Source organism: Lynx rufus, unplaced genomic scaffold, assembly GCF_022079265.1.
Source record: "Lynx rufus isolate CCGP_SWC_20201006 ecotype Redwood Valley unplaced genomic scaffold, mLynRuf1.p SCAF_3, whole genome shotgun sequence".
Lineage (NCBI taxonomy): Eukaryota > Metazoa > Chordata > Mammalia > Carnivora > Felidae > Lynx > Lynx rufus.
Genome location: NW_025814845.1, coordinates 202,636,771 through 202,708,428, shown reverse-complemented (window position 1 = coordinate 202,708,428; position 71,658 = coordinate 202,636,771). Strand labels below are relative to the sequence as shown.

General features: G+C 44.4%; 2 protein-coding genes and 1 pseudogene across 3 annotated transcripts in view; 2 read left to right on the top strand and 1 right to left on the bottom strand.

Moving 5' to 3' along the window:
• LOC124520795 (zinc finger protein 501-like) overlaps positions 1-2,945 on the top strand; it is a 13,138-nt gene extending 10,193 nt beyond the window's left edge. Inside the window, exons 6-8 of the mRNA XM_047091871.1 lie at positions 155-250; positions 772-854; positions 1,261-2,945. Coding sequence (XP_046947827.1) covers positions 155-250; positions 772-854; positions 1,261-2,361 — 1,280 coding nt within the window. The 3' untranslated portion in view covers positions 2,362-2,945. The remainder of the gene's footprint in view (positions 1-154; positions 251-771; positions 855-1,260) is intronic.
• Positions 2,946-19,045: 16,100 nt separating this feature from the next.
• On the top strand, positions 19,046-21,421 carry LOC124520769 (ubiquitin carboxyl-terminal hydrolase 17-like protein 6; annotated as a pseudogene).
• Positions 21,422-44,060: 22,639 nt separating this feature from the next.
• On the bottom strand, positions 44,061-60,042 carry ZNF596 (zinc finger protein 596). 2 transcript variants are annotated; one of them, XM_047090606.1, is made up of 6 exons: positions 58,091-60,042; positions 50,657-50,717; positions 48,478-48,604; positions 47,663-47,758; positions 47,108-47,190; positions 44,061-46,673 (listed from the first exon to the last, which is right to left on the bottom strand). In XM_047090606.1, exons 2-6 carry the CDS (start codon positions 50,690-50,692, stop codon positions 45,429-45,431), a joined length of 1,587 nt encoding a protein of 528 aa, XP_046946562.1. In that variant the 5' UTR covers positions 50,693-50,717; positions 58,091-60,042; the 3' UTR covers positions 44,061-45,428. The 2 variants fall into 2 exon arrangements, with proteins under 2 accessions (XP_046946562.1, XP_046946563.1); XM_047090607.1 differs by having other exon boundaries at positions 59,880-60,042.
• Positions 60,043-71,658: the final 11,616 nt, after the last annotated feature.

Below are 71,658 nucleotides of genomic sequence, written 5' to 3'. Positions count from 1 at the left end.
GAGAGCCTTTATCAATGTTTTTAGTGTTCAAGGTGTTATTCTCTGGGCTGTTCTTCCACACTCATGTTCTTCCTCAGTTGCCTGTACAGTAGAATATCAGGTGCTGTTCTCGGCACGGAACTGCAAATTCACATACCATTCTCCATTGATATAGGGTGTCATTTCTTCAGATCAGATGTGATCTCCCCGTGGGAGCAAAGAGGGGAGCTGTGGAGGGAAGAAAGAGGACCGCCCCAAGGCTGGAGTCCAGGTGAGCTGCAGACATGCGCTCAGTATGAGAAGGCTAGTGAGTAAGCAGGGTCTTATTGATGTCAGTGCAGATTTCCTTGAGTGAACGACAGCTTCAGAAACTGTGAGTGGCCAGTGAGACAGCATTCCTCAGATTGTGTCATTATTTCTCCCACATCAGTTTCTCTTCATGTACCTGTACTTACATTTCACCTCATGCAAGCAATGTTCCTGTCCTCGTTGGAGGTGAAATTTCACACTGTGGTCTGTGTCATGATTTCTAATGTCTTTCTTTTAGGATTTCCACTCTGATATTCTCTGCAACAGCCCATCATTATTTTATTTTTCTTTAACTTAAACATTGAGTTTTGTTTTAACTGATACTGTTCTAAAATGTATGTCTATTCACCAGTATTTTCCTCAATTTCACATTATTTGGTCATGTGTGCTTACCTGGTCTTGTGAGCTTGTCAACACTTTAATTCCCCTAGTCTACTCAAGGTGTTTCTCAGGTTTATTTCTTTTTTTCCTCAATTATTTTAGGCATGAAAAAAAGCCATAACAAGCAAGAAATAATATCTATGCAAGATATCTACATGAAGGACTCACCTAACTGCTGGACAATAGTAAGTGTCATGGGGTGGAGCCTATGTCATCAGTTGTAGAATCACATAACAATTAGTGTAAGTACCTTCTCACAGAATGTGATTGGCAATTTAAATCTGGGGAAGAAATTAGCCTGGATTTAAGCTATAATTGTTCTGAGAAATGGGTAATTGCATAACCATGGTTTATTGGCATGACACATAATGATATCTTCAAAAACACTCAGCCCTCCAATAAAGATGCTACCAAGGGTAAAAATGTTTGTGCATGTCAGTGATGAACACCCCATGTGCATGTAAGTGATCTGGGGAAGGTTTTAGTTGGAGATTACCACTGAATGGCCAGCCTGGAATTCATAGGTAGAGAACTGGGTGTATGCATGTTTGGGAGAAGTCCTATAACAGTCTCTCATCTCTTTCCCAACAGCAGAAACGTCATGCAGAAGACCTCTCTGTATATAGTGGGTATGAAGTTTTCATTCACACCTACACACTTACGCAACATATCTTAACTGACACTGGACACAAACCATATAAGTGTAATGAATGTGGAAAACACTTCACCCGAAACGCAAACCTTCATACCCACAAAATAAGTCACACAGGAGAGAATCCATTTGCTTGTAATCAGTGTGGGAGGCGCTTCAGGTATTTTTCATCTTTAACTAGACATAAGCGAATTCATACTGGAGAGAAGCCTTATGAATGTCATCTATGTGGGAAAGCCTTTGTTCGTAGTTCCCTTAAACAACATCAGAGAACACACACTGGAGAGAAACCATATACATGTCCTCTATGTGGAAAAGGCTTTGTTACAAGGTCTAATCTTCGAGAGCATGAGAGAACTCACAGTGGAGAGAAACCATATACATGTCATCATTGTGGAAAAGCCTTTGTTCAAAGCTCTTGTCTTAGAAAACATGAGAGAACTCACAGTGGAGAGAAACCATATAAATGTCATCTATGTGGAAAAGCCTTTGTTACAAGCTCTAATCTTCGAGACCACGAGAGAACTCACACTGGCGAGAAACCATATAAATGTCATCTGTGTGGAAAAGCCTTTGTTCAAAGCTCTTGTCTTAGAAAACATGAGAAAACTCACACTGGTGAGAAACCATATACATGTCATCTATGTGGAAAATCCTTTGTTCAAAACTCTTATCTTCGAGAACATGAGAGAACTCACACTGGAGAGAAACCATATAAATGTCATCTATGTGGGAAAGCCTTTGTTCGAAGCTCTTGTCTTAGAAGACATGAGAGAATTCACATTGGAGAGGACCCATATACATGTCATCTGTGTGGAAAAGCCTTTGTTACAAATTCTGATCTTAGTAAACACAAGAAAACTCACACTGGACAGAAACCATATACATGTCATCTATGTGGAAAAGCCTTTGATCATACCTCTTGTCTTAGAAGACACGAGAAAACTCACAGTGGCGAGAAACCATATACATGTCATCTATGTGGAAAAGCCTTTGTTCAAGGCTCTAATCTTCGAAAACATGAGAGAACACACTGGTGAGAAGACATGATTGTCATCTGTGTGAAAAAGCCTTTGTTCAAAGCTCTTGGTTTAGAACACATGAGAAAACACACTAGAGAGAAACCATAAACATGTCATCTATGTGGAAAAGTCTTTGATATAAGCTCTGATCTTAGAGACCATAATGGAATTCACTCTAATTCTAGTGAATTCACATGGAAGTGCCTTCAGCCACATTACTAATGTGAAACCAGCCAGAGGACTCAGGTGGGGGAAGTTCCATGGTCATATTCATTACAGAAATGTCTTCATTTTTAACTCCTCCTTACACAACATGAGTAAACTACATTTGGAGGAACCCTATATTTATAATCAAGGAGGAAGACACATTAGCTGGTCTCTGGTCATAGGTAGCACAAGAACATCCAGTATGAATACTAATCTAATCTCCTATAAGTGGGAATTTACACAGGAAAATCTTTATAGATGGAGTCACTGTAGGAGAATAACAGAAAAATTAATGCTGGAGAAGTTATTGTTACATGCATGGAAAAAAACTTGACTAGTAGAAAATCTATTGTAGGCAAGTGAAGCTTCACACTCTGTATTATAGTAAACGAATGGCAGCCTAAGTGATTTTTAGGCTAGACTTTGCGTTAGAAATCCCTGACTAGGAAAAACATTTATCAAGAATGTCTTAATAGAGTTTAGTCATTAAATTGTAATTTTGCCTAACGGCCTCTTACTATAAAAATATAAGAAAGATATGTAGAATTGTGACATCATCTGGGAATTCTAAATTCAGTATTTTGTAACAATAATTTTTTTGCAGTAGTTCTTGGAACTGCATATGAGGCAAACGTGTTGCTGAAAAATCCATTATGTTGGTCAGGGTCCTATTTTTCATGCAGCAATAGTAATTATGATGATTGGATTCAACTAGAAAGTGTCTTTGAATATTAACTGAAAAACATAGAACACAAGATGATGCGTCATTACTACATATTGTTAACCACGTATGTAGGTCGTAATGATGAATTAAAGATTCTTATATAGATAGTTTGTGACCGAACCCTGTATAAATTTTCATTTTAAAATGCCATTATTGAAACAAAGAAGGGTATTACCTAACAATAAGGGGGTCCATTCAACAACAGGATATAACATCTGTAAATATTCATGCGCTCAACATAGGAGCACCTACATATATAAAACAAATACGAACAGATGTCAAGGGAGAGACAGTTATGCAGTAGAAGGGGGGTGTTAATACACACTTTCATCAATGAACGAATCATCCGGACAACAATCAGATAACATCTACCGTAAGTGACACGTTAGATGAGATGGACTTCACAGAGGTACACCGCACACTTCATCCCAAAGCAGCAGAACAACATACTCTTGGCAAGCTTCCATGAGACATTCTCCAGAATTGGTCATAGTTACTGCCTGTTAGTAGCAATGAGTAATTTTTTTTTTCTCTTTTACCCAAGCCATGTAATTGCCCCTCTTCCTCTTTCTCCTATAAAACCCTTGCTTTCACCCCACAGATAGGACACTTTTCTGCTTACTGCTGGAATCGGTGCTCCCCAAACTGCAAATCTTTAATCCCAAGTAAACACTCATCTGCCTCTCGTTGCAGCTCTTGTTTTCAGGTGGCAATGGGGACAAGTAATGTTTCTTTTCCTTTCTTGGCCAGGCGCTACAGAGCGTGACCTGGGAGAGCTGACTTTGGAAGGAACTCTCTATTCTGGCTCTCCCAGTTTTCAGGATCCAACCCGCAGCTCCAGAATGAGTGTGATCACTCTGCCACTGCCTCAAAAGGTGCCATCATAGGCCACCAAACGATTGAAGAAAAATAATAGTTAAAAAAAAAACCTGTTAATATTTATTTATTTTGGAGAGGGAGAAGGAGAGAGAGCATGAGCAGGGGAGGGACAAGAGGGGGAGAGAAAAAATCCAAGCAGGCTCTGCGCTGTCAGTGCAGAGCCCGATGTGAGGCTCAAACTCACGAACTGAGATCATGACCTAAGCCAAAATCAAGAGTCAGACGCTCACTCGACTGAGCCACCCAGGCGCCCCTCCATTACATGTTTTGATGACTGCCCCGCAACGGTGTGTTCGAACTCAACAACTCAGCCACTCATAGCCCCCATCACTGGTGCACACAGATTTCCCCATCTCTGAACCATTCAGACCCTGGATTCCAGTTTCACACTGGTCAGGATCTGGCCTTTCCTTCACCACGGCCCTAACAAGTCTCACAGGCCTGATGCCACGATGCTACTTTCCCTTCTCCCAGGCTCCCCAGTGGCCTGTGGGCCTGTAGTGGACTCGCTGGTGCTCCGGGGTTTGAACTGTTGCCAGGCAGACCTTGCTTTTCACCTCTTGCATGCACTGATCCCACGGTGAACAAAACGCCCTCGACACACACACGCAATCTGATAACATGTTCTGACAATCACATGTAGACCTTCCACCCTGACCACACTCTCAACAGACACAATAATGGCCAACACCCCCACAGTCAGACAACGCAGGGACACACAACTGTATACAGATCATATGACTATATACTTTCTGACCACACAGAATTGGTGACACACATATAGTCATCATATAAAGGGAATCTGGCTGTGCATGTGTGTTTTGGTGTTGAGGCGTTTCACATGTTGCCATCAACATGACAACCCAGGGCTTAGAGGGGAGAGGCTCAAGGCACAGAATGTGTGCTGATGCCCATCAGAGCCTGGCAGTGCTCGTTCTTGGTATATTGTGTAAGAGGCAGGTGGAGCCTAAGGATCTGCATACTAAGTGTTTGATACAAACATATCAGCCAAAAAAAATTTTTTTTTGGTAGAAAAAAATGCAGAAAATTTAGCCAGGGTCCCGTGAGAATGCATGAAGGATTCAGTATGAGTCCAAACTGTCAGCTGAGGATTTTTCCTCAGAAGATTCATATTGCTCTTAAAACTTGCATATAAATGTTGTATACATATAAATACTGAAGCATTCTTTGCGTTAAAATATTTCAAGTAGGGGTAACCTGGATGGCTCAGTCGGTTAAGTGTCCAACTTTGGCTCAGGTCATGATCTCACAGTTAGTGGGTTCGAGCCCCACATTGGGCTCTGCACTGGCAGTTTGGAGCCTGGAATCTGCTTCGGATTCTGTGTCTCCCTCTCTCTACCCCGCACCTGCTTGTGCAGGCTCGCTCGCTCGCTCTCCCTCCCAAAAATAAATTTAAAAAAATAAAATACTTGGCGTGCCTGGGTGACTAAGTCGGTTAAGCGTCCGACTTCGGCTCAGGTCATGATCTCACGGTTCATGAGTTCGAGCCCCACTGACAACTCAGAGCCTGAAGCCTGCAGCCTGCTTTGAATTCTGTGTCTCCCTCTCTCTCTGCCCCACCCCCGCTTGTGCTCTGTCTCTCACAAATGAATAAACGTTAAAAAAAAATTAAATAGAAATAAAAAATATTTGGAGTAAAAGAAGTTCAGTTTCTGCCATGACTGAGTAGATTTTATTGGTCTTACCCATAAAAAGCAACATCAAAACCTGATTAAAATATACAGATCTTTGAAGATTTGTCATGTTACCTGTTTAAACGGGAGTTTTTGAGGTACAATCCATGAGACTAGGGAAATCCAATGAGATGATTGGCACATCCACACTGGATTTTCTACTGAGGCAATTGAAAATTAGCGGGGTGGGAGAATGAAATTCCAGGAAAAAAGATGGAGCCTTTCTGGGCTTGGTAGAAATAAGTTTGAATTTTGTGCATGCAAAATAGTGGGGCTTTTGCTTCCAGATAAGGTGTGAGTAGAGGTGGAATAACAGTAGAAATTAAATATTCACTTAAAAGGTGTATTTGTCAAAGTCTAAAACGTTGTGGAACCAGAAAGGATTACCTGAACTGAGATTCCACCCGGGTAAAAGCCTTCGTTAGTGGAGGTGAGATCACCAGACATTTCCACACCTGAAGAAATTGCTTAGTGTGGACACTGACAGTCTCAGGGAGAAAGACATCACCAGGGAAGAAAAACAAGCTGATAGGCACATAGACTGTCGTGGCAGCTTGAAATCAGCAAGAGTCCCCCCAAACGGGGCTGCTTTTCTTTACAGGCTATTAGGTCGGGACTGGCAAGAAAGGTGGTGTGATACAATCCCATGGTTTTGGGAGATTACTTCCAACAGCAGGAAGACATCTGCAGTGATTTTAGAAGAATGAACGTGAAGGCATGAAGGTCAGATTCACTCCAATCAAAGTGGCAACACAGGCAGAGTGCATTCCGATTACCGAATGGGGAAAATGTGATGTGTCCCAATTCTATCTGCCTAAGGAAGGGGATAGTCACCATCTCTATGTAAAACAACATCAGTGCCAGCGTCTCCCTTTTAGAAGATCTCAGAGCAGCGCCCTGCCGGCTCACTCGGTGGAGCATGCAACTCTTGACCTCGGGGTTGTGAGTTCAAGCCCCATGTTGGAAATCAAGATTACTGAAAAGTAAAATCTTCAAAAAGAAGGAGAAAAAGGAGGAGGAGGAGGAGGAGAAGAAGAGGAAGAAGAAAATCTCAGGTATACAAGAAAAAAAGTAAGGAAACGTGATGGGGGGTGGGGGTAAAGGACAAATATAGACAAGACCAAAAAACCCATGCATATTTTTAGATTGGAGTCATGAAGAAAGGAATTTACAATAATTATGTTAAATAGAGTAAAGTAATAAAAATATATTTGAATAGAGACAAGTGCAGTGGCTCTGGTTTTAGCAAACTCTGGTCTATAAGTGAAATTAATGGAGGAGGTTAACAAACTTTACATAGAAAACCAAATTAGTGGGGCGCATGGTGGCTCAGTCAGTTAAGTGCCCAACTCGGTTTTGGCTCAGGTCATGACTCACAGTTCGGGCTGATGGCGCAGAACCTGCTCGGGATTCTGTCTTTCTGTCTGTCTCTTTCTCTGTCTCTCTGCCTTTCTCTGCCCCTCCTCTGCTTATGCTCTCTCTCTCTCCCTCAAAATAACTTTTAAAAAGTTAAAAAAAAAATAGAAAACCAAATTAGCGAACCGTGGATGTTTATATGAAATATTCACACAAAAGCCCAAGAGATAAAGTGGGGGAACTGAGAAAGGCATTGTAATACCCTTCAAAAAGCACAGGATAATTAGATTCTCAGTGTTCCCACATATGAAAGAGGGATATTAGTCATTTCTAAATGAACAGTAGGAGCCAGTTACTGCCTTGTCCTCCTGAAAGAGGAGAAGCTCGCTCTCTCTCTCTCTCTCTCTCTCACCTCAGACTTCTACATGTATTTATGGGAGGGACTAATATGGGACTCATTCCCATTTAGTGATTTGGGGATTCATGGCTGTTGAGAAAAATCAGATTTTCATAGCTTCTTTCTGCGCTACGAGTTTTGCCAAACAGTATACAGCCTGTCACTAGAAGAGATGATGATTTTTTTACATGATTATTTAGATTCAAGTTAGTTAACATATAGTGCAGTACAGGTTTCAGGAACAGAATTTAGTGATTCAGCACTTACATACAACACCCAGTGCTCAACACAAGTGCCCTCCTCAATGCCTGTCACCCATCTAGCCCAACCCCCCACCCACGTCCCTCCATTCATCCTCAGTTTGTTCTCTTTATTTAAGATTCTCTAGGGGCGCCTGGGTGGCTCAGTCAGTTGAGCGTCCGACTTCGGCTCAGGTCATGATCTCACGGTCCGTCAGTTCGAGCCCCGCATCGGGCTCTGTGCTGTCAGCAGAGCCTGGAGTCTGCTTCAGATTCTGTGTCTCCCTCTCTCTGCCCCTCCCCCCACCCATGTTCCGTCTCTCTCTCCCTGTCAAAAATAAATAAACTTTAAAAAGATTCTCTTATGGTTTGCTTCCCTCTCTGTTTTTATCTTTTATTTCCTGTCCCTAGGCATACCTGTTTGGTTTCATAAATTCCACATATGAGTGAAATTATATGATGTTTGTGTTTCTCTGATGACTTATTTCGCTTAGCATAATACACTCTAGTTCCATCCATGTTGTTCCAAATGGCAAGATTTCATTCCTTTTGATTGCCGAGTAGTATTCCAGCGTGTGCGTGCGCACGTGTGTGTGTGTGTGTGTGTGTGTGTGTGTGTGTGTACACACCAACTTCTCTTTTATCCGCTCATCAGTCGATGGACCTTTGAGCTCTTTCCATAATTTGGCTATTCTTGACAGTGCGGCTATAAACATTGGGGTGCATGTTCCCCTTAGAATCAGCACTTTTGTAGTGTTTAAATACCTAGTAGTGCAACTGCTGGGTTGTAGGGTGGCTCTATTTTTTAACTTTTTTGAGGAGCCTCCATAGGGTTTTCCACAGTAGCTGACAGTTGGCATTCCTTCCAATGATGCAAAAGGGTTCCCATTTCTCCACCTCTGTGCCAGCACCTGCACCTGCGCCTGTTGTTTCGTGAGTTGTTAATTTCAGCCATTCTGACAGGTGTGAGGTGGCATCTCCTTGTGGTTTTGATTTGTACTTCCTTGATGATGAGTGACGTTGAGCATTTTTTCGTGTGTCTGTTACCCATGTGGATGTCTTCTTTGGAAAAGTGTCTATTCATGTCCTCTGCCCATCTCTTCACCGGATTAGTTGTTTTTTGGGTCTTGAGTTTGATAAGTTCTTTATAGATTTTGGATACTAACCCTTTATCTGAAATGTCATTTGCAAATATCTTCTCCCATTCCGTCGGTGGTCTTCTAGTTTTGCTGATTGTTTCCTTTGCCTTGCAGAAGCTTTTGATCTTGATGAGAGTCCAATAGCTCATTTTTGCTTTTGGTTCCTTTGCCTCCGGAGTCAAGTTGAGTAAGAAGTTGGTGCGGCCAAGGTCAAAGAGGCTGTTGACTGTTTTCTCCTCTAGGGTTTTGATGACTTCCTGTCTTACGTTTAGATCTTTTGTCCACTTTGAGTTTATTTTTGCGTATGGTGTTAAGAAAGTGGCCCAGGTTCATTCTTCTGCATGTCGCTGTCCAGTTTTCCCAACACCATTTGCTGAAGAGACTGTCTTTATTCCATTGGATGTTCTTTCCTGCTTTGTCAAAGATTAGTTGGCCATACGTTTGCGGGTCCATTTCAGGGTTCTCTATTCTGTTCCATTGATCTGAGTGTCTATTTTTGTGCCAGTACCATATTTTCTTGATGATTACAGCTTTGCAATACATCTTCAAGTCTGGCATTGTGATGCCTCCAGGTTTGGTTTTCTTTTTCAGGATTGTTTTTGACTATTAGGTCTTTTCTGCTTCCATACAAATTGTTTGTTCTAGCTCTGTGAAGAATGCTGGTGTTATTTTGATGGGGATTGCACTGAATGTGTAGATTGCCTTGGGTAGTATCGACATTTTAACAATGTTTGTTCTTCCAATCCATGTCCATGGAATGTTTTTCCTGTGTGTGTGTGTGTGTGTGTGTGTGTGTGTGTGTGTGCGTCTTCTTCTATTTCTTTCATAAGCTTTCTATAGTTTTCTGTGTATAGATTTTTCACCTGTTTGGTTAGGTTTATTCCTAGGTATTTTATGGGTTTTGGTGCAGTTGTAAATGGGATTGATTCCTTGGTTTCTCTTTCTGCTGCTTCATTATTAGTGTCTAGAAGTGCAACCCATTTCTGTGCATTGATTTTTGTCACAGACTATGAGTCTGGAGTTTTCTCTTGTGCAGCAGAAGAGTGGACACAGAAGTGAATACAAGAGAGGCTAATGTCCAGGAGGAGACAAGAGCCCCAAACAGGGGTTTCGTCTCCATATTTATTGAGCTCACGAGGTATTACCCGTGTAGTGAACATGAAGAAAACAAGATCTTACACACGTGAACATAGAGCAAACAGTCACATAGTAATCATTAACTTGTGTGAGTAAGAAGCCAAGGGTCTGGGGGCATGTGGAGTTTGTGATCAAGGCACATTGGCACCAGTTGGAAAGTAATTTCCTTCAGGTGATATAACAAGTTTCCGTCATGATCCCATTACAGTATCTCACTAGCTAACCTCGGGCGTTTTCGCCCCGTGGTGGTGGTTTTCCTCCCTAAGCATTTTTCTAACCCATTACGTAAATAGAACCTGTTTCCCCAAGATTTTAAATCCTGCGACTTTGCTGAATTCATGGATCCGTTGTAGCAGGTTTTTGGTGCAGTCTTTTGGGTTTTCCACATAGAGTATCCTGTTGTCGGTGAAGAGTGAAAATTTGACTTCCTCCTTGCTGATTTGGATGCCTTTTATTTCTTTGTGTTGTGTGATTGCTGAGGCTAGGACTTCCAACTCTATGTTGAATAACAGTGGTGAGACCTTAGGGAGAAAGCGTTTCTGTCGCCTTCCTGACCTTAGGGGGAAAGCTGTCAGTTTTTCCCCCATGAGGGTAATATTAGTGGTGGGCCTTTCGTATATGGCTTTTATGATCTTGAGGTATGATCCTTCTATCCCTACTTCCTTGAGGTTTGTTTTTTTTTTGTTTTGTTTTGTTTTTTTGTCAAGAAAGGATGCTGTACTTTGTCAAATGCTTTCTCTGCATCTATTGAGAGGATCATGTGGTTCTTATTATTTCTTTTATTAATGTGATGTATCACATTGATTGATTTGTGGACATTGAACAAGCCCTGCATCCCAGGTATAAATCCCACTTGATCCTGGTGAATAATTCTTTGAATGCCTGTTGGATCCGGTTGGCTAGTATCTTGTTGAGAACTTTTGCATCCATGTCCATCATGGATATTGGACTGTAGTTCTCCTTTTTAGTGGGGTCTTTGTCTGGTTTTGGAAACAAGGTAATGCTGGTGTTGTAGAATGAGATTGGAAGTTTTCCTTCCATTTCTATTTGTTGGAACAGCTTCAAAAGAATAAGGGTTAACTCTTCTTTAAATGTTTGGTAGAATTCCCCTGGAAAGCCATCTGGCCCTGGACTCGATTTTTGGGAGATTTTTGATTACTAATTCAATTTCATTACTGGTTATGGGTCTGTTCAAACTTTCTATTTCTTTCTGTTTCAGTGTTGGTCATTTAGATATTCCTAGGAATTTGTCCACTTCTTCTGGATTGCCAAATTTACTGGCATATAACTGCTCATGATATTCTCTTACTTTTGTTTGTATTTCTGCAGTGTTAGTTGTGATCTCTCCTCTTTCACTTGAGATTTTATTAATTTGGGTCCTTATTCTTTTTGATCAATCTGGCTACGGGTTTGTCAATTTGTTAATTCTTTCAAAAAACCAGCTCCTGGTTTCATCGATCCGTTCTACTGGGTTTTATTTGTTTTCGTTTTTTTTTTTTCCTCGATATCATTGATTTCTGCTCTAATCTGTATTCTTTCCCATCTTCTGCTGGTTTGGGGCTTTGTTTGCTGTCCTTTTTCCAGCTCTTTAAGGTGGCAGGTTAGATTGTGTAGCTGAGACCTTTCTTCCTTCTTTAGGAAGGCCTGGATTGCTGTACACTTACCTCTTATGACTGCCTTTGCTGCATCCCAGAGGTTTTGGGCTGTCGTGTTATAATTTTCATTGGCTTCCATGTACTTTTTAAAAATGTTTGCTTATTTTTGAGAGAGAGAGAGTGCGAGTGGGAGAGGGGCAGAGGCAGAGGGGGAGACAGAATCCCAAGCAGGGTCCAGGCTCTGAGCTATCAGCACCAAGCCCGACACAGGGCTCAAACTCACGGACCTGAGATGGTCACGTAACCGACTGAGCCACCCAGACACCCCGGCTTCCATGTACTTTTAAATCTCCTCTTTAATTTCTTGGTTAACCCATTCATTCTTCAGTAGGATGTTCATTAATCTCCGAGTATTTGTGGCCTTTCCAAATGTTTTCTTGTGGTTGATTTCAAGTTTCATATCATTGTGGTCTGAAAATACACACCGTATGATCTCGATCTCTTTGTACTTGTTGAGGGCTGATTTGTGTCCCAGTATGTGATGTCTTCTGGAGAATGTTCCATGTGCACTGGAGAAGAACGTATATTGTGCTGCTTTAGGACGAAATGTTCTGAATATATCTGTTAAGTACATCTGGTCCCATGTGTCATTCAAAGATATTGTTTCCTTGTTGATTTTCTGCTTAGATGATCTGTCCATTGTTGTAAATGGGGTGTTGAAGTCCCCTACCACTATGGCGTTATTATCAGTGAGTTTCATTGTGCTTGTGATTATTTGATTTATATACTTGGGTGCTCCCAAACTGGCGGTATAAATGTTTACAATTGTGAGATCTTCTTGGTGGATAGGCACCTTCACTATGATATAATGCCCTTCTTCATGTCTTGTTACAGTCTTTATTTTAAAATCTAGTTTGTCTGATATAAGTATGGCTACTCTGGGTTCCTTTGGCGACCATTAGCATGATAGATGGTTCTCGATCCCCTTACTTTCCATCTGAAGGTGGCTTTAGGTCTAAAATGGATCTCTCGTGGGGCACCTGGGTGGCTCAGTCAGTTGAGCGTCCGACTTCGGCTCAGATCATGATCTCGCGGTCTATGAGTTCGAGCCCTGCGTCGGGCTCTGTGCTGACAGCTCAGAGCTTGGAGCCTGCTTTGGATTCTGTGTCTCCCTCGCTCTCTCTGCCCCTCTCCCGCTCATGCTCTGTCTCTCTCTCTCTCTCTCTCTCTGGCAAAAATAAACATTAAAAAAAAATTGAAAAAAAATAAAATGGATCTCTTGTAAGCAGCCTATATATGGATCTTGTTTTCTTATCCATTCTGATACCCTATTTCTTTTGATTGGAGAGTTTAGTTCATTGACATTTAGAGTGACTACTGAAAGATATGAACCTATTGCCATTGTGTTGCCTGTAGAGTTTGGAGTTTCTGGTGATGTTCTCTGGTCCTTTCCACTCTTTGTTACTTTTGGTCTATTTTGTTTTGTTTCATCTTTTCTCCCCTCAGAGAGTTCCCCTTAAAATTTCTTGCAGGGCTGGTTTAGTGGTCATGAACTCTTTTATTTTTTGTTTGTCTGGGAAATTCTATCTGCCTTCTATTTTGGATGACAGTCTTGCTGGATAAAGGATTCTTGGCTCCATATTTTTCTGATTCAGCACGTTGAATATGTCCTGCCACCCCTTTCTGGCCTGCCAAGTTTCTGTGGATAGGTCTGTTGAGTCCCTGATCTGTCTTCCCATAGAGGTTAAGTGTCATAGACTCTGGGTCTGGAGTTCTCTCTTGTCCAGAAAGAGAGCGGATGCAGGATTACAATGAGAGAGAGGCTAATGTCTGGGAGGAGACAAGAGCCCCGAGTAAGGTCCTTGCTCCATTGTTGTCAGGATCAGAGGCTTACAAGCATGATGGATGTGCACAAAGGGACAATGCAATCGTGAACATTAACTCATGGGTGTGAGGGAAAGGGGATTTTGAAGATATGTGCTGTTAGGGGTTTGGGTCAATACAAAACAAAATCCTGGCACTGGCCAGAAGGTTGTTTACAACAGACGTGAGGCACCACCTCTGTTTACCTAAACTGGCCTAGGGGATAAGAAAGACAGAGCATGCTACCTCAGGATCAACAAGGCGTCTTTCTTTTGCTAATTAGCTCAGCTCTGGGCAATTTTGCCCTTCTGTGGTCTAAAGTCCTGTTTTCCTCTTTTTGTCCTTCCTTTCCTTCCCTCCTTCCTTCCTTCCTTCATGTGAAAGCAGCTTTCTGCTATTGTACTAGATCAGGGGGCGCTTCTGCCCTGAATACCTAATCTTACTTACCTAATCTTGGATGTTTTCATCTTGAGATTTCCTATTCCTACACCTTTGTGTAGGAATACTGGGGGCCTTTGCCCTGTTTACCTAATCTTGTTTACCTAATCTCGGAGGCGTTCATCCTGTGGCTTTCTATTTCTTTATGCCTTGTTAACCCACTGGTGTAAGCTCAGGGAATTCCTAAGCTTATTCCCCACAGTTAAGGACTTTTTTCCCCTTGCTGCTTTCATCACTCTTTCCTTGTCTGTATATTATGTGAATTTGACTATGATACGCCTTGATCATGGTCGGTGTTTGTTGAATCTAATCGAGTTCTCTGTGCTTCTTGGATTTTGATAGGTCTTTCCCCAGATTAGGAATGTTTTCTGCTGTAATTTGCTCACAAAAACCCACTACCCCTTATTCTCTCTCTTCATCATCGGGGACTCCTATGAGTTGGGTATTACTCCTGTAAAAAACATTTTTTTAACAATTTATTTATTATTGAGAGACACAGAGAGACAGAGCATGAGCGGGGGTGGGGGGCGGGTAGAGAGAGAGGGACATACAGAATCCAAAGCACGCTCCAGGCTGTGAGCTGTCAGCACAGAGCCCAACGCGGGGCTCCAACTCATGAACCGTGGGATCATGACCTGAGCTGCCCACTGAGCAACCCAGGTGCCCCACGGTTATAGCATTTTTAATATCGTCCTTACTAGCTTTTACTTCTTTTACCCCTGCAGAAAAGGATTCTATGCTTTTTTTCAGCCCAGCTAGTATTCTTATTATCGTGGTTCTATATTCTAGTTCAGACATTTTGCTTATGTCTGTATTGATTAAGCCTCTGGCTGTCATTTCTTCCTCTTTCTTTTGGGGTGAATTCCTTCGTTTGTCATTTTGCAGGAAGAAAAAGAATTAATAAAATGGAAAAGTTAAAAATTAAAAACAACACAAAAAATCAAATAAAGGAATCTAGACCCTAGGTGTGTTTGGTCTGGTTGCTGAAAGAAGCTTGACAAAATAGAGATAAAAGGGAAAGAAAAAAAAAAGTAAGAAAAAGTTTAAAAACTACAAAAAGGATATAAAATAGAATAAAATGAAATGAAGAAAGAGAAAAAATTACCAAAAAATAAAAAGGCATAGTAAAAAGAATTTCAAGAAAAATTTAAAGAAAAATGAAAAGAAGCTTTTCTCTTGCTTTATCCAAGAAAAAGAAAAGGGAGAAAAAAAATAGCAATGTAAACAAAAGCAGGAAAGAAACCCCACAAATAGACGGACCAGTAAACACAATGAAACCCGAATGAAGTTACCTCACGTTTCCCCTAGGACTCAGACTATGAAGCACTCTATAGTCCGTACACTAAGCAGCGGGAGTGACATCTGGTGGTACTCCAGGGCTTGGTTGGTGCAGTTGGGCGGGGCTCGGTGTAACTGCTCCGTTCTCCACTAGGAGGCGCTGCTTAGCTTACTGCTGCGGATCCGTGTGGTGCGTGTGCGCATGTATGCACATGCACAGGAGAGGTGTAAATGGCTTCACCCAACTTCCTAGTTTCTGGCACAGGAACTCTATGCTCTCACCGACCCTCAATCAAGCACCCCTTCTCTGTCTCCAGTGTCCGTCCACTCCCTGCTTCTATACTGCCCGTGTCCAAGCTGTCAGCCTGCCAGGCAGGACCTCCCTCCTGAGTTTTACCTCAGATGAGGCTGTGTTTCCAAACCCTTAACTCCTGAGGCCCCTGCAGCTTGGACCCACTCTGACTCTCTGGGGCAGGGTCTTGCTGAGCAATGGTCAGGTGCCACCTTGCCACAGACAACATTCGTGTGATTCCGCTGCAGCAGAGGTTCAGAGACTGTGGCCAGGTGCCTGCTTGTCTCAGAAAAAGTTCATGCAATCGCACAGCAGCAGAGGTTCAGAGATTATGGCAATTCACAACACACAGCCCGCACCAGGTTTTACTGAACTCTGGCATTTTTGTTCTAATACCAGCAAACGTGGCTGTTCTCCGGGGCTCACTGGGATCTTTGCCTGTGGGGAAGCCATATGGCCTCTACCACATGCCCTCCAAGCAGGGGAACTACTTCTCCCCTTGTGGCCCACAGACTCCTTGGAGCCAACTGCCTGTTCCTGGGGATTCGCCCCTCCTCCCCACCAGAGCATGGCCAGGCACTGACCTCTGAAACCTCAGACTCTGCACGCCCCTGTTTATAGAGTCATAATGGTATTAAAACCCTCTCCTTTCTCCTTTTCTTGTTCAGTCACTGGTGGGTGTTTCTACTCTTTCTCTCTAGCTACTTTTGGGTGGAGTGCTTTCCCTCTACATTCCCCCCATCCCCCGCCCCTTCTCTGTCCTCTCTCCACAAAACAGCTCCCTACCCTCCATGGCTTCTCTCTCCCCCAGTTCACCTCTCACACCATGTACCCGCCAAGTTCTGTAGCTCAAGTTGTGCAGATTATTGTGTTAATCCTCAGATCAATTACCTATGTGCCCAAAATGGTTTGGTGCTGACCTAGCTGCATTTCAGGGATGAGAGAAGCCGAGAACTTCCATGCTGTTCCGCCATCTGGGAAACATGAGGTTTAGTTCACTTAAGTGTGTGTGTGTGTGTGTGTGTGTGTGTGTGTGTGTGTGATGCCGATGTCAACTCAGGAAGAGAAGGTTGGATACCAATATTTCTACAGGTTGACTTATATTTGTGGATATTTCTGAAGCTATTTCCTTTATGGCTAATGTGCACTGCTCTGTGGGCATTTTCCCTAAGATTCTCCTCTATTTATTTATTTATTTATTTATTTATTTATTTATTTATTTTTAATTTATTTTTGGGACAGAGAGAGACAGAGCATGAACGGGGGAGGGGCAGAGAGAGAGGGAGACACAGAATCGGAAACAGGGTCCAGGCTCTGAGCCATCAGCCCAGAGCCTGACGCGGGGCTCGAACTCACGGACCGCGAGATCGTGACCTGGCTGAAGTCGGACGCTTAACCGACTGCGCCACCCAGGCGCCCCTCCTCAATTTAGATAAAATAAAAAGCAAAACTAATTTCTTTTGATTAAGTCTTCAAGATCCAAAATCCATTTAGTCAATTTGAACTCTTTCAATTACAAAACTGAAATATCATGAAGGGTATTCCGGTTAAGACATCTTATTGATCTCCAGAGGTTGTATAAGCAATTACCAAAAACTTGGTGGCTTCAAAGGAGAGAACGTTATTCTCTCACAGTCTGGAGATGAGAAGTCAAAATCAAGATGCTATTCAGGCCACATTCCCTCTGAAGCCAAGTCAGTGACAAGGGCCAGGCAAAGTGCTCCTATATTTCTTGGCCTCTATTTACCAAAGAGGAGAAACAGACTTTGGTGTCTTCTCTTCTTAAGCTGTAGCTCCTCTTCCCAAGTGTTATGACTTCCAGATATGATTTTTTTTTTTGTTTTTTGGTCATTGCAAATTACATGGTGCACCAGCATTACTCATTTTCTAAAAGGACCTGATCATCGTAACATGTGTGAAAGAATTCTCTTGTCCACTCAAAAATATATCGAATTTAATAAACCAAACAGAAGAACACAGGGGAAGGGATGAGAGAGAGAGAGACAGAGACAGAGAGACACAGAGAGAGAGACACACACACACACAGAGAAGCAAACCTTAAGAGGCTCTTAAATACAGGGAACAAACTTAACTGATGGAGGGCAGGTGGGCGGGGGGGGGGGCGGTGGGCTAGATGGGTGATGGAAATTATGGAGGGCGCTTGTGATGAGCACTGGCTGTTGTATGTAAGTGATGAATCACTAAATTCTAATTCTGAGACCAATCTCACCCTACATGTTAAGTAACTAGAATTTAAATAAAAACTTGAAGTCAAAAAGCAAACAAACAAGGGGAGCCTGGAGGGCTCAGTCAATTAAGCATCCAACTCTTTTGATTTCAGCTTAGGTCATGTTTTCACAGTTTATCAGTTTGAACCCCACGTTCGTTGGGCTCTGCACTAACAGCATGGAGCTTGCTTGGGATTCTCTCTCTTTCTTCTCTGCCCCTCCTCGGCTTGCCCACGTGTGCTCTCTTTCTCTCTCTCTCTCTCAATAAACAAACAGTACAAAAATAAAAACAAACAATAGAGGGGGAAAAACACAATTTCGGTGGACCCTGCCGTTCTGACACCTGGTTGAGTGAGAGATACTGACACATTAAAGCCACAGCTTAAATGAGGGTGCACTGTTCCCTGCATTTCCAAATTCCAACCTCCAACTGTGTATCAATGTCACAAATCCACAACAAACGTGTCCTGAAACAAGTGAACCTAAAACTACCTTGCAGTGTAATGTCCCAGTAGCACCAGTTAAAATTTGGCAAATAAGCGATGGGTATAGGATATGTACTCATATTGGGAAGGGAGCTAAAAAAAAAAAAAAAAAAAAAAAAAAGATTTTACAAAGCATGAAACCAGCCACAGGATGTCTCTTGTTAGCATTTCTAGGCCACACCTTGATAGACAAATATGTTTATAAACACCTTCATGATAGTTGTATATACGGACCATATGGAGAGAGTTCAGGAAGTTTAGAAGCACAGTCATGGACAGTAATCATCCCCAAATAATTTGCTGGTGCCACATGCATTCTGGCTGGTGGGGAAGAAGTCCTCCTACATGACACCCGAACTCAATTTGCAAAATGATCTTCCACATCCTAGGAAAAATAATATCCATCAGTGCTTGACTCACTTGATATTACTCTGAAAGCAAAGTGGACACTCAAAAAGGATTTCCACGGGGAAGTTGGAAACTCTCAAGTCAGGCTGTCCAGAAAGGGAGCAGTGGAAATGAGGGAGGTGGAGAAAGTGCTGAAATGTGTGTCTATCCATTGAGGGAGGCAGGGGAAGGAGACAGGCTGGGCTGAGTGGTCTCTCTGCAGAAGAGGGACCACACCCTAAAACCCTTAGTCCCACCTCGAGCCTGTGGCTGATTGGATGACGTGTTCCTAGTCGTGTGGGTGGGGCGAGCAATAAAAGGGCTGGGGAGAGGGCCACAGCTATCATTCTGAGACAGGTCTCCTGAGAGAAGCATCGCTCTGCAACGTGAGGCTCCACATGGGAGATCCTATGAAAGCTCTTTCTGGAGACATGAGGGCTGTTTTGTCCTACTGCCAAGAAGAGTTTCAGTTCAATGTCTTTCCCAAACTCAAATCTTGCTGGTCAAATAGAGGTGGTGCTGAAGTCCACAGGGGACCCACTCTACCTCAGAAGCCATCACCATCATCGCAGACACTCTGCAACCTGCCTAACGGTTGGGCTCCCATGTCAATAGGTCTGCCCCCCGCAAAGAAACCTGTGAGTTGGAGGAGACCGTCTGTGGTTGGGGCTGGACTGCAGAACCTGGGGAACACGTGCTATGCGAATGCGGCGCTGCAGTGTCTGACGTACACACCACCCCTCGCCAGCTACATGCTGTCCCAGGAGCACTCCCGAAGCTGTGGGAGGCAGCCATTCTGCGTGCTGTGTGCTCTGCAGGCTCACGTGACCCGGGCCCTCTGCCGCCCTGGACATGTGATCCGGCCCCGCCAGAACTGCTGGCTGCCTTCCACACACACACACAAGCAGGAAGATACCCATGGGTTTCTGATATTCACTCTGGATCCAACGCAGCAAGCGCGTTTGCGTGAGGACAAGACTTCAAGACCCCCTCTGTCTGAGGACCTCACCCTCATCTGGCAAATCTTTGGAGGGCACTGGAGGTCTCAAATCCAGTGTCTCCACTGCCCTGGCGTTTCCAGCACTTTGGACCCTGACCTGGATGGCAGGGCAGCTCACAGTGTGAGCCAAGCTTTGCTCCAGTTGGTGAAGCCTGAAAAGCTGGATGGTGAAAATGCCTATCATTGTAGTACTTGCCTAGACAAGGTACCTGCTTCCAAGACGTTAACTTTGTACACTTGCCCCAAGGACCTAATGCTGGTATTGAAATAATTCTCAGATTCCACAGGCAGCAAACTGGCTAAGGAAGTGCAATATCCTGAGCGCCTTGACCTGCGACAGTGCGTGTCTGAGCAGAAGGCGGGATTGATAATTTACCGGCTCTATGCCACGCCGGTGCATCCGGGGAGGAAATGTCACAGCGGACATCACTTCTGTTACATCAAAGCTGGGAATGGCCAGTGGTACAAAATGGATGACACCAGTGATGTGACTTCTGCCCTGAGCCAACATGCCTATGTCTTCTTTGACACCCAGACGAGTGAATTGGAAAGAGACCATGGGAGTGAACCAGGCAGTGGGGAGACCACATCACTCCAGGCTGACCATGCAGACATGGCTGTAGCCCAAGGGGGGGGGGTGAGGGGGGGGCTCACACGGACCCCAGCATCAAAGTTCCAGACTTGGAGGACCACGTGGAAGAGACACCAGTGCAACCAATCACGTTAGACCAGTGGAGAGTCTTCCAAGAAAGCCACCATCCCAAGTCTGAATTCAACCTCAGGAAAACAGAATTTGTTCTTCCCGCCCATGCAGTCCTAATTCACCAGTCCAAATACAGAGAGGAGATGGAAAAGGATCATCCTGAACAAAACATCTACCGGCTCAACAACTTAGCCAGGGACATCCCACCTCGGAGGGCAACAAACATCGGCAAAGTCCCTTGTCTCACAGGCAGAGCCAGAGCTACCAAGAGGAAGAACAAGAAGGGACAGAGGTCTTGGGAAGCAGTCCAGGGATCTGAGTGCAGGCTTTAATGCACACACCTGCACACATACACACTCAGCCACAAACATTCACTCACGGCCCCTTGTAGGACATTATGTGTGATCTGGACATGTGGAGGGGCCATCTATCTGGCTGTGTTCATGACATATGGCATTCAACTTGACCTGGAGAATACTGAGCTATAAGGCTGGCTGTCTACGATGATGTTATTGGAGAGTTTTAGGTTTGTTACTGGATACTTGGAGGATTTCTCTCCCCCGTCAGCACCAAGGAGCATTGGGGGGCTATCGGAGCCCGAAAGGGCCAGAGGAAGTGGCCAGTCGGGCATGAAGGGTGGAAACAAGGCTGAGCACCTGGAGTCCCTGTGAAAATGCCTGATACTCACGGTCCTATCATCCCATCCCTTACTCTCTGTTTATTTCTAAAGTACATTTGCCCAAAGATATTCACGTGTGGACGCTAGGTAAAGATGTGTTTGGAAATATCCAAACATGCACCAACAGAAGAAGGAGTTTGAAACAAACTCAGTGCTTCCACACAGAGAAATGGCAAACGACCAAGAAACTGGATGAACTACAGTTCCAACTGAAGGCAGACAGACTTTTCAGCAAGTTTTTGTGTCAAAGGGGAGGAACAGAAGTAAACAGCAATTGGTTAATTGTGCAAAGTTTTTACTTGCATAAATAATATATATTCTGTAAAGTCTACACATGTCAACGTGAACATTGGCTGATTGCTTGGAAATGGTAAACAGCAAATAAATGCTTATTTTTCAGGAGATAAGTGGGTGAAGCCTTATTGGCTCGTGTTGATTAAATTAGGCTCCCTTAACAATCACCCTCCCATGAGCCTGCAGAGAAGATGGTGGAAAGGAACCTTCTCCCACCTGTAATCGCTCAGCCACCAAGCAGCTGTATCTTGTCCCGCAGAGTTTGCTACCATCCCCCATCTGACAATCTCCTACACATGGGAGGAGGCACGGGGATTTCCGGTCGGTTCCATTACAATCTCGGTCCTCAGTTGTACACCTCAGAAAAACAGTCCCAAATGGACACCTAGGCAGCGATGTGGTATTTAAGGTCAGGGTATGGATGGATGTTCTAAGTCATGATTATATTTCTTGGGAGAGAGAATGACTAAATACGTTGTTGAATGGGAAATTAGTGCACGATCCTTAAATTCCTCCTATGTGAGTGGGGCCACATAGGAGCAATCTGGTCATTTGACAAGGGCATTGAAAGGTAAACACTTGCTTTTTTCAGTCCGTGTTAAACATAGAGATGTCACATTTATTAGAAACTAATGTCAGCAGTTGAACTTTGTACAGGAAATCATATTTAATTCTAGATTCTCAAATATCATAGCTGACAAAGGTAAAAAGATACCCTTTTTTCTTTTTTATAATATATTTTAAAATTTTAAGTCCAAGTTAGTTAATAATTAGTGTAGTCTTGGTTTCGGGAGTAGAATTTAGTGATTCACTGGTTACATGTAACGCCTAGTGCTAATCCCCACAAATGCCCTCCAGAAAGCTCATCATCCCCATCCCCACATCCATTTCCCCTCTAGCAACCCTCAGTTTGTTCTCTATAGTTAAGAGTCTCCAGGGGCACCTGGGTGGCTCAATCAGTTAAGCGTCTGACTTGGACTCAGGTCATGATCTTGGGGTTCATGAGTTCGAGCCCCGCATAGGGCTCTGTGCTGGCAGCTCAGAGCCTGGAGCCTGCTCAGATTCTGTGTCTCCCCTCCTCTGCTCACGCTCTCTCTCTCTCTCTCTCTCTCTCTCAAAAATAAACATTAAAAATTAAAAAGAAAACACAAAAAGAGTCTCCGATGGCTTGCCTCCCTCTCTGATTTTATCTTACTTTATTTTTCTTTCCTTTCCCCTATGTTCTTCTGTTTTGTTTTTTATTTCACATGTGAGTGATGCCACTTCACTCTTTAATTAAAAGAGTTCAACTGGGCTAAATAGATGTTAGAGCCTGAATGACTTTAACCAATGAAATCCATTTTTACTTTTCATTTGATTCTTAATTAGGCAGAATCTTAGGTAAAATGCAAATAGTAGTGTATGTGCACCAGAGCCATAAAGGGAAAAGCCTCAGAAAAATAACCACTCGGGGCGCCTGGGTGGCGCAGTCGGTTAAGCGTCCGACTTCAGCCAGGTCACGATCTCGCGGTCCGTGGGTTCAAGCCCCGCGTCGGGCTCTGGGCTGATGGCTCAGAGCCTGGAGCCTGTTTCCGATTCTGTGTCTCCCTCTCTCTCTGCCCCTCCCCCGTTCATGCTCTGTCTCTCTCTGTCCCAGAAATAAATAAAAACGTTGAAAAAAAAAATTTAAAAAAAAAAAAAAAAAAAAAGAAAAATAACCACTCTAGGTCAACCTGTGATTTTGGTATCCAACCTTCTCTTCCTGGACTGACATCTGCATCACACACACACACACACACACACACACACACACACACACACACACTTTGAGCTGGATCTCATGATGGCATCCATAAGCATCCTTTGAGCTCCCAGGACGACTATGGCCAGCTCCTCCTGGCTGACCTTCTGCCATGTGTTCCACCCACACCTGAGGAAGTCCACACACCTGGCTTTGCAATTCACAGGGGAGGTCACAAGACAGAGTGTTGCACGGTGCTCTCTGACCAGAAGGGGGCGTCACTGGCCAGCACAGGCATTACATAGGCTTCCAGGAGGACCTGACACTGGGCAGTTGCTCAGCCTGGCAGGTCTGAGTCTCCATGCCTTGCACTGCAGCCTGGGCATTCTCTGGGGCATAAACGGTACCACGAACATTTACAGAAGGTCCAGTGGGCCCAGGACTTCCTCCTTGTGACTCTTAATTTTGGCCATGCTGGACCCTGGGCTTTGAGCTAACGTAGAGAACACTGAGCTGCTGAGTGCTCTGGGGAACGGAACCCCAGAGTCTGATTTGTGTGGAGTCATGAAGGAGCAGTGACAGCATCCAGCTCAGTTTCACTGTGGGGAGTGAAAGCCTCAAGTATTAGCTTGTTTACTGGAAGTTAAGATCCTTGTGGGTTCAGAGTGGGGCCCTGAAAAGAAAACATTAAGTAAAAAGAGTTCAGACGCTCAGTTGGGAAGCTTCCAATTGAGTAGAGGAGAACCTAGGTTTTTGGAAGTAAATTTGTACTTGAAAATGGCTTCCTCTTGTGTCAAATGGGAAATTCAGATGTTGTTTTTCATTTTCTTTCCCATTTACTTATTTTTGAGAGACAGAGAGAGACAGAGCACGAACAGGGGAGGGGCAGAGAAGAGAGAGACACGCAGAATCCGAAGCAGGCTCCAGGCTCTGAGCTGCCCGCACACAGCCCTACACGGGGCTCAAACTCACAAACCTCGAGATCATGACCTGAGCCGAAGTCGGACGCTTAACTGACTGAGCCACTCAGGCGCCCCAGAAATTCATATTTTTGAGAGACAAGCATACTTCCTTTTCCACATGCAACTCTGTGTGCCACAGAGGGTGTTGCCATAGCATCGATTCTGGTGTCCGTCGGGGTTAGGACTTTGTGTGACTTTGCTTCCGGAGTACATTGTGACAGGCTTCATGGAAGTCTCCCCAATGAGTCGATCAAGACCACCTTACTTGCCTTGCCTGAGGGTGCCCTCCTGGGGTTGGGTCCTCGGGAGAGAGAGTGTGAAGGACAGGCAGGAAGGAGAGGTCACACAGGGTGAGGACTCTGTTTGACCTGGTGGTTATGACTCCCCCTCACGCCTCCTGGGAGAAGAAGGCACATGAAGGAGTCCTGTGTCTGTGTGAATGACTGTCCTTTTTCATCAGACTCAGGAAATCCAGAAATCCGTATCCGAGGGAAGGCTGACGTGAACCTCCAAGGAGGTGGGGCAGATGGCGGGTGGTCACTGTGGACCAATTCTCTGAAAGTTCTTTGTGTGATCCCATTTCTCCATTCATAACTAAATGATGGTGCCACTCAGGAATCTGGTGCTTGGCAAGTGCTTGGATTTCAGCATAAGAAACCTCAGGGAAGGACAACATCTCCTACAACACACATGCTTCTCTTCACCTGCGTCTGGGGATGAGCTCCTCTCCAGTTGATTCTGCTGAGATCCCCTCCCAGGGGGAGAAGACGGGAAAACCCTGAAAACGCTTGTCCAACTCTGACACAGTGCCCAGTGCTTTCCTGCCCCTAGCACTTGTCACTCTCCCTCCAGCCCAAGGGTCTGTGAAAATGCCACACCTTTTGTTTGGGGTTTCCTCAACAGTGAGACCAAGCCCACATTTGTGTTCACCTGATCCGTGATCTGTACAACATCCCAGGTGATGAGGAATAGAACGGGGTGGGGGGTGGGGGAGTCAGAACTGCGGCTAAGGCTCTTGCTTGTGCCACCACAATAAGTCATTATAGGCTTAACTCTTTCATTTTTGACTTGATGCTTTGTCTGCTACTCTGACACCTGGCAACTCAGATGTCTCTCCCCAAGGTCAGCTCAGCTCCTGCCAGGAGAAACACATGAACTGTCCTGGGCCGTGGGGATGAAGAGACGGTGAAATGAGTTCCATGATGGGACTGTGAAAAGGGATGAAGCATCACGTGGGCTGGCAGAGGGTGCAGGCACAGGGAACGCAGACTTTTGAGACTGTCAAGAACTGCTGGCAGAGGGATTAGAAAAACACGATGACAGACATGGGTCACCGGCACAGGGGTTGTAAATACACAGAGGAGGACATGGCGTGGCGATCCTGGAGAACAGATTTGGTCTGCGGGCACATGGGGTGGAGGCCCCGGAGGGCACACACGGCCGGCAGGCACAGGATTTGAGGAGACAAGAGGGAAGACATAGGACTCAACTAAATCAGTGCTTAGGCATCCATTTAGAGACTGACATGGACACGGCTGAATACAGGCAAGACTCAGAACCGTCATGTCGGTTTCCTTCTGAGGAAGTAAGAAAAAAAAAATACAAACGCTGGAATAATACAGAAGGAAGAAAATAATAAAGAGGATAAAATAATGACACAGAAAGAGACAATATAAAAATAAACAAGGGGGAAGTTGGTATGGTTAATAATAATATTCATAAACCGGTAGCAAACGTGCTAAGGAACAGAAATGGAGAGTAAACCAGACTACTGATACTAGGTAGTCCAGATATTCTCTACAGAGCCTACAGACATGGACAAGACCAGGACACATTCTGCCCATCACCAGCCCACTTCCCTGCAGGGTCCCTCTCATGGAGCACCGCTTCTTCCCAGGCCACAAGCCCAGGATCCCCATGTAAATGCGCAGTGAAAGGGCACACCCTGGCCAAGTTCCCCCATATCATGTTAAAATCTATCTACAACATGATTCTTTGATATACATACATATATACTGTGATGGATTCCCACAGTCAAGCTAATTAACACATAGACCACCAGTTGGAAATCCGAGTAGAACTTCTGACTTCCCCAAAACTGAGCTACTAATAGCCTAGTGTTGCCTGGAAGCCTTCCCGATAACATAATCGGTCAGTTATCACGTATTTGTAGGGTATGTGTGTTACACACTGTATTTTTACAACGAAGTAAGCTAGAGAAAAGAAATTGATATTGAGAAAACATAAGGAAAATACATTTATAACGTTTTACTGTATTGAAAAAAAGCCACGGATAAGTGGTCCCATGCAGTTCAAACCTGTGTTGTTCAAGGGTCGACTGTGTGTGTGTACACACATACGTACACACATACATAGGTACATACACGTTTGTGTGTACGTGTGGGGTCTTCTCCCACAGCATCCAAACAGGCCTGTGCTTGTCTACGCAACCAAGAAGACATCTACCCTGGGCCCTATTCTCACAAGTCAGCTGCCGGGAAAGAAACCTGGTATGAGACCCATGCGCCCTACAGGGTCTCCCATCAAAAAACCTGCACTGAGCTTCACCTCACTTCAGGGACAAAAAAAATAAGACAGGAAGTGGCTGTCACTGATGCCCTTCTGCCAGCATCCAAGCACTTTGGCCAGGATCCTGCCCTCATCGTCATGCTGACACACAACAGGCCTCAAGTTTGCTCCCGTGACGTTCCCCTGGCTGCCTCTAAACCACATAGCCTGAGCCAGTCCTAACCCAACAGACACAAATCAAGTGTCATAATACGCCCTCAACACTGACCTCACATCCTGCTGCATGTATACGGGGCCAGGACTCTAAGCTCAGCCTCGAGGCATCCGGCAAGAGATTTGACCAGATGCCCGTCCAGACGCGCCTTAAGCCCCCAAACAAACTAAGACACATTCCGTGCCAGATCACCCAGGAGAGCACTCAGAGACCTGATCTGGAGGCTGTCCAGACTCTCCAGTTTCTGTCCACTACAAATGGACTTGGACCAAAAGCAACACCCCACATGACCAGGAAAACACCAGCCCAGGTCCTGACCACTGACCTCTGGGCTCCAGGCAACAAGGCCTCCCCTTGAATGCTGTCTATACCTGTACCGTGCCTCCTCCTCCTTCACCACCCAGCCATGTTCTTGGCCGTCCCTCAGGATGGTCTTCACTGGATAAGACAATGGTTAATGGAGCTCCAGATTCAATGGCGGCTCTCATTCCATCCTCCTCAGAAGCAGGAGCCCTCAGTTTCTTGTTTGCAGACACTGTCCCTCTGTCCCCTCGAGGGTCCTCTGTGAAGACCTCTGGTCTCCTCTCTGAGAAGGACTGGGAGCGAGTGACTGGAGGGGACTGTGAGCGAGCTGACAGGAGGAAGATATACGAACAGCTGTTTCTGGTCGTTCAGTGCTTCCTCAGCTGCGGTATGTGTGCAAATGGCGGAATACTGCAGATAATGCTTGGGGGACACACACACAGACACTGCATATTTAGTCACGTAAACTTAAATTGTATGTATGTAAATGGAACTTATTAAACTGGCATATAAATTATTTTTAAATTAATGAATTTTATTAAAAATGAGTCAAGTTGTGTGTGTAGGTTTTAAACTGTAATGTAAAGAGAATACTATGAAATTCACCTGCATGTGGTCTGCAAATGATTAAATTTTGATACAATCTGGGAAAAGGACCCATCTGTATGGTGTGCATCTTTTCAGCAGTGTCCTCTCCAGAGACAAGAGTTTTTGACTCTGCTGAAGTGGTTCAGTGGAAACCATGGTGGGGAACACTCTACTGTCTGGTACATTTTGATTATTAACCACCATTGAAACTGTGTCTTTTAAAAGTTATTTCACTATCAATAAAATTCTTACAAATATGATACACTGTACAAGTATTTTAACTTTGAAGCATTGGAGATCATTTTGTAAATCATTTTCATTCATCAAAGTTTATTTATCTGAGAATAAAAAGGAGCTTGGTAGGACCTGTGTCTTATTAAAAACACTAAACCTTAGGCACAATTCAGCCCCAATGCATCAAGATACGCACATAAACAATATCCCTAAGTGGATCTTACGTATATTAAATTGTGAAAAGCACTGTGTGCAAACCGACTGGCAGTTTTTCTCAAATTGCAAACAGTTGTTGGGTTTTAAAACTTTTTGTTCCGTAGGCACTGCCCTAAAGATACCAATCATTTGTTGTTGGTTTGTTTGTTGGTTTGTTTTGAGGCCTGGGCCTTGAGGTTTGAAGTCTCCACATGATGGTTACGGGCAGCAAAATGTGAGAGCCACTGGAGTTGGTGGTGAAAATACTGCAGCACACGCATGCTGTCTATATTTTCTAACTTTGGAAAATCCCTAACGAGCATCAAGAAAAGTTGTATGGCTCTGGATGACAAGGATTTCCTTCTGAAGAGCAAGTAACTTCTCCTTCCTCCCTGTCTAGCACTTACCTCAAAGGTGCTTTGGTCTTTGGACGGGAATTTTGTCCATCAAGTGCAGGCTGCCTCCTGTAGAGCAAGAAAACGTCCGTGAAAAACACGGGCAAAGGAAAGAAACCCAAGGCTGGACCAGCCCCCAATCCACTGTAACCCATGCAATGGTCCAGTCCCCACGTTGCTTGGGTCACGGGCTGTTTATTTTTCGTGCCAGACCGTGCTCTCGTCGTCTAAATCCTGCCTCATTACTGTTTCGCAGCTTTTCGCAAAAGCAAAGTGGCATGGCTCTTCATTTCGGGCAATAATGAAAGGGCCTGGAAAAGCACAGGAAATTCCTCTCCCTTCTGGAATCTTTTAACGACCACTGGAGTTAAAGCATTTTAGGGTCTGGTTGGCTCAGTCGGTTAAGCGTCTGACTTCAGCTCAGGTCATGATCTCACGACTCATAGGTTCGAGCCCCGCATCCGGCTCTGTGCTGACAGCTCAGAGCCTGGAGCCTGCTTTGGATTCTGTCTCTCCCTCTCTCTCTCTGCCCCTCCCCCACTCACACTCTGCCTCTCTCTTTCTCAAAAATAAATAAACATTAAAAAAAAAACTTGAAGGGGCGCCTGGGTGGCTCAGTCGGTTAAGCGTCCGGCTTCGGCTCAGGTCATGATCTCATGGTTTGTGACTTCCAGCCGGGTGTCGGACTCTGTGCTGACAGCTCGGAGCCTGGAGCCTGCTTCCGATTCCGCGTCTCCCTCTCTCTCTCTGCCCCTCCCCCACTCATGCTCTGTCTCTCTCTGTCTCAGAAATGAATAAACATTGAAAAAAATTTAAAAACAAAAAACAAAAAAACCTTGAAATGTTCATGTAAAAGAATAGACATCCATAACAACTATGCCTGGAACTACTGAAAAGCTAATGTTTCCTTAGTTAACAACAGAGTGACTTATTTCCTGAAAAGTACATACTTTAAATGTCTCCATACGAGACACACAATATTCAGAAATAGAGAAAAGAAATCATAAATATCTCATATATTTCAAATTATAATAATGGGAGCAAAGATATGAAAAGATTAAAATACTTTAGAACGGTTCAAGCAAATTGTGGAATGCCATCATCATTCCTCATTTAGAATTCATAAGTCATCTGGACAAGTTCTTTTTCAATACATTTTTTCTTTTTTTTAAGTGTATTTTTGAGAGCGATAGAGCGAGCTATGTGTGTGCACACACAAGTGGGGCAGGGGGAGAGGGAGAAGGAGAGGAGGGTGGGGAGAGAGGGGTGGGGGGAGAGAGAGAGAGAGAGAGAGAGAGAGAGAGAGAGAGAATCTCAACCAGACTCCGCACTATCAGCACAGAGCTCCATGAGGGTATCCAACCCACAAACTGAGAGATCATGATTATCAGCTGAAATCAAGAGGCTGAAGCTTAACCAACTGAGCCACCCAAGCACCCCATCACCTGTACAAATTCTAAACAGGATAAAGCAAATGCAAAGAAGAAAGTTCCAGGGCATGTAGGAGCCCCGGGCAGTGCCTCTGCCTCCTGCGTGGACATGGAGTCTGGTTCCACAGTCTCTCAGCCTGGGCTGCCGGGAGGGTTGTTGGGGGGGGGGGGGGAGGGGCGGGTGTGCTCACAGGCTGGCTTCCCCACCCCCACCCCCGCTCTACCTGCTCCATCCCCTCGCCCACTGGCTGTGGCCACCAATGTCCCCCTGTTCTACCCCTGGTGCCCCTGTGGCCCAGGCCACAACCGACAGCCCTTTACGCTCTTCCTGCTGGATGCCCCTGTCCACCGGGGTCTGGAGCCACCACAGAACCCCTGCTTCTCCTGCTCCACGTCCCCACCCACCAGGGTCCCCGGCCCCCACAGCCCCCCTTCTCTCATCCGCTGGACGCCCCCACCCACCAGGGTCCCCGGTCCCCACAGCCCCCCCTTCTCTCATCCGCTGGACGCCCCCGCCCTCCAGGGTCCCCGGGCCCCACAGCCCCCCTTCTCTCATCCGCTCGACGCCCCCTCCCACCCGGGTCCCCGGTCCCCACAGCCCCCCTTCTCTCATCCGCTCGACGCCCCGGCCCTCCAGGGTCCCCGGGCCCCACAGCCCCCCTTCTCTCATCCGCTCGACGCCCCCTCCCACCCGGGTCCCACGCCCCCACAGCCCCCCTTCTCTCATCCGCTCGACGCCCCCGCCCATCAGGGTCCCCGGCTACCAAACCCAGCTGCTCTCAACCCACTCGCAGCAAACACTTAGAAAAAGCAGTTTGTGACATAAGCCCTTTCCAAGCGGTTGAGAAAGAAACATCTCAGCCCTTATCACGTGTCCTCCCAACTGCATGCGTTGACTTGAAAGTAGCTGAAGTACTTAACTTGCAGAACAGAAGCGGCCCGGCACACCTGCGTGGACGCCCTGAGACTCCCCGCGCGGGACGGGACGGACCGGAAACGCCGCGCCCGGAGCGGAAGGAAGTGCCGAGACCGCACACACTGGCCCCGCCCCCTCAGCTCACCAAGCCCCGCGACCCCGCGACCCCGCGACCCCGCGACCCCGCGACCCCGCGACCCCGCGACCCCGCGACCCCGCGACCCCGCGACCCCGCGACCCCGCGACCCCCGCGACCCCCGCGACCCCGCGACCCCGCGACCCCGCGACCCCGCGACCCCGCGACCCCGCGACCCGGAGGCGCTCTCTGGCAAGACCGCACCTGCTCGCGAGTGTGAGCTTGTAGCCTCTGGCTGAGCTCCGCGCTTCGCGGCCCCATCCCGCCTGAGTCCTGGGCTGGGAGAGGCGAGGGTCCCGGATGCCTTGCCGCTGCTTATGCCCGCTAGGGTGTGTTTACGTTCCGGCCGGGAACACTCCCCTCGGGGGACTGTCTTGATCGTGTCCCTATGAACGCGGGGGTGGGAGCGGGACTGAGGGGACCGGGCGGGGGAGGGGGTATAGAGGGGTGGCCGTCCCTGTGAGTGTGGTGGCGCGCGCTGGAAAGGGAGGGTGGATGGGAGAGGGGGTGAGGAGGGGTGATGGGCCCCTGTGAACCTGAGGGCGGGGAACCGGGCGGGGGCGGGGGTGATGAGGGGTGACGGGTCCCTGTGAATGTGGGTGTCGGTGGGTGGGGGAGACCCGGTGGGAGAAGGGGTGAAGAGGGGGGACAGGTCCCTGTGCACATAGGTGTGGGCGCGCGCGGGGTCTGGGCCGGGGACGGGGCGAAGAGGTGTGAAGGGTCCCTGTCAACGCGGTGGTGTGCACGGGGAAGGGAGGATGGACGGCGTGGGGGTAATGAGGGGTGACAGGTTGCAGAGCATGCTGGTCCCCTGGTCTTGACAGCACACTTGGATAGCAGAGGACAGGTGAAGTGAGCAAGAAGCAGTGGGTTCAGTGAGAACAGAAGGAAAGGGCATTAGTGTAGTCACGGAGTGGGGAGACTAGGAGAAGGGGAGACGGAAGGAAAGGAAGATAGGTACCAACATCTTTACGGTTTTTTACCTTCCACATTGACTGTGTCATACTCAGGTATGAGGCGTCAACAGTTACCTGCTCTTTATGGTGAAAATATTCTTTGGAACTTAATTTTACACTGTTTCAATGTGCATGTGTTAAGGATAGTGGCTTTTATATTTTTAGCTTTATTTATTTTTGTGTGAGAGAGAGCGCTTTCGTGAACAAGGGACAGGCAGAGAGAGAGAGGGAGAGAGAGAGAATCTTAAGCAGGTTCCAGGCTCAGTGCAGAGCCCGAATTGAGGCTTCATCCCACGATGGGGAGATTGTGACCTGAGCTGAAATCAAGAGTTGGAAGCATAACTGACGCGGCCAGCCAGGTGCCCCTAGTTTTTATTTTTGTATAAACAGTCAAAATTCTGTTTAACCAGCTCGTATAATAAATTTCCTTCACGTGGCCTAAGTAAGTTAAGGGGGGCTCCTGGGTGGCACAGTCATTTAAACATCCAAGTTTGGCTCAGGTCATGATCTTACTGTTCCTGGGTTCCAGCCCTGTTTCATGCTCTGTGCTGAAAGTTCAGAGACTGGAACCTGCTTCAGATCTTGTGTCACTCTCTCTCTTTCTGCCCCACTCCTGCTCGCCTTGTGTCTATTATCTCTCAAAAATAAAAACATTTAAAAATTTGAATTCAAATTTGTTGACATACAATGTAGTCTTGGCTTCAGGACTATAATCCAATGACTAATCTCTTACATATAACACTCACTGCTCATCCCAAGAAGTGCCCTCTTTAATGCCCATCAACCATTTAGGTCATCCCTCCATCCACCTTCACTCCAGCAACCCTCTGTGTTTTAGAGTCTATGATGTTTTGCCTGCCTTTCTTTGTATCTTATTTTTCCTGCCCTTCCCCTATGTTCATCTGTTTTGTTTTTAAAGTCCACATATGAGTGAAATCGTATGATATTTATCTTTTCTGAATGACTTATTTTCCTTAGCATAATACATTCTGCCTCCATCCACATTGTTCCACATGGCAAGATTTTATTCTTTTAGATTGCTGAGCAGTATTCCATTGTGTATATCTACCACGTCTTCTTTATCCATTCTCCAATGCAGGAAAGAGCCCAAATGTCCATAGGAGCCTATAACTGGTGCAGGATTATTCAGCATGGAACATGGAAAGTCGTCATACCATTTCCAAAGGAGGAATGAAGCTGCACAATGGGGATGATGAGGCCAAACATAAGCTTGGCCCACTCCATAGGCTGGCACTTGAACCTAAAGGCTAAAGGCATAACTTATGCGGCCAGCCAGGTGCCCCTTGTTTTATTTTTGTATAAACAGTCAAAATTCTGTTTAACCAGCTTGTATAATAATTTTCCTTCATGTGACCTTTTTAAAAATATATATATTGATTTAAATTCAAGTTCATTAACATACATTGTAGCCTTGGCTTCAGGAGTAGAATCCATTGATTACTCTCTTACATATAACACCCAGTGCTCATCCCAACAATTGTCCTCCTTAATGCCCATCCATGTATCCCATCCCTCCTCCCACCTCCCCTCCAGCAGACTTCAGTTTGTTCTCTTAATTTAGGAGTTTCTTATGGTTGCCTCCCTCTCTGTTCTTATCTTATTTTTCCTTTCTTCTTCTATGTTCACCTGTTTTGTTTCTTAAATTCCACATGTGAGTGGAGTCATATAATATTTGTCTTTCTTTGACTTATTTCCCTTTGCATAATACATTCTAGCTCCATCCACATTGTTGCAAATGGCAAGATTCTTTTTGATGGCTGAGCAGTATTCCATTGTATGTATCTACCACATCTTCTTTATCCATTTGCCAGTTGATGGACATTATGCCTCTTTCCATACTTTGGCTATTGCTGTTAGGACTGCTATAAACTTTGGGGTGCATGTGCCCCTTCAAATCAGCATTTTTGTATCCTTTGGATAAGTACCGAGTAGTGCAATTGGTGGGTCATAAGGTAGTTCTATTTTAATTTTGTGCGGAACCTCCATATCGTTCTCCAGAGTGGCTGCACCAGTTTGCATCCCTACCAAAGGTGCAAAAGTGTTCCCCTTTCTCCACATTCTAACCAACTTTTGTGGTTTCTTGAACTGTTAATGTAGCCATTCTGATATGTGTGAGGTGGTATCACTGTGGTTTTGATTCGTATTTTCCTGATGAGTGATATTGAGCATCTTTTCATGTGTCTGTTGGCCAGCTGTATGTCTTCTTTGGAGAAATGTCTATTCATGTCTTCTGCCCATTTTTAACTGGATTATTTGTTTTGGAGGTGTTGTGTTTGATATGTTCTAATTTTTTTTTAAGTTTTTATTTATTTTTTGAGACAGAGAGAGAAAGAGCATGAACGGGGGAGGGTCAGAGAGAGGGAGACACAGAATCTGAAACAGGCTCCAGGCTCTGAGCTGTCAGCACAGAGCCCGGCGTGGGGCTCAAACTCATGGACCGCGAGATCACGACCTGAGCCGAAGTCGGACGCTTAACCGACTGAGCCCCCCAGGCGCCCCGATATGTTCTTTATAGATTTGGATACTAACTCATTTGCAAATATCTTCTCCTGTTCCGTTGGTTGCCTTCTAGTTTTGCTGATTGTTTGCTTTGCTGTGCAGAAGATTTTGATCTTGTTGAGGTCCCTATAGTTCATTTTTGCTTTTGTTTCCCTTGTCTCCAGAGACATGTCTAGGAAAGAAATTGCTGGGGCTGAGGTCAAAGAGGTTGCTGCCTGTTTTCTCCTCTAGAATTTTGATGTTTTCCTGTCTCACAGTTAGGTCTGTCATCCATTTTGAATTTGTTTTTGTGTATGGTGTAAGAAAGTGGTCCAGTTTCATTCTTCTGCATGTTGCTGTCCAATCTTCCCAACACCATTTGCTGAAGAAATTGTCTTTTTTTATTCTTTCCTGCTTTATTGATGATAGTTGACCATATAGCTGTAGGTCCATTTGTGGGTTCTCTATTCTGTTCCATTGATCCATGTGTCTGTTTTTGCACCAGTTTCATTCAGTCTTGATGACTACAGCTTTGTAACATAGCTTGAAGTCCAGAATTGTGGTACCTCCAGCTTTGGTTTTCTTTTTCCACATTACTTTGGCTATTTGGGGTCTTTCCTGGTTGCATACAAATTTTAGGATTGTTTGTTCTTGCGCCACAACTGTGCTCCATCTTTTTCTTTGGTGTATGGCTGGGTTTCAAAACCCAGTCTTAAAGTACCTGGCACTTGCGTGGATCCACTCCCCTCCTCCACATTAGAGCCTCTCCATGATGCTTGATGAAAGGCCTTTGGCTGGCACCTGCAGGGTCTTTTTTCCTTACGGAGGCAAAAAACCCTCTTCCCAAAATACTCCAGGAAGGGGACCATTTTCTCCTAGTGTACACCTGGATATCTCTACACCATGCTATATGCTCTGGGGCCAGCTCCCTTCTCTGCAGGAGTGCACAGCACAGCTATGCTCTGGAGAATGTTGCTCACTTCCAAAACCTTCGAGTTTGAGCTCCAAGCACAGTTTGGAAAAAAAAACCAAAAACCTGGGATGCTCAGCACTTTTTGCTCCCCATTCCATGGTCCAGAGAGGTTTCCTTCTTGTGCTAACTTGATACTGCACTTTTTAGCCCCTCTCTCTTTCTGTCCCTTTTGTCTCTCCTTACAGAGTGTTCCCTCCCTCTGTGACACCGCAGGTTTTCTCTCCCCCGATTCCCATCTATGCACTTCACACGTGCCATGCCATCTCCCTCAACTATGGAGATAAGCCAGACTGCAAATGTATTTACTGGGTGGTCCAAGTGATCAGACCTCAGCAGAACTGTGTTTGAGGGATGAGGAAAACCCAAGGTCTCCCCACTTCTCCACCAGCTTAACTCCTTCCCCCCTTTATGTGATCTCTTAAATTTGTGGGCTGTGAATTAAAGTTTTCAACTAAGTATATGCTCTCTTTATCCTTTCTCAGCAAATGTAAAGGATGGTCTCAATTATACCTATGTTTTGTTCTATCAAAGCCCATCTGTTCAAGAATACCTCTTGTAGATCTATTTACTTTGGTGGCTATCCTTTATGATTTCCAATGCTAAGAATTAGTTTTTAACTTCATATGTTCTGATGCTTTAATATGTTGTTTTAGAAAAAAGAAATACTTGACATCATTATGATTAAAACCATGAAAGAGAAGTTGCTTTTGCTGAGGAGTAAGAGTAAGGAGTAATCTTTGGAAGTAGGGGTGAGAAGAGAGAGCCTGTCCCCGTGGCATTCAGGTCACATTATTCCTGTTAGGGTAGTGCTGGTTGCATTCTGCTGGCTTCTACTGACCTCCTTGCATGTCCCAACACCTGTGAACAATGTTCCAAGGCAGTTGGGTAGGAGAGGACCAAGACTGTTTAAGCACAGAATGCAAGTGTCTGTCCCAAGGAGAGGGGCATCTGGCAATGTGAACTGGGCTTGGGCAAGGAAAAGAAGAGTGCTGAAAGGGATTGAAGAGCCTGGAATGGGTGGGACACTTGGAAGCCCTGAAATGGAGAAATTAAAATCTCTGCCCATCCTCACCTGGAGATCCTAAGCTCAGCATGTATTAGAAGTGTCTTTAGTGTCTGATTTCATGTGAAAGTCAGTTCCTATTATGTACCTACTGTTGCCAAGTGACATGTGGATTTAACTAGGGTAGGAAGCCTTTCTGAACAAATGAACAGAAACAACAAACTTTAGTTCTCCATGTTGAAGATTATTGTCCACATAGGAGTTCCTGTGGAGGATGTCCCAGTGTTTCAGTGGAAAGCAGAGGACTGCATATCCGATGGTGAATTCCTCCGTATGTGTGTGCTTGAGGCACAAGAAGGGGCATATTGATTCCAAGACCTTAAAGGCATAGTCTCAACACTCAGTAATGACTTAAGAGTGATCTTGCCTGAGAAGGAAGCTCAGACAAGAAGGAAGATGAGCAGGAGTCAAGAATGCCTCTTTCTGGGGCACCTGGTTGGCTCAGTCGGTTAAGCAGCCGACATCGGCTCAGGTCATGATCTCACGGTCCGTGAGTTCGAGCCCCGCGTCGGGCTCTGTGCTGACAGCTCAGAGCCTGGAGCCTGTTTCAGATTCTGTGTCTCCCTCTCTCTGACCCTCCCCCGTTCATGCTCTGTCTCTCTCTGTCTCAAAAGTAAATAAATGTTAAAAAAATAAAAATAAAAAATAAATTAAAAAAAAGAATGCCTCTTTCTTAGGAAAAAAAATATATTCTCTGTTGATATGTTCTCTCCCTCCTGAAATGCTTTTTTAGGACCTACTAATCTTCAATTCTCAGGTATCCTACCTAACAACATTTGCTTTCAATCATTCATGGTGTTTTCTGAGCCCTCTTCCATCTCCAGATAGATTCCATCTCACTATGAACCATTGACATCAAACTTTGGAAAGTATCTCCATTTGAGGGTGAATCAGTGGAAGGGCTTTAGGATATATCTATGAATAAGGATTAAAGAAACTGCACAGATAAGTTGTTTATTAATGTGCAGGAATTGCTGGAGAATCCTAAAAAAATAAGATTGATAATGGAAAACCTGAGCTCCTTTACTTTATAATGCATTCCGACGTTAGCAAAGTGAGTCAGTGTGGGTGTAGCCTCAAAATAGTAATTATTTGGAATGAATTGGGAGAATGTAGAAACTGACTATGAAAGTCAAGGTTGCATTTAATCCACATGATGGGATGGGTTTTATTCCACAATGTCTTTTTAAAAATGGAAACAACCGGGGCACCTGGGTGGCGCAGTCGGTTAAGCGTCCGACTTCAGCCAGGTCACGATCTCGCGGTCCGTGGGTTCGAGCCCCGCGTCGGGCTCTGGGCTGATGGCTCAGAGCCTGGAGCCTGTTTCCGATTCTGTGTCTCCCTCTCTCTCTGCCCCTCCCCCGTTCATGCTCTGTCTCTCTCTGTCCCAAAAATAAATTAAAAAAAACATTGAAAAAAAATTAAAAAAAAAAAAATGGAAACAACTTAAATGTCTTAGAGTAGGTGTTTTTAAAAAATAGCTCACAACACCTGCATTCCAAAGAGACATTCGTGGATTTGTAAAGGATCTTCTAGTTGTTGCCTCTGAGCATGATGACTTCTCTGAAGATGTGTGCATGCTTCTATGCTTTGGGCAAGCTGGTTTGAAGTACGGTGCATTCATGTTTTGATAGATTTAGCAAGATCGCCCCTGCTTAGAGTTGCAGTGATGTTCTTAACAACCACAATGTGGGCTTTTTACTCAACTGTAAACGACTCAATATTACATTCTTTATTTTTATGTATATAAGGAAAAATATGGGTCTTATTTATATCTCACTGATTACTAAATAAATGTTGCTAATACAGTTGTGTTTCATAGACATGTCCCTGTCAATTGGTTTTCCTCCTTGGCTCATTTTTCATGTAATTTTACATATTTCATATTCTGTAGTTTTATCACGCACACAGTCATTTACACAAACGTGCACTTTGATCTATTTTAGTTATAATTTTTATACATTGAAATATAAATCTTCATGTTATCACCTTTATCTTCCCGTTCTGTTATTATAAAAATATTCTGTTGATTTTAGTCTGAGTATTATATCATTTAATATACTTACACGTTATATTTTCTTGATGAACTCATCTCTGTGTCGACACATAATAGTCTTGTTTCTTGTTACAGCTTTTGAGTTAAAGTCCATTTTATCTGATAAAAGTATAGCTACCTCTGCTCTCTCAGGATTTCCATTGACATGGACTATGTTTTTCTGTTTCACCACTTTGAGTCTGTGTGTGTCTTTAAAACTGAAGTGAATCTTTTGTAGGTAGCATATATTCGGATATTTTTTTAATGTTTATTTTGAAAGAGTGTGTGTGAGCACGAGTGGAGGAGGGGCAGAGAGAGAGGGAGAAAGAATCCCAACAGGCTCCATGCTGTCAGCACATAGCCCAATGTGGGGCTCCATCCGATGAACTCGTGACCTGAGCCCAAACCAAGAGTCAGACGGTTAACCGACTGGGCCACCCAGGCGCCCCTGGGAATTGTTTTTAATCCAGTCAGCCAGTATATGCCTTTTTATTGTAGAATTTAATCCACTCACATTTTAAATAATTATTATAGGCAAGGTTTACTAATGCCATCTTATTAGATCTTTTCTGGATGTTCTGCAGTTCTCTTGTTCCTTTCTTCCTGTCTTTGTGTACTGATGATTTTCTGTAGTGGTATGCTTTGATTCCTGCCTTTTTATCTTGTGTATTTTTTGTTGCTGTGTGGTTACTGTAAGACTTACATAAAACATCATTTAGATGTAAGTCTAATGTAAGCTGATAAGCAACTTAACTTTCCCCCTCATGTTTTGTTTTCAGTATCATAATTTCTTTTCATATTGTGTGTCCTTAAAAAGTTATGGTAGCTATTGTTATTTTCAGAACTTTTGTCCTTTAACCTGTATGCTGGAAGTAAGTGGTTAGTGAGTCACTGTATAACTGTATACAGTTAGAATTCTGTATTGTAGAATTCTGCATTTAACTACATTATGTGCTTTTTTGCTTGTTTTTTGTTACTAGTGTCCTTTCTGTTTCAACTCCCTTCAGCATTTCTTGTAGGGAAGTTCATGGGTGATGCATTGCCTCAGCCTTTGTATATCTGGGAATGTCTTTCTCTCTCCTTCATTTAGAAAGAGACCTTTGCTAGGTGAAATGTTAAGTTTGGCAGGTTTTTTTCCCCTCAGTACTTTGAGTATGTTAGTCTACCCCCTCCTGGCCTACAAGGTTTCTGCTGAGAAACTCTCACAGTCTTGCTGGGGCAGGGGCTGCCCCATTCAGTGATAAACTTCTTTTCTTGCTGCCTTCAATATTCTCTCTTTGCCTTTGATGTTTGGTGTCTTACTATAGGAGGTCTTAGAAATTTCTTTGGTTAGAATTTTTTTTTTTTTTTTTTAGGGATTTATGAGCTTCATGAACTTGGATGTCCTATTCTCTCCCTAGATTTGGGAAATTCTCTGTCATTATTTTCTTAAATAAGCTGTGTGCCACTTTCTCCAACTCTTACTGTGGGACTTACATAAAGTCTTAATGGTACCCTGTGTTAATATATTCTTTCTTTACTCTTTTTCATTATTTTTGTTTGGTCTCCTCTCATTGGGTGATTTCAAATGACCTCTCTTCTACTCACAGATTCTTTCTTTTGCTTGATCCAGTCTGTTATTGCTGTACCCCATTGCATTTTTTATTTCGTTTATTGTATTCTTCTCCAACGTTTGTTTAGTTCTTAAAATTTCTATCACTTTAACTTCCCAATTTGTTCATGTACTGATTTCTTCATTCTGTTGAATTGTTCTGTGTTTTCTTGTAGCTCACTGAGATTCCTTCAAACAACTGTTTTGAAGTCTTCTAGTGGGAAACTTGCACATTTCCATTTCTTTGTGGTCATTGCTGGAAAACTATTGTGTGACTTTGGGAGTTTCATGTTTCCTTCATTTTTTATGTTCTTTTACATCTTGTATTTGCTATATCCTTTCTCATACCTTTTCTGTGTATAGTCCTGCACTGCATTTCTTGTCCCCTGTTGTGGGAGCGGGGGTGGAATTCCTGATTGTATGCCTTCTCTTGATACTGCAAAGCCAGGTCACGTGCAGAGAGCCTCCCTGTTGCTTTCCCTAGTATGGTGCTAAATGCTTCAGTTTTGTGTTGACTCACAACCCCATAGAGTTGGGCCAGTCTTGTCTGCTTGCTCACTCGTCATCTGCAAGTGCTCACTCTGGACACAGTTGGGAGTGCACTCAAGGTAGTTAACCACATGGTTTGGAGATGTGTACTGAGCACTGGGGGGAACTCTTATATCAACTGGGGTGTCTAGAAGTGCAGTGTCCCTGGCAGCTTATGGACATGCTTCCTGATAGAGTCTGCTATGGAGTTAGTAGGGTCCACACCTCTTTGAGGTCCTCAAAGAGCTCCATGTGCTCTTCTCATAGGTGCTTCCCAGTTCCAAGTCATGCAGCACATCCCAGTACTGTAGAAAGAACTGGGTTTCTTTGGCAGCATGTCACTCACATGCTGTCCCTTTCCCCCATGGGAGAAGACATGGGCTAGGATGGCCTCTTGGCCACTGAGATGTGCCATCCTGGGGAAGGGTGATAAAGTGAAACTTTGGGCTCTTGTCCTTTTTAATGCATCCAGTCTTCTTTTTTCTTGCTCCAACAGTGTGCTGGAGCTTCTCCGCTGGACTCCTGGATTTCCACACAGGCCCTCTCATCCATGGATGATTGTCCAATCAGTGTTCTTTAAGAGGAAGACAATAGAAAATTATTCTGGCATATTGATGAAGTCTGTTTTCTCAGAAAGTAATATTTCATAACAACAAAATAGGGAGTCCTTTCACAGGAAGGCAAAAAAAGAGGGTACAAAGGAAAGTTTTTATGTTTCATAAAATTATAAGTAAAAGATCCAGGAAACCCTGAAAAGTCTGCTACAGAAATGACTTTATGCAATCTATTAATCATGTTGAATGTTGAGCTTACTGTTTATTAAGTCCGAAGATCCCATAAGGAGAGGAAGGATGGTGCTGAATATTAGAGTAACTGGTTAAACAAGGTTTTACTGATTTATATAAAAAATCTAATATCCTTACACCCTGTATATTGAAATGATGCAAAATTGTTTAACAAGGACTGAAGAATATTTCCAGTATATTATACTGAAAAACACTGAGTGCTTTTCATATGTGACACAATAAATTTTGAGGGAGAAGTAATTTAGAACAATTTTTAAAATGTAATGATTATGGCATCCGCCCCCTTTGTCTGCTGTGCTGCTGTTGTTTAAGGCCTGCTTCTATTCTGTCCTCTTCTATCTCTGTTCTTCCCATTTTTATCTATTTTCATTTATCCCACTGATTCTTGTCCATATCACTTATTTTTTTTTAATGTTTATTTTTGAGAGAGGCAGAGCACGAGCGGGGGAGGGAAAGACAGAGAGAGGGAGACAGAATCCAAAGCAGGCTCCAGGTTGCTGTGCTGTCAGCACAGAGCCCGATGTGGGGCTTGAACCCACGAACTGCGAGATCATGACCTGAGCCGAAGTCGAACACCCAACTGACTGAGCCACCCAGGTGCCCCGTCCAGATCACTTATTTTGCTCCCATTATATCTTCATGAGTTCTTTGGACCCACTCTCCCCCACCACCCAACCTTTATTTTACTCTCTTTCATTCCACCTCACTTTCTCTGACTTATTCTGTCTCACTTGTTTTCCCTCTTTGATATGTTCTTTCTTCCTTATCCTCACATGCAACCCAGACATCTGTATGGATGTACTAAAGATGCCCACCTCCTGGGAAGAGTTCACTTTCCAGTGAAACACTGGGGATGTAAACACACCATGCCAGGCACAGCAAGGAAGGTGAAGTTTGGGACAGGACATGGGATGTCAGGAGAGGTTGGTGACCTCCCCTGTCCAAGGCTCAGGGACCTCCTTTAAGGTAGACTGAAGGGAGGGCCTAAGAAGCAGCCGGGTGCAGCTCCCAAGACAAAAAAAGGGGTCTCAGGAGAGGACTGGGGTCTGCAGAGTCCTAAGGCTGGGGTTGGCATGGCATCTGGGGGGTGGTCTTAAGTGCCAACAGGTTTGATGGGTGGTGAAGGGCAATAATCCACTTCCCTTAATTGTGACCTGACATTGATTGGGACAGGAGTCCATGAAAAGCCGAAAGGCAGAAAGTGCAGACAGGGATAGCTTCCCATTACTTCTTAACCAGAAACAAAATGAGTCATACCTGGCAGCAGAATGACCAGTATCCTGAGCCTCTCAGGATGATGTGGGCCTCTCTGATGATGGTATGGACAGGTACATGGACTGTGATGTCTGCAGGGACCCCTGCAACCAGATGTGGAGAATGGGTGGGGAGGGGGCCAATGGATGCAGGATTTGAATCTCAAAGACAGGAGCACCTGGTCCACCCCACTAGAGTGGCACCTTTGCTCCAGGAAATCTGCTTCTAGCTCAGCAGGAAACTGTAGGGCAGGTGGTGTTGGTCAAAGAGGGGTGTGGCCAAAGATCCCTCCTCACCCAGGAAGGGGCAGGGACTGTGAGACTTGGGTCAGGTGGTGCTGGGCCTTGAGAAACAAATGGCCAGTGTCAGCAGTCCATGCCTCATCTGCCTACTCTTGGGTGTTTCTGTACCTCCCCCTCCTTCCTCTAACACATATCACCTCACATTTTCACCTTGGGATTGTTGCCTCAAAGTGGCCTTGGTCCTTTCCCCTGGTGGAGAGTTTAGGATCTTTGATCCCCCAACCTATAGGGTTTCCACCACATATCTTCATAACTCAGTCCCCAACGTTGTGTCCAAACTCAACAACCCTCCCACTCACAGCCCCCATCACAAGTGCACACAGGTTTCCCCAGCTCTGAACCATTCAGATCCTGGATTCTAGTTTTTCACTGGTCAGGATCTGGCCCTCCCTTCACCACGGCCCCAGTAAGTTTCACAGGCCTGATGCCACAATGCTAGTTTCACTTTGTTTAAGCAAAATATTGAGGCTTCTGCTTCCAGGTAAGATGTGTGAGTAGAGAGACAAGACACACAAGAGGAATTTAAAGATTCAAATAAAAGTTATATTGTTCCAAATTCAGAGATTTGTGGAATCAGAGAGGGCTGTAAGAACCACAATTCCAGGAAGAGAAGAGGTCATCTGATTTCCACACCTGGGTGAATTTGCTTAGTACACACAGTGAAACTCATAGGCAGAAGTTCACTACCAGGGAATAACAAGTAGATCGATATGTAAACATGTGGGCTGGCATAGGCCGATTGAAATATAGAGAATGTCCAATACTGGGATCCTTTTCCCCATAGATTTTTTAGGTGGGGATACAGAGGAAAAGAAAGCATTTTAGCTTCTCAGTTTATAGTACTTAAGAAGGTGTCTTCAATAAGTTTAGAAGAATGACCTGAAAGGCATGGATGTTTGAATAAAATCAAAGCTGTAACCTAACCTGAGTGTAATTTTTAAGTTTATTTTGAGAGAGAGCGAGTGAGCGAGCATGAATAGGGGAGAAGCAGAAGAGAGAGAATCCAACCAGGTTCCATGCAGTCAGCACAAAGCCCGATGTGGGGCTCAAACTCACAAACTGAGATTATGACCTGAGCTGAAACTGAGTTGCATGCTTAACCAGCTGAGCCACCCAGGTGCCCCGTTTTTATGACTATTTCAATTCCTGAATGGAAGAAATGATGTAAGAGAATAATAAACTTCTCTAGGTAAAACAATATCAACTTCAGCCCCTTCCTTTTTTTAAGACCACGTGTGAAATCAATCAAACAAACAAAAACAACAAAAAAACAGACCATTGCAAAACAGGAAAGGTAATGGAAAAATAAAAAAGACAAAATGAACAAATCCACATGTATCTTGAGACTGGAGTTAGGAAAATTTTATATTACACTAAAAAGAGGTTATAAGAAACATGAAAAGATGGAGAAATTTAGTAGTTCTAGGTTTCAGAAAGTATGTCCTCCGACATTAATGGAGTTTAATAGACTTTACACACTGAAAACAAAAGTCAGTTTGAGGACACAACAATAATATATAATATTCAAACCAAAGAACAGAAATAAAGTGGGGGATTGAAAAGGACATTGCATACTCCCTCATAATAATATTATAAATTAATAATAAGCATCTACATTCTCTTTATTGCTACTTGTGAAGCAGGATTACTAATCATGTTCAAATGAGTACTAATGACTTGGCCTTCTCTTGTTATCCTGGCAGTAGAGAAGCACCAACTACTTTCCTAGCTTTCTGCATTTGCATGTGGGAGGTGCTGGGACTCCCAGGTCTCATTCTTGGTGATTTGTGAATTTGTAGCTGTTGTGATGGGGATATAGGCAAGGTCAGATTGTCTTTGCTTCTGCTTTCAGCTTTGCCAGTGTTTTTTGTCACTACAGAGATTATTGTAAGTATATGAGGCACTCAGGAAATAGGATACTCCAAAATGTCTTCAGCCACTTTCATGTCCTAGTTCTCACTGAACAAAACCCTTTGGCAACAAAATTCTCGTCTTCCCAGTAATGATTCTTTCCCCTTATTTCTTGGTTTAGCAGATACACATCACTGAGTTTTCTTCTGCATGCAAGTGTGTTGCTCAATTGAATGAGTACAAAGTGATTACTGATCTAGAATCTTTCCTGTGCAATTTATTTAAACGATAAATGAAAAGTATGTCTACATTGATTACTGACACAGATTTATCTCTGACATGTGACTTCTCCACTTTAACAGAACTGTGGATGAAAATTCTTCCACACTCACTTCATTTACATTCTCCCAGGTCATATATTGACTCCCAGGTCAGTCCATTATCTAAAGGCTTTGTCATACAGATGGCCCATATATGGATTCTCTCCCATTTTGGATTAACTTCAGTTGAGTGAAGTCATAAGGATGAATAAAGGCTCTCCCATACGTACATATGTAAGAAATACAAAGTGTTTCTTAGGTGTTTGGGCCCTCAAGTGTGTTTATAGTTTGAAGCTATAGGTGGTGAATCTTCTGCATTTATTACCTTTACATGTGTTTTCTCATGTTGTCTAAGGTTAAAATATTTACTGAAGGCTTTCCCACATACATAACATTTATATGGTTTTTCTCCAGTGTGGATTCTCTTATGCAGTCTAAAGTTATAGCTTCTATTGAAGGCTTTCCCACATACATTGCATTCGTATGGTTTCTCACCAGTGTGAGTTCTCTCATGTCGTCTAAGGACAGAAGAGTGATTGAAAGCTTTCCCACATAGGTGACATTCATATGGTTTCTCCCCAGTGTGAGTTCTCTCGTGTCGTTTAAGGACAGATGAGTCAGTGAAGGCTTTCCAACACAGATGACATTCATACGGTTTCTCTCCAGTGTGGGTTCTCTCATGTCGTCTAAGGACAGAAGATTCAGTGAAGGCTTTCCCACATAGATGACATTCATATGGTTTCTCTCCAGTGTGAGTTCTCTCATGTTTTCTAAGGTGAGAACAATGAGTGAATGCCTTCCCACAGAGGTGACATTCATACGGTTTCTGTCCATTATGAGTTCGCTCATGTTGTCTAAGGTAAGATGTTTTACTGAATGTCTTCCCACATAGATGGCATCCATATGGTTTCTCTCCAAAGTGAGTTCTTTCATGTTTGTTAAGGTCAGAACAATGAGTGAAGGCTTTCCCACATAGATGACATTCATGAGGTTTTTTTCTAGTGTGAATCATCTCATGTCGCCTAAGGTTATAACTCTTACTGAAGGCTTTCCCACACAGATGACATCCATATGATTTCTCTCCAGTGTGAATTCTCTCATGTTTTCTAAGGTCAGAACAATGAGTGAAGGCCTTCCCACATAGATGACATCCATGTGGTTTCACTCCAGTGTGAATCAGCTCATGTCGCCTAAGGTTAGAACTTTTTCCAAAAGCTTTCCCACATTCATGACATTCAAATGTTTTCTCTCCATTTTGAGTATTATTGGGTTGTCTAAGGGCAGAGCTTTGAATAAAGGCATTCCCACCTTGATGACATTCATATGGTTTACTTGTAGCATGACTCTGCTTATGTATATTAATGGATGTCAAATAACTGCTGTCTTGTCCACATTTGTTGCCGATATAGGGATTCTTTCCCATTTTAGGTACCACATATTGAGTCCACGTTAATATTTCAGTAAAATTTTCTCCCAAATCATTGCATTCAAAAGGATCTTCTTGGGTGTGAGATTTCTGGTTTTTGAAAGGAAATGAGAGACTGTTAAAAATTTGCTCATATTTATTCCTTCCTTCATTTCATCTACGTATAAATTCTACAGTCATCATTCAGTGACAGTCCTACAAAACTTTTTATATTAGTTACGTAAACACAGGGTATTACATTCCAGCAAGCAAAGAGATTTCTGTAGCATCCCAAATGCACAGATATCATTATTACGTTTCAACTGTTAGGTATAAGTCATGATTATGCAGCTATCTCTTTACAAGAACTCAAGTATGGTTTTGACCTCAGATTAATTTCTTCCCTAAAATCAAACTAACCAAAACTTCCTACTGTGAAAGCCCTTGATTCCAATCTCAATTATGGTTGCGTAACTATGCCCAATTCCTTACTTATTCAATACCCACATCATTTGTAAGAACAGGTCCACACCCTTAAAGCTTACCATTGCACTGATCAATGTCGTGTCCTTCTTGTAGATATGTTGCATGAATATTATTTCTTGTTTTTTAAGATCATCTTCCCTATCTGAAAAGATTGGGGAAAAAATTGCCACAGTGACACTGAGGGAATTAAAATGCTGAAGACACTAAATGCTCATTTGAATAGGTTTCAAATACTAACAGAGATGGGAAGGAAAAATGCCAAATTAAGGAATACTTTAAGAAGAAACAATTATAGGACATCAGCAGTTGACATTTTCAGGACTGAAATATGAGAAACATAAGATGGAGATGACAATTTGGGAATGAAAAGAGAGGGAAAATCTTCATAGAAGAAAGAAACAGGGACATTTTTGTGAATTGTAACCAGTAAGTACATAACTATTACCCTCCCCAAGCCAAAGACAGAATAGAAATTGATGCCTATAAAGTATAATGTCAACATCTGAAGAAATTTCCCCCATCACATTGTCTATCTTAAAAAAAAAGTCACTAAATTTCATTTCATGATTCTTAGGGCCTACTCACTCACTGACTAGGCTCTTCATGTAGCTCACCTAGACTCTGGCATTGCAGCAAACCTATCCCTTCTGTGGAAAGTTGCTCTCCTTGTTCCAAGTGGAAAATTGTATCTAATTTGTAGAGTTGTTTGCCTGTTAGTAGAAAAAAGATAATCAAATTTTGGGTTTTGTGCCCCAAACAGTACATGATCATCAATATAGGGCCAACTAATGAGAAAGAATAAGGTAACCTCTAAAAGTCATCCCAGGGAAGAATATGTTGGAAACAACATGGATAGTCCTTCACCAACAAAAGCTTAACTCTTCACTTGTTCCCAAAGACATTAAGGACCTATTACTGACACCCAACCAAGTTCAAAGACAAACCATGCAATCTTCGATATTTTAATACAGTAAGAAGATACAAGGTCTCACAGTGTTTAAATACTGTATCCCAAACAAATCCAATAAATAATAACTCCACCAGAAACATCTAGATTCTATGTGGAAAAGTTTTTTTTTTTTTTTTTAATACTGTGGTCTGATCTAACCACAGCCCCCACAGGAAAAAAATTCTTTTTTAAAAAGTCAATACATTTAGTTATCAATTCAAAAATAATGAGTTCTCACCACTGTTTGAGTGTTCTGGAGATTAAGTAGCAAGAATGGCATGAAATTGTGTGAGGAAGATTACATTCTAGTGGGATGACAAAGTAAAACGTGAAGAAGACTGCTGTAAGGTAGTTGTGAGAGTTAAGAAAGAATCAAGACAGAATCTGCGGTGAGAAATGAGGAAGCTCTTCTACATGGCTGTTGAATGAATGAGTGAGTGGATAAACGTATACATACATGATAAATAGTAAGAGACTCACCAACTGAGACTAGATGACTTATGTTCTCCAGCATCACATCTCTGAAGAGTTTTCTCTGGGACCAGTCCAGTAGGGTCCACTCTTCCTGGGTAAAGTCTACAGCTACATCCTCAAAGGTCACTGATTCCTACAGCATTATGGACATTGTTTTCAGACAGGGCCATTTCTGCCAATATTCAGGGGAAGGTGGTATATGTAACAGCACTAAGGAAGTGGGGGCTGCAGGTACAGAACATTCAAATAGGATGCTGGGTTCGGTCATTGTTTGCAGTGCACACCTGGACATCTGACTTTCAGATAGACCCACAGGCACACACATTCTAAATACATAACTTTCATTATAAAGAGATATCAAGTGAGATGTGGCATAATATAACCCAAGAATTTCCCAATAAACTTGTAATTAAGACTTCCAGTTCGGGTTACCCAGGTGGCTCAGTTGGTTAAGTGTCTGACTCTTGGTTATGACCTCACAGTTTTGTGAGTTTGAGCCCTGCATCAGGCTCTGCGCTGACAGTGTGAAGCCTGCTTGGGATTCTCAATCTCTCCCTCTCTCTCTTCCCCTACCCCACTTGTGCTGCCTCTCTTTGTCTCAAAATAAACTTTATTAAAAAAAAAAAAGGCCTTCACATCATGAGTATAAAAGTTTCTCCTGAAAACTTAAAACACTATTCTCCACCAATTTCAAAAAATCTATGGACTCATTATATACAACCTGCCACTTTTTAAGTACTATGATTAGATTATTCCTCTTTATGACTTCAGTTTCATCATCCATGAAATGGTGTAGTGACCTTTTACGAGTTCTTAAAGATCCAATGACATAGCAAACTGCTAATGAACAAATATTTCTTTTTTTTAATTTTTAGAAATTTTCAAATGCTTTTGAGAGAGCATGTGCACGCACACATACGCACGTGAGTGAGTGTGGGAGGGGCAGAGAGAAAGATAGAAAGAGAGAGAGAGAGTCCAAAGTGTGGAGCCTAAACTCAGGTCTGTAAGATCATGACCTGAGCTGAAATCAAGAGTTGGATGCTCAAGTGACTGAGCCACCCAGGCACCCCTAGCAAATATTTCACTAAACACAACTTCTAGTTTTATTATTCAATAAATGTCAGATGATATTGAAGCACTGTCCATAATTCTGCAAAACTGAAAAGAATTCATACAAGATGGGAGATCAGCAGGCACATCCTTTAATCTTCACATAACTACACTGTTCATTATAAAGTATAAAGCTAAATGGTTCATGAGCACAAGCCAGAGGCTCTGAGACTTGTGTAATGAAAGACAGTATTTCCTGACCCTTCCTATGGCCTGAGTCCTCCCAATAGCAGTTAACACTGTTTTTTGTTTCTTTATCTTGTGTCTCAGTTCAAGCATACTTAAAGCCAGTATTGTTCTTGTCTCTTCAATTCATCAAAAGTTTCCAGAGGTCCTTAAATTTTATTTTACCTCCTATGCTCCTTTTACTGAATTACAGCCAAAACTAAGAAAACCATACTCCCTATACATTGTTTCCAGTTACCAAATCTGAACAGAGGGAAATTACAAAGAGGGGAAAAGTAGGATTTGGTACATGAGAAGTAATGAGAATTTGTTTTCTCTTTCATAAATTTCAAAAAGTACAAATACATTCTATCAAAACTTTTACAAGGTTTAAATTTGGGGGAAAAAAAGAGAATGACTCCTCATTGGCTTCTCCAGCATGACCACCATTCATCTTCCCTCAATATTAATTAGCATTCCCTGCAGCAAGCACATAGAATACTGCATTGGAGCTCACCTGTGGGAACAGCTGCCTAACTATTGGGCTGTTAAGGTTTTGCTCTTAATCATCTTTATCACCTGCACTGACCTCAATCCTAAGCCCAATATAGTCAATAAAATGGTTAATGAGTGTATTTTTGGTGCTAAGAAGGCCATGGGATGGATATGGAAAAAGAAAATCTCTGATACCTGTCTTGTAAATACCCGGCATTAAACTAGGCTGATATCTTAGTGTAACATTGGGAAGGAAATTACCACATGAAGAATCCTTAATTTCATAGTTCTTGGAAAACTTCAAGTTCAGATTCTTGAAAAACTTGAGTGTACTTAGAACATGAATGCTTGTAGGAGATACATAGCCATATGATGGCAATGGACATTTCAGTAGAAAGAATAATTCCCTACTCACTTGTGATTCCATTCTGTCTTCTGGGTTTTCACTCATATAGTCCAAGCAACAGGAGGCAAAGCTGAGGAAGGAGAAAGGAGCCATGAAACTCCAGTTGCCCACATTTTCCATACCCACTTGTTATGAAGCCCCAGTTCTTTACCTGGAAGTGATCCCCAGCACAAACGACAGAAACATGCACTGTACTCCAAAGGAAATGGGGTTGCAGGGGGATGGCTCTCCACTACCAGGGAAAAAGTTAAGGCTCTGACTCTTGTTGCTTGGAGAGAAGATAGAAGTACCCTCAATTTAGGAAGAATGTGAAAACCCACTTCCTCCTGATTCCAAAATAGGATTTCTGGCATATGTGGAACCCTTGTGAAAGTTCTCAGGCTGAGGGATTAGTTTGTGTACTGACTAGCACTTTCCTTGGCTCCTCAGCCCTCTGGTATCTCACTCCATTCCTATTCTTCCCTGCCCTCAGCCCTCTGAATTCCCTATCAATCATGGTCTCCTCCAAGAAGGGTCTCCAGCAATATCACTCCCTCAACATTTACCTTTCGATTTGTTCTGAATGGGTTTGGTTATGAAACAACAGAATTAAGAATGCATTTTATGGTAAGGTTAATCAATTCAGTGACTTACTTCATTTTGAGGATCAATGACACCCATGCCACATATTTAACCCTTAAAATCCCCTGCATCAGAAAACTGTCGGAACATGTGGGTTATGGCATTATTGTCATGTCTAACAATCTTTACAGGGTAGTACTCCCAGAAATTATACAATGAAAGGATTTTAGGAGGGCATTTATTTACTCCAACTAAAGTTTTAGAAAATTGTTCACTGAAATCTGCATTAGATACAACTTTCCTGAATTTCATGGTTTAATTTTCTGTATGTGTATATCTCTGAAAACATTTATAAATTATAAATCCTCCCCCTAAAACATCCATAGTAAGTAAGTATATTTCATGGAGAAATGATAATAATAAGTCATAAACATAAGAGGGTTCAACTCACCCATTTGTATCTCACATCAAGACAAGATAACAATAGTTTTAGTTTATGTGACTTTGTGCTTGGAAATTTACATACAGTTGTTCATTTATTTCTCAAAATAATTCTGCTAGTTATGGTTTTGTTATTAATTTATTAATCAATGCCATCATCATCAGTCCAGGAAACTTTAGTCATAGGACACAACTACACGCACACCAGCATATACATACACATAAGCATATGTTAGAAAGTGGTATAGGTAGAATTTGAATTTTCCTTTCCTGCCTCCTAATATCAGATTCTTTAAGGGTTACACATCCCACCCAGATTTTACCTGGAATAGTATCCCTAACATTAACGATCAGAGGTGCCACCCTGTTTTTATCTTACTCTCCTTGTTTTTTTTCATAAAATTTGTCCCTGTGTCCATGTTTTCTACCACGTAAGAACCATGGCACTGCCAGAATTCCTAAATGTTAGCCTCCAGCCCTCCTCATTGTTACTGCCCAGTTTAATTCTGTCACCCATTTCGATAGATATTTGCCCAGACTAACGTCATTTATGTCTTTTTCATTATATCTGCTAATCAAGGCCCCAACAGAAAGGGACTCCAAATACCTGCCTGTTCCATGACTGTATCTGGCAGCACAGCATTAGAATACTGACCCTTCTCTATATGTGAAGTCACAACTCACAGTGGCATCCACATATATCTGGCAACACTGTTCTTGTTTGGTAACTAGTAAGTCTTCCATGTTCCTTAAATATTTCAAATCTTCTCCATGCCTTTGAACTCTTTGATTTCTCCCCCCACTTTCCAAAAATGAGATTTTTCCACTAAATAAATGAATTATATAACTTGATGTTTTATTTCCAGAGTGAACAATCACTGTAAGAATTGATTTTACTATAAGTAGGATATTTTTCTATTTTATTTTATTGTGGTAAAATTCATACAACATTTACCATTCTAATCATGTTTTTTTTTTAAGATTTTTAAACAATCTTTACACCCAACGTGGGGCTTGAACTTACAGCCCTGAGATCAAGAGTCACACGTTCCACTGACTGAGCTCTGCTCCAGTCCAAGTGCCCTCATTCTAATCATTTTCAAGTGTATGATCCAGTGGTGTTAAATACATTCATAATGTTGTGTAACATCACCACCATCTATCTCCACAACTCTTTCCATCTTCTAAACCTGAAACCTTGTTCCCATTAAACCACTCCCATTCCTCTTCCCCACCCTCACCCTCTGACAACCATGGAATTTCTACTGTCTCTAAATAGTATATATTTTAAACTGATGGCAAAGGAATAAAAATTTTAAGATATTAAGACATTCCTAATAGAATATATTATTTTGGAGGAAAAATCATGCAATGTATTTTCCTTTCAGGTAGGATGCCATAAGAAATACTTTGTTGTAGGGGCGCCTGGGTGGCTCAGTCGGTTGAGCGCCCGACTTCAGCCCAGGTCATGATTCTGCACTTTGTGGGTTCAAGCCCCACGTTGGGCTTTGTGCTGACAGCTGGGAGCCTGGAGCCTGCTTCAGATTCTGTGTCTTCCTCTTTCTCTGCCCCTCCCCTGCTTGTACTCTGTCTCCCCAAAATAAATAAACATTAAAAAAAATTAAGAAAAGAAATACTTTGTGGTTTTCTAAACATTTTAATCTTCTGACAGCAAAAGACCTTTAGTATATTTTAGTACAAAACCATTAGTTGACGAATGTTTTGATTTTCATGTATCTTTGATATGTTCTGTCTTTTCAACCTATTTACTGCAACATCTGAGTCTTTGAGAAAAAAGTGATGATCTCCTTTTGTCATTAATAAATATATGTTTCAAGGGGCACCTGGGTGGCTCAGTCAGTTAAGCATCCAGCTTTCGCTCAGATCATGATCTCACAGTTTGTGAGTTCGAGCCCTGCGTCCAGCTCTGTGCTGACATCTCAGAGCCTGGAGCCTGCCTCAGATTCTTTGTCTCCCTCTCTCTCTGCCCCTCCCCCACTCATGCTGTCTCTCTCTCTCTTTCAAAATAACTAAACATTAAAAATTTTTTAAATAAATATGTTTCAAGTCAAAGACTATACCAAACAATGAAATTACATGGACGAATAAAGCAGAGAGATCATCTGTTCTTGAGGAGTTGTCTAGTTTAGAACTAGAGATTTTTAAAGAAATAATGACAAGGATATTCTATATACATATACTAAAACATTTCATTTGCGCAAGTGGGGAAACACTTAAAATGCACATATCATTTATCTGATACCTTAAAATTTTACTTGGGAAAGCATTAGAAAGTTCAGCAGAGATACAAATAAGCTCACCCCTGTACCTGCACCCTCCCCACCCACATGAGGGAGCAAGCTTAACACTGCAGACACACTGCAGTGCCCAGGGTGCCCAGGGAAGGAGAACATACTGGCAGGCAGCTGAGCAATGGAATAAACCTGAGATGGTGGCAGGCAGGTGGATTTCAGGGCCCAAAGGTCATTGTAATTGGACTCATCTTTCTTTCAATTTTTAAAGCTAATGGGAAGCCACTGGAGAATTGCAAGCAAGAAATAGGAACAGATATTTGTTTGCAAATTAGTCTTTGCTGAAGAATGCAGTAAAGCAATTAGGAAGAGTTTGATTAATTTTCATACTTAGGTATTTGTCTGGCATAGGGTGTTGACAGTGAAAGCAGTGGAAGCATATAAGAACAAAAGAAGAGGAAGTATAAAAATAATACATTTTTAAGTTTGTCAGTTATTATCGATCGCTAATTATGAGTCAGACTTTGTGCTAATCATGAGTCAGGCTGTGTATGTACTTAAAAAAAAAATTTTCCTCCTTGAATGCATTTAAAATACAATAAAGACATGGGGCGCCTGGGTGGCGCAGTCGGTTAAGCGTCCGACTTCAGCCAGGTCACGATCTCGCCGTCCGTGAGTTCGAGCCCCGCGTCAGGCTCTGGGCTGATGGCTCAGAGCCTGGAGCCTGTTTCCGATTCTGTGTCTCCCTCTCTCTCTGCCCCTCCCCCGTTCATGCTCTGTCTCTCTCTGTCCCAAAAATAAATAAAAACGTTGAAAAAAAAAATTAAAAAAAAAAAAATACAATAAAGACATAAATATTAAGTTGCAACACTATGTTACCATATAACCTGAAGATATGTTCTTAGAGATGTAACCTTTGCATTTGGTTGGCCACAGTGTAAAGCAAGCAAGAATTGCTGTACATTTTAAGCCTCTGGAAAAGAGTTAAAGCCAAAACCTTCAGTGAGTTTAAAAACACTTATAAACCAAGAGAAGAAAAAAGGAAAGAAGACTTTTCAGTTTTCAGATGTTCACAAATAAACCACGTATTTATAAAAGAAGAATAAAAAGAGTAAATAAAGAATGAAATGAAGAAAACAAATTTGACAGAAATTAATAAAAAGTCTGCACAGTGAAATCAAGCAATTACAAAGGACTTATGAAAAAAATAACATTGGCAAATAAAATAGACCATGTATTCGTTTAAAAGCAGTAACTTAAATGTAAGAAAAACAGGAATTATATTGTTATTGTAAATATAGGAGAAATTGGTTAATTTCCAAGAAAATGTTATGAATATTCATTCACAAAGAAGAACAATGCCATCAGCCAATTTTAATACATAAACTATATATATCAGATTCCATCCATACAATGGATTTGTGATTTCTCCCAAAGCACTTATACAACATTGTCAAGTGTAGTTTATTGCAATAATGAATGCTTCAATACTAGAAAACATATTACCTTCATTAAATAATTTTAAATACCCCAATAATTAGATCACATCAATAGACCCTTAGAAAAACATATGACCTTTCAAAATAATTTCAAATCTTTAAAAATCATGTCAAATAGGGGGGAATAATTCTTGCTAATCAAGAAAAGCTCAGCAAACATATTCAGCAGCAGAGAAAGAAGCAGTCTCACTAAAGTGAAGGCTGAGAAAGGAGGGCTGGTGAGGGCTGCAGCCATTCACCACTGCACAGGACACTGGATTCAGGGCAAGTAAAAGAGAGAAAGAGAAGAGCCAAAGAACCGGAACAGGAGCTGTTCTTTGAAGACAGGATTTCAAATTCCAAAAAACAGAAGACTTTTTAATGATCATACTTAATACAAATATTTTAAAAAGTAGACAAAGCTATTCTTAATATACTGAAATCAATACTGCTTAGTTAATATAATTTAAAAACTAAGCAAACACACACACACACACACACAAAGTCTACTTACGACAGCAAAATATTATGGCTTCCATTTGAAATAATTTTGTAGACCCACATAAAAATGTCTTTAAAACTTTTTGAGGACATAATATGACAGGAGTAAAGCTGCCAAACCAATTCTTAACCTAGAGGACATCATGACATAAAAACCTCAGTGACTACAGAAATTCGGTGCAATCGAAATGTAAAAGTTTTAAATTTTTAAAAATTTACATTTTTAAATTTAAATTTAAATTTTATGTATTCACATACAAACTGAGAATTATCTTAAAAATCAATTTTGTGTCAATTTTGATTTTGGGTGGGGCTATAGCCAAAACAATTTGGAACAGAAAAAACATGAAAGTAGGTCAAATTCTACCTGAAAATACATTATCTGAAACTTTAATGTTTATTTTTGAGAGAAACACAGAACATGAACAGGGGAGGGGCAAAGAGAGAAAGACACACAGAATCTGAAGCAGGTTCCAGTCTCTGTCAGCACAGAGTGGGGCTCAAACTCACCAGCTGCAAGATCGTGACCTGAACCAAAGTCAGACGCTTAACCAACTGAGCCATCCAGGCATTGCTACATTATCTGAAACTTTAACACAATTGAAATGAAGTACTTAAAATAAACAATATTCAATGATATATTACAACTGAATGGGACATAACACTTTTAAATGTGCAATAGGTGATGCCTTCCACAGGAAAAATAAAAAGCATGAAGAAAGGATTTTGGCTTCACCACAAAAACATAATACCAAAGTGTGTAAGTGCCCGTGTGTATATCGTTAAACCACAAAATAAAAAATAGTATGTAAATGCACATCAAAAATGAATTAGAGGGGTGCCTAGGTGGCTCAGTCGAAGCGTCTAACTCCTGATTTCAGCTCAGGTCATGATTTCATCGTTTGTGAGAGTGAGCCCCACATCAGGCTGTGCTGACAGCATGGAACCTGCTTAGGACTCTCTCTCTCCTCTCTTTCTGCCCCTCCCCTGCTTGTGCTCTTTCTCTCTCTCTCTCTCAAAATAAATAAAGAATTGGAAAAACAATTAATTATACATAGGTCTACAAAAACGAAAAAAAAAATTATACATGTCTAGTGAAACGAAAATAAAAACAAAGGGTTGTCATTTCATCCAAATCTGTATGTATGTATGCACGTAATGTATATATGTAATTAATTCCTGGGTTTTGCAGGGGGGGATGCCTCAAGAGTTGGTCACTGATAAAGATTTCCTTGCAGTTTGGGGGGGGGGGTCACTGGGCCAGAATCTATCACAACGTGAAAAGTGCTACTTCTTGGCCCAGCAAACTCCTACTTACCCAGAGTGTAGAAACCCTCAGCCATCTGCAGAGACGTTGATTCTTTACAGATCCTTGAACACTAAATCTCACTGGGATTGATGTGCTGTTAACAATTTAAAACCCTCTTTATGTCAGACATTTAGGTTGATTTTAAATAACAATTAGTGAATAAAGCACTCATCATGTGTGAAGTGCCGCCAACGTATTTTGTCATGGCTATTGGTTTGTAATCTCTGCCTTCTATTGCAAATTGTTAACAGTTTTAGCTCAAATGCACACATTCACTTTGTTAACCTTCAAATACATTACACAATTGGGTGCAACAAATTTCCCCTTATTGGTATTCTTTTCCAGGATTTTTCAGGCACTCCTGAGATTCACTACTAATGTGTGCACTTTCTTTAATCCTGGTGTGTAAAGAGCTAACAGTACATCCAGATTTGGTGCACAGTATGTATGGGCAAACCTCACTGATACCATGGTGTCCAGTCCTTTCCCTACTTGATGTCTGGGCATGAAGCACTTCTCACAAAGACCCCCTAAACAGAGCCACTTCACAAGTTCTATGTCACTGGCTCACAGAGAGATGGAACTGGTCTGGAGTGGGGAAAATTCTGAAGGAAAGTTGTGGGTGAGTGAGGAAATGTGTCAGGCAGGATACCTGAGTGTCAGAGATCAGAATGTCCTAAGAACACCATTTCAGGAAGGAGAGGGTAATAATCAGATAAATGAACTTTTCCAGTTTGGAAAATATGCCAATCAGGTCTTTGAATAACTTGTCCCATTCCTGGGCTACAAGCACTCAAGTGGGGAGGAAAATCAGCACGTGGAATAGATGGTCCTCTACTCTCTACTAAGCCACCAGGGAACAGGGATAATAAACTTGTAAATGGAGAGGAACACATGTTACCTTGTGCTTCACAATACCCTGAATCCTGGTGAAGCCCACACGCCACGTGGTAGCCGTGGGAATGTGAGTCTTTGTGTCCCATTCAAGTCACAATCCTTGCACTCTTGTAGCGTATGCTGAACACAGGACCACCAAGGAAGGATGTGCAGGCTTTTCCTTTTCTCCAGTCTCTGAGCTTCCCAGGCTCCCTTCCATCCATTAACATCCCAAGTGCTTTGCCTTTCCATCACAGAGCCAAGTCTCACCTCCTCACTAGAGAGATACCTTTGTTCAGCGATTATTTATAAAATTCTTGGGCTTTCCCTCCCCAGCTTCCCTGTGCTGTGTGTATTTTGGGCCAGGCAGAGATGTGAAAAGGAGGCCAGTGGAGGTAACCATTACTGGACTTATACATGAGTTGGACTGCATTTGATAGTGGTAAGGCTTGCCCTTCTCACCCCTGCTCCTGAAAATTCCTGCCCGTATTTCTCTGGAGCAAGAGCAGCTTCTCTATTTCATGGTTTTACTCATACTGATTAAAAGCTTTTAACTTCTCTTTTTACCAGAACATCACATTTACACATCAAAAATGGAATATTAAGACCTAATTATTGGCATGAGGAAACATACAAGGTCAGGCAGGTATGGAAGTACCTTTGAGCACTGTATTTATCATGATGAGACAAGTTAGAACAAAGGTTCCAGGACTATACAGCCCATCCCACGATATTTGGTGAAAGAATAACAACAAAAAAGGGCAAAAGGAATTCAAAGAAATCATAAACTTAGTTGGAAACCTTAGCTCTCAGACCATATAATTAAAATATCGAGAAAAAGGAAGATGTTGAATATTAGAATACCTGTTTAAACTTTGTTTTGAATGTCAAGACAAAAATCATCAGTATCTCCAACAACTGCACACAGAAATATTGTAAATTTACTAATCAGCAAAACACTTTCAGTATATAGTGGACAGGAAAAGCACTGTGGCCTCATAGTTTGAATGTGACAAATAATTTAATAGGGAAAGCAATTTAGAAATTAAAAAAAAATTAATGAGACTGCAATCCAACCTCCTATCGCCCAATGCTACTGTTGGTCAAAGTCTGATTACATACTCTGTCCCTATTTATGTACTGATCTTTTTGTCTCTTTTCACATACTGAACTATCTTCTCCCCAGGTCACTTTCTTTCTCACTGTCACTGTTCCTGTGAAAGTCCATTGTAACCACCCACCTCCCATCCTCCACTTGACTCTCCCTTACTCCCTCCATTTCTATATTGTGCCTCTTGTATCCTCATCCTGCGGACACAACTGGACATTCAAAGGGATGGGATCACAGTTGATCTCTGCCCAGGAAGAGCTCCCTTTTCCAGTGGGATGTGGACAGGGCAAACACGGCGTCAGACACAGCCAGCGGGAGCAGGATTGGGACGTTAAGTACACGGGGGTTCCTAGCACGGGATCGGTCTCTGCCGTCAGGCCGGGGCCCACGAGCCTCGCTGACGCGGTGACCGTGCTTCCGGCCGCGGGAGGACGAGGATGGCGAGAGTTTCAGAAGAGGACTGGGTTCTGTGGGAGGCCTCCGAACGACTTCAACCGGAAACGGACACGGACCAGAGGACCGAGGAGCGGAGGGATCGACGTCCTGAGCGTCTCAGGGCAACGCTGAACTCCCCCCGGGACTGACGGGCGGCTACGGGGCCTGAGGCGGGGACCAGTAAGTGGCAGGAATCCTTGGGCCCCGGGTATGGAGAATGGGGCCGGGAAGGGGCTGAGGTAAACCTCAAACACCACAATTCACTTACCGAGCGATACCTGCTCTTCCGGAAATCCGCTTCCGGGTTAGTAAGAAATTACGCGAAGGGCGTGGCCTGGGGAGGAAGAGAGGGGACCGGACGTCTGCGGAGGGGCGGGCCGGCGTGGGGCCGCACTGGGAGAGGGTGAGCGGAGAGCGGGGACCACACAACAGTGGAGGGGCAGGGCCCGTGTAGGACGTGGCTAGCGTGGGGAGGAGCTTAGGGAGGGTGAGCGGAGAGTGGACGGAACGTCACGAGGACTGTGCAGGACGTGACCAGCGTGGGGCGGGGCCTAGGGAGGGGGAGTGGGGTGGGGGTGGGGCCGGTGCCGGACTCGGCCAGCCTGAGGCGGGGCCTAGTGAGGTTGAACTGAGACCGAAAGGGGCAGAAGCGGAGGGGTGGGGCCCGTGTAGGGAGGATGAGCAAAGACCAGAAGGAGACGTTAGCGGTGGGGCGGGTTCGGTGCAGGACCTGGCCGCGTGGTTCGGGGCCTAGGCAGGGTGAACAGGGAGGGTGCGTCCCCGGAGGGGCGGGGTCGGTGTTGGACTTGGCGAGGGTGGGGCGGGGCCGGGTTGTGGTGTGGTCGCGTCCCCCTCCCTCCCGCCTTTCCGGTCCTGCTCCTTACGTCCCACAGGACGCGGGCGGCGTGTTCAGGTGAGTTTGGGGGTGTTTGGTGTCCGAGGAGCCGGCTGCCTGCAGTGACTGTTTCGGGCAGTTCCAGGTGAGACTTAGAGCCCCGAGGCCTCTTACGCTGTACGCGCCAGTATGTCCGCGCTAGGGTGACAGGTTTGTGCACAGCCCCGGTTGACTGGACACGCCGGGCTGGAGGCACGGGTGTCGCGGGACCCCGGCGGCCGCGCTTGGCGCTAGTTAGTGGGCCGAGCAGGACAGGCGGGGTCTGTGCTGTTGGCGGAGAGCCGGCGGGAGAGGCGGGACGTGGCCCAGAGCAGGGGGTGCTCAGCGGGAGGCTGAGTGTCCAGGATTTGGGGAGAAGCGTGGGTGCCACCGAGAATCGCTTTGGGTCGTTAAGTCGTCGGTGTTGCAGCTTCACGTTTTCCCGGGGAGACTCCCAGAGCTATCTCAAAGTGTGTCATTGTTTAAGAAAAAAATCAATGACGTTTGTTAAAGCACAGTTACGGATACTTTTTTCAGGCAGCGGGGCTATCTCCACAAGTGGGATTTTGTAGTGCAGAGGGGGAAATTGGACTCAATTCTGAATACAGCCTGGCGGTATAGCTAAGGAGCAAAGGCAGGGCGTCAGTGGGTAGAAAATAAATAAGATGAAATATGAGGGTTAAGGGGGATTGTGACAACAATGACTAATAGGTTTCTTGCTGAAGATCGTCCAGGGCGATCATACATCAGCTGTGGGTTAGTGGAGGATACGGGATCTGGCCAGATATTGTGGGGGCTAGGGGCAGCCTGCTCCAAAATGTACCACAATGACATATTGATTATTTTAAGTAAAAATCCCTTTTTTAAAAAGTTTATTTATTTTGAGAGAGAGTGCGAGCAGAGGAGGGGCAGAGAGAAAGAGAGAGAGAGAGGGAGGGAGAGAGGGAGAAATCCAAACTGGCTCCATGCTATCAGCACAGAGCCTGATGCAGGGCTCAAGCTCATGAATGGTGAGATCATGACCTGAGCTGAAATCAAGAGTTGGATGCTCAACTGACTGAGCCACCCAGGTGCTCCTTAAATAAGAATTACTTAGGAGACAGGCTATGCTAGGACACTCAGACCCTCCTCTTTCTCCCTGGAGGCAGGAATTAAATCTGGTATGCGAAAGGTATCATCGTACTGATGAGACGAAAACTTTCTAAAGGGCTAATATACAAAGGAAACCATTTTAGATTTCTTTCTAGGTCAGCATAACTGTACACAAACTTGTTCAAACCCCAACCCTGATTCCACCACACATGGCCTGTACATCTGCTTTGCGAACGTGGCCTAAAGCCTAAAGGAAAACCTTCTTGTCCTTGCAATATGGATCAACACTTCCTACTCCCTGCATTCCATTACAATAAAACTTTTGATTCCTATCTATGTGTTCATCTTTAATCTGTTGACCTTGTATGAGATGTAAAAAGTGTATAAACCTGTAAAAACTGTTCATTCTCTGGAGCCCTTTCTTCCCTGTGAAGAGTGTGTTTCCCGGGTAGCTGTCCTAACTTGGGCTGGAATAAAACTCTTTCTTCTAGAGATTCTAATCCGTGTGTTCACTTTGCATCCACATTTCTTGTAGTCAGCAGGGTACGGCGCTTGATTCCAACCCGGGCCTTTTGTGCCCTTCTAACTTCTCTGCACCTCATGGGCTTATCAAGTGAGTTCTCATGATATCCCAACCTCCTCAATTTAGATTGAGGGTCCTGACTCGTATTCCAGTTGTTGAAGGTGGCCGGTTTAGGTAGGAATAACCTAGAGGGATTGGAGTTGATGGGTTGGTTGTTTTACTTTGTCATTATACTAATTGATGATATAAGGCTTAAGGAAGTTTTCTGGCTAGAAATATGAGTGACTGAATCATTCAGCTCAGAAGAGAAGGGACATTTGCTCCTTCTGGTCAAATGACACTTTGAGGAGCCCAGCAAAGAGAGACACCTGGGAGACCTTGACTGCTGAAGAAGCCCCGGACCCCACAGAGGCAGCCAGTCCCCAAAAGGACTGATAGTATCAGATGAAGCCTCAGAAAGCCATTCAGAGTGCCCGCCCATCACCCTGCAGGTTGTGCAGGTGAACAGGTTAGGCCAGACCTTCATAGGCCTGGAACATCCCTGGCAGCCTGGAGCCAGCTCCCAGGGTGCTGACTGTGCAGGGCCGGGTGGGGCAGGTCGGGGAGCCAGGACCCAGAACAGGGTGAGGTCCAGCCAGGCTAGGGGACTGGTGGAACTTTTGGGGGGTTCATGTCAGCATCTGCATTTTTCCAAGCCTTACCTGCACATTTGGGCATATTGGTCTCCCTTAGGGCAGACTTAGAGGACTTGGGTTTGTCCTGCCAGGTCTGGGCCTGCCCATAGGACCAGGGAGCCAGCCAAAGGTGGAACCTGGGAGCCTCGAGTGTTGGGGAAGCCTGGGAACCTATCGCGTAGCCTGTCTAAAGGGTGAGTGACTGTGGCCAGTTGAAGGTTGCCGCCTCAGAAAGATTTTCAGTGTGTGGGCTCCCTCTACCTGGGGATTGGACAGATAGACGTGGACTGTTAGTGTTGTGGAAGTTTTTCAGTATCGGCCCCCAAATCTCCCGAATTCATATTTCTGTGTTAGAAAAATGCACACATTTCATTCCAGAATGTATTGCTAAAAATGTGTGGACTGCCTTTTCTGTGCAGGACTATGTGGCTGCAAGGTATTCTTCACTATGACACCTGGGAGACTTGATTCTTGGTAAGCCAGTGACCCCATTAGTAGCCACTGAGTTGAAGTACGGACTGCCTCCAAAGAAGCACTCTGGGGTAGGAGGGCTCTCTGCCCTGGTGGCTGTTGGGGTGGTTCCCGAGCGACTCATGGCTCCAGTGGCCTGGAGGGTCTTAACTGGCCCCACTGCCCTCAAGCGGTCGAAGAGGGGCTGTACTGTGCATCCACGAGCACAAAACCCAGCAAAGCCAGCAATGTGAGCCAGCTGTTGAAGTTGGCCCATTAGGAGGAGAAAGCTGCCTCATTTTAATCACTCATCAGAACCACTGAGCATATTTTCCCTGAGGGCACAGGTGGAGGAATCTAGGCAGCTCTGTTCAGGTTGGGGGGTGTGGGATGTTCTCGGGCACCCTACAGACAGACCCCTGGGAGCCACGGGTGTTAGAGGATCCTTGGGTCCAATCAGGCATCCAGTCTGAAAGGGCTCTGTGTGTGGCCAGTTTCAAGCTGCCACCTTTGAAAGCATTTCAGGGAGTAACCAGTCTGGACCATGGTGGTACGTAGGTTTGGGGCACCAAACTGAGCCCAACAGCCCGTGAGATTACCAGCAGACAAAAGCAAGGTGGTAGTGAGGGGCTTGACTGTGCACCCTCAGGCTGAGCCCGATCATCGGGGACCCACGATGAGAGATGTCTGACAGGGCGTGAATAGGAGGCCCAGGCCTGAGGGACTGTGTGGAGCCGAAAGACGAATAGGAGGGAGGGAGAGTCTGGGCCCTGGAGCAGGCTGTGGATTGACCCCTCTGACCTCAAGACAGACCCCAGGGAGCACTGGTTGTGTGAGAAGCCTTGGGACCCACGAAGCCCCCGGTTCCAAAAGGGTCTGTCTGTGCCGGCCTGAAGCTGCTGCCTTTGGAAGAATTTCAAGGAGTAACCCCTCTCCACCCCCGGATGGTGCAGTTTGGGACACAGGCCCAAGCCCAACATTCCCGGAGGGGCTCAGCTGAAAGAGTTGGTAGGGCAGGTAAATGAGGAGGGCTGGCTACACATGCAGAGGCCGCTCAGGCCTGAGGGGAAGCCTGGACCTGAGTTGGGAGACCACAGACCCAGCCCCAGAGCAGGCTTCTAGGGGGCCAGTCTGATCCCAACAGCCCAGCATGGCCCTGACCAGCAGGGCGGCCTTGGAGGCCAGTGATGGGGGCTGAGCACACATGGCCGTTACATGGCTGCCACAGGACCCACATGGCCTGAACCTTAAAGAAACAGCCATGAGCAGAGCCTAGGCCTGGGACCAAGCTCTCAGTGGCTCGTGGCATCTGCGGAATCCAAGCCACATCGTAGACAATTGCATGTGTCACCCCTGAAGCAGAGCTGGAGGAATCTGGGCTGACTTGACAGGGAAGAGGCCAGGTCACGGTGCCCTGATACCAGTCTCACTGGAAGCCTTAACTGACGTGGACGTACGTATCTCCTCCCCGGAGGCCGAGCTATAAGCAATTGCACTGCCTTATCAATACACCAGCTGGCTGGGGTATGCTTCCACAGAAGACCCCTGGGGGCCTTGATTGCTGGTGAAGCTGGGGACTCCATTTGGCAGGCAGACAGGCTACATGGGGACTGACTGCCACCTCTGGAAACTTCTGAGGGTTGGCTCAGTATTGTGACCTCAGGGGTGGGATCCTGCTGCCCAGGAGGCTATGTGGGTGCTTTGGGCGTGGGCAGAGCTCCACAGGCAGAGAGAGATCCGGCTTCCTCAAAACAGGTAAAAGGGTGGCTAGTGTGCGTGATGAGACGTGCAGGTGCAGGCAGCCAGGGACCAGCAGAGGCAAGTGTGTGGAGAGATTGGGTGTTGTGGGTAGGCCTTTGGCTGTCCAAGTCCTCTGCCTGATTCCCAGCTTTGTGCTCCATAGATGAGCATACTTTTCCTCCCAAAGGTAAAGCCAGTGGAGCGTGGACTGCCTTGGCCAGACAGGGCCGGTCTGTCTGGGCCTGGGAACCCGGATTCCTGGTAAGCCCAGAGCCCCATCAGGGAGGCAGCCAGCTGCGTGGCTCATAAACATTTTGTAGGGGAGGGTATCTTCTGCCCTGGAGGGTGTTCAGGTGGTTTGAGAGCCACTTGAGGCCCCAGAGGCCTCAGGCAGGCCTGTCTGGGGTTGTCTGGGGGACCCACCAAACACAGACCCCTGGAAGCCCTGGGGCCAGCCAAGTGTGCAGTGCAAGAGGAGTCTGGCCAGTTTCAAGCTGCCACATCAGAAAGAATTTGGGAGAGGAAGCTCTCTGGACCCTGGGATGTGCAGGTCTAGGCAAACTGACCAAGCCCAACAGGCCAAGGGGAAATTAGCAGACTTCTGGGTGTCCTTCACAGGTGGGCCTACTGGGCCTCACTATCCTGCCCAGGGGGGATTTGAAGAGACCGGGCAGGTAAGGACCTTTTTTAGGGTCAGGTTTGAGCAGGAGAACATGTTTCTTTTCTGAGAAACGATATCTGTTATTTCAGAGTGAAGTAAATTTTGCCCCCAGAGGTCTACCCTAGGACCCCAGGATGTGACCTCATTCAGGAGTAGGACCTTTGCAGATGTAAGTAGGTAATAGGAGTCATTAGAGTGGCCCTAATCCTGCATGACTTATGTCCTTGTAGGAAGAGGAAAAGCCATTTATTTTTTTATTTTTTATTTTAAAAAAAATTTTTTTTTCAACGTTTATTTATTTTTGGGACAGAGAGAGACAGAGCATGAACGGGGGAGGGGCAGAGAGAGAGGGAGACACAGAATCGGAAACAGGCTCCAGGCTCTGAGCCATCAGCCCAGAGCCTGACGCGGGGCTCGAACTCGCGGACCGCGAGATCGTGACCTGGCTGAAGTCGGACGCTCAACCGACTGCGCCACCCAGGCGCCCCAAGGAAAAGCCATTTAAAGACAGTGATGGAAGGGACACAGCCAAAGAATACCTGGAGTCCCCAGAAGCTGGAAGAATCCAGAAGGACCCTCTTCTGGAGCCTCAGCACTTTCACAGCTGGGAGTTGTGGGTGGGCCTCAGTGGAGGGCAGCGCTGTGGTCCCTGACAGTTCCATGTCCATGTACAGCGGCCGTGGAGCAGCTCCCACAGCCTGCTGACCAGCCAACTGGTTTCCTGGGAAACTGGGGTGCTGCATATCTACACTTGGCTCGGCCGTCACAGCCTTCCTCCCAGGGCTCCGGTCTGCTCAGGACTTGGGGCCAAGGGGATCTGGGCTTTCAGCCTCCACACAGGGGCCTCCAGAGGCCCAGTAATAGTGCCAAGTGTTTCTGCCAGGATGATGGAAAGTGCACTTCCATCCGTGTGGAATGGGAGCTGGGAGTTCTCCTTACTTACTAAATTGAAAGCAGAGAGGGTGCATAGTATTCAGCTATAAATAGGAGTAGGGTGGACACATGTGCCCAGTGAGAGAAACCAGACCTAAAAGGCCACGAAACGTCCAGGACAGGCAGGTCCACAGATGGAAAGCACTCTAGTGGTCCTTGGGGGCTGGGGAATGAGAGATGGCCACCTAAGGGTAGGATAATGGGGATTTGGACTGTGGCGATGGTTGTACCACTCTGTGACTCTACAAAACAACACTGAGGTTTACGGTTTATTTTTAATTTTTTATTATTTTTTTAAGATTTTTTTTAAGTAATCTGTACACCCAGCATGGGGCTCGAACTCACAACCTGAGATCAAGGGTTGCACGCCCTACCAACTGAGCCACCCAGGTGCCCCTGAGGTTTATATTTTAAGTGAGTTGGTTGTATGGTATGTGAATTATATCTCAATAAAGTTGTTGTCAGGCAGCAACAGCTAGGGGATTCCAGCTGCACGTCCAGAATCTGTCACAGGAGTTGAGAATGTGGCAGAACCTGCCCGGACCGCTGAGGGTCCTTACAAAATCCCTGCAACATGAAACACGTGGGGCCACAGCATGTTTAGACCTCAGCCAGCAAGGCTGGATTCTGTGGACTTGCTGTCCTCCCTTACAGACAAGGCATCGCCCCCCAGGAGAAGGTGAGGCGGCTTGAACAGCCCTTCTTTCTTGGGTACATTTCTTCTTTCCCTCCCAGGGATGGTGGCAGCCGAACTTAGAGCAGCCAAGGCAAAAGTGTGATGCACAAAACAACCGAGAAGTTTGACCAGGTGTGGTGGGCTCCACGGAGTCCAGAAGCCCAGGGCCTGAGGTCACAGGAGCTTCCTTCTCAGCATCATTGCCCTGTACCCCCAAGTATGGGGCATTTGCTGACATACTTGAGGGTTGAAGCAGCCAAGGCATTATGATTTCACTGGTAGAAGCCATCCTACTTCTGGCACTTTGTTTAGGAAGACCACTTTTTAAAAAACAAAGAATAACCTTATATGTTAGAAATTATGTTGTATATGTGGGAAATACAATCATAAAATTGTAATTATGGAGCCGTCATCCAGATCAAGAAATAGAGCATAGATGGTAAGTGCCCAGAGGTGCACGGCCCTCTTAAGCTCCTCCCTGCCATGAGATAACTATTGCCCTGAACTTGGTGGTGACAGTATTGTGGTGCTTGTGGCACGCCCCACATATGCACCCATAAATAAGAAACCCAGGTCTGCCTGGTTTCACCTGTGTGTGTGGGAGGTACTAGTGCAGTCTGATTTATCCTTGTCATTGGCTCAGTATTGTGTCTGTGACATTCTTCTACGTAGATACAATCTTTAAAATAACTTTTGTGGGGTACCTGGGTGGCTCAGTCGATTGAGCATCCGACTTCGGCTCAGGTCACGATCTCATGGTCTGTGAGTTTGAGCCCCGCGTTGGGCTCTGTGCCGACAGCTCGGATCCTGGAGCCTCTTTCGGATTCTGTGTCTCCCTCTCTCTCTCTGACCCTCCCTCCATTTTGCTCTGTCTCAAAAATAAATAAATAAAATAAAATAACTTTTATGAATTTTAATGTGAAGTTAAAATGTATTTTATTGCTGTGGAATATTCCATCACAGGCATGTGCTTAATTCATGTCTCTGTTCTGCTTCTGGTTTGTTTTTTTTTACAGAGTGAGTGTGCATGAACTGGGAGAGAGACAGAGGGAAAGAGAATCCCAAGCAGGCTGCACACTCAGCACGGAGCCTGACACGGGGCTTGATGCCACCACCCTGGGATCATGACCTGAGCCGAAATTGAGAGTCAGATGCCCAATGGACTGAGCCCCCCCAGGTACCCCTCCATTGTGTTTCTGATGGCATTCAGATTGGTTCCAGATTTTGTCTCTTTGTACTGAGAATGTCCGTGTTTGTGTGTCCTAGTGTGTGTGTTCTTGTGTTTGTGTATAACTGAAGGTCAGAGTATGTGCATGTTTTACTTTACTATGTAATGCCGAATTGTTTTCTTTTTTTCTTTTTTAAATTTGCGTTTTAGATAACAATATTGGTTTCAGGAGTAGAATTCAGTGATTCATCACTTACATGTGGCACCCAGTGCTCATCACAAGTGTCCTCCTTTTTTTTTTTTTTATTTTTTTTAACGTTTATTCATCTTTGAGAGACAACAGAGAGACAGGGTGTGAATGGGGGAGGGGCAGAGAGAGAGGGAGACACAGAGGCTGAAGCAGGCTCCATGAAGCAGGCTCCATGTTCTGAGCTGTCAGCACAGAGCCTGACTCCAGGCTCGAACTTACGAACATGAGATCATGACCCAAGCTGAAGTCAGCCACCTAACCAACTGAGCCACCCAGGTGCCCCACAAGTGTCTTCCTTAATGCCCATAACCCATCTCGCCCATCTTCCTCCATCAACCTTCAGTTTGTTCTCTGTCATTAAAGAGTCTCTTGTGGTTTGTTTCCCTCTGTTCTCTCCCCCACATATGTTCATCTGTTTTATTAAATTCCACATATGAGTAAAATCATGTGGTACTTGTCTTTCTCTGATTGACTTACTTCAGTTAGCATCATACACTTTAGTTCCATCCATGTTGTTGCAGATGGCAAGATTTTGTTCTTTTTGATCACCGAGTAACATTCCATTGTATATATATATATCACATCTTCTTCATCCATTCATCAGTCAATAGACATTTGGGCTCTTTCCATCTCTTGGTCATTGTTAAGAATACTGCTATAAACATCAGGGTGCATGTATCCCTTTGAGTCTGTAATTTTGTATCCTTTGGGTAAAATACCTAATTGTGCAATTGCCTGATCGTAGGGTAGTTCTATTTTTTTTTAATGTGGTAAAATAAACATAACAAAGAATGTACCATTTTAGGGGAGCGTCAGTGGCTCAGTTGGTTAAGCGTCCGACTTCGGCTCAGGTCATGATCTCATGGTTCATGAGTTCGAGCCCTGTGTTGGGCTCTGTGCTGACAGCTCGCACTCTGTTTCTCTCTCACAAATAAGTAGACATTAAAAAAATTTTTTAAAAGCATGTGTCATTTTTATCATTTTTAAGTGTACTATTCAGTGGCATGAAACACATTCACATTCTTATGCAACTGTCCCCACCATCATCTCCAGAACTTTTTTCCCGTTTTGTAAAACTGAAACTCTGTCCCTATTAAATAGTCCTCTCATCTCCAGCCACTGGCATCCACCATCTTATCTCTATGGACCTGTCTACTCGAGGGACCTCCTATGAGTGGAATCATACAGTATTTGTTCGTTTTGGGGCTGCCTTCTTTCATTCAGCATCATGTCCTCAAGGCTCATCCATGTTGTAGCAGGTGTCAGAATATCCTTCCTTCTCAACACTGAATATTCTTGCATTGTCTGGATGGACCACAGTTAGCTGATCCACTCATCTATTGATGGGCAGATGTATTATCTACATTAATTTCTCATATCTTAAAGTATTTGAATATCTTCAGAAAGTCCTGTGAATCAGGTCTTTTACCATTAACTTTTGTCTTTAACTTTTTATTTTTTGATTAAAAATTTTTTTTTTAATTTTTTTTTTTTTTTTTTTTTTTGAGAAAGAGGGAGACACAGGATCTAAAGCAGGCTCTAGGCTCTGAGCTATCAGCACAGAGCCCAATGTGGGACTCAAACCCACGAACCATTAGATCATGACCTGAGCCGAAGTCAGATGCTTAACTGACTGAGCCACCCAGGTGCCCCTTAACTTTTTATTTTGAAAACCATCAAACAGGAAAAGGTAGAACTCAAAAACTTCACCTGCATTCAGCAATCAATGCTTTGCCGCATTCACTTTATTCTCTGCATGCGTGTGCATGTGTGTTTACCGGAACCACTTGCAAGGTGGCTGCAAACTGCAGTGGGCCCTCATGTGTCACTGGGATTGCTCCTGTGTGACCGTGCTACAGTCATTGCTATCCGGAACTTGAAATGGCTGGAAGACAACATCCCAGTGAAGAATCTGTGTGGATTGCCATGCCTGTCTCAGGAATGCCCTTCACACTTTCTTTTTGTCCCATTCAGAGTCCAACTAAGGACCATGTTACATTTAGGTGTCCTGTGCATGGGTTCACTTTAAGCCACAAGCTTGGTGGGTTGGAGAGCCCAGGCTTGTCGTATGGAAGACACCCCTGCTGTGCTTCTGGTCTCCATGTCCCTGAACTTAGTTCTTCCTTGGGGTCACTCAGCATGACCCTACTCGGACTGGGCCTCTTTCTACAGACAGTCCTCATCACCAGGTTGGGGTCCTGCTCACCCTCTCCCGACTTTAGAATCAGCAATGGGGGCTTTGCCAGCCCCCCAGCCCATCTCCCTCATGGGAGACCCTGTACTTTCAAAGAGCATGAACCTGGACATGTCTGTTTGGAAGTGTCCTGGAGTGCAGGGCCCACAGCAGGCAAGGTGACACGCATGGCCATGGCAGTAGCCTTGCGGAGGCGTGGCAAGTTCAAACATTTCCAGGTTCTCTGCTCAGAGCAGCTTCTGTGTCATGACCTCTTCACGTCCTTGCCTTCAAAGACGACACAGTGTGTGTCCTGAGTGTCAGCCGTGTATACACAGTGGCCAAATGCCACAGAGGTAGTCTATCAGTGCTCTGTCCCAAGGGCACTGATGTGAAGGTGGACGTGGGCCCCTGCCACAGAGGCAGGGTGTGCATGCTTTTGGCTGCCCCAAGCAATCATAGGCCCCGGCCCCCGGGGTGGATGGACACCAGCGCCTGGTGCCCCGTGCTGGGCCAGCCTGGGCCGGTCCCTGCTGAGTGCCTAGTACATGCAGCAGGTGGGAACACTTCACATCACAGCCACCTCTCTGTGCAGGAGCCCGGTCTGTGCTACTGCAAGTTTCTGGCATCCCCCCGGATCCTGACCATCAGGTGGCCAGAGACATTGGTAATACTTGCATCACATTTTGAAATGTTTAAAAATGGGATGGTCCTGTGTATTTTCCTGGTGAGGGTGTGTGTGGGTTGAACCTCAGTGTAGTTTATGTCCTCCTTCCCAGCTCACGGTGAGCTCCCTGCTCATCTAAGAGGAACCATGTGCTCCTTGAGAGAGC

Coding starts and splice junctions, on each gene's coding strand:
- ZNF596 (XM_047090606.1), bottom strand. CDS start 50,692: ATGAGTGAAAACCCAGAAGACAGAATGGAATCACAA. Junction 48,605..50,656: donor AAGACAGAATGGAATCACAA/GTGAGTAGGGAA, acceptor ATAATGCTGTAG/GAATCAGTGACCTTTGAGGA. Junction 46,674..47,107: donor CGACATTGATCAGTGCAATG/GTAAGCTTTAAG, acceptor TTCAAAAACCAG/AAATCTCACACCCAAGAAGA.